Source organism: Cryptomeria japonica, chromosome 10 (assembly GCF_030272615.1).
Source record: "Cryptomeria japonica chromosome 10, Sugi_1.0, whole genome shotgun sequence".
Lineage (NCBI taxonomy): Eukaryota > Viridiplantae > Streptophyta > Pinopsida > Cupressales > Cupressaceae > Cryptomeria > Cryptomeria japonica.
Genome location: NC_081414.1, coordinates 794,196,259 through 794,268,347, shown reverse-complemented (window position 1 = coordinate 794,268,347; position 72,089 = coordinate 794,196,259). Strand labels below are relative to the sequence as shown.

At 36.8% G+C, this 72,089-nt stretch overlaps 2 protein-coding genes across 10 annotated transcripts; both read left to right on the top strand.

Moving 5' to 3' along the window:
* Positions 1-452: 452 nt before the first annotated feature.
* LOC131033917 (uncharacterized) lies at positions 453-1,145 on the top strand. Its single transcript, XM_057965221.2, has one exon. It carries the CDS (start codon positions 453-455, stop codon positions 1,143-1,145), a length of 693 nt encoding a protein of 230 aa, XP_057821204.2.
* Positions 1,146-33,697: 32,552 nt separating this feature from the next.
* Positions 33,698-61,861, top strand: LOC131033922 (formin-like protein 5). 9 transcript variants are annotated; one of them, XR_009103713.2, is made up of 11 exons: positions 33,698-34,201; positions 52,724-52,851; positions 53,191-53,438; positions 53,692-53,847; positions 53,971-54,127; positions 57,591-57,730; positions 57,844-57,879; positions 59,242-60,230; positions 60,602-60,695; positions 60,992-61,105; positions 61,192-61,861. XR_009103713.2 is itself a non-coding variant. In XM_057965230.2 (9 exons), exons 3-9 carry the CDS (start codon positions 52,776-52,778, stop codon positions 60,169-60,171), a joined length of 1,743 nt encoding a protein of 580 aa, XP_057821213.2. In that variant the 5' UTR covers positions 33,698-34,201; positions 47,699-47,785; positions 52,724-52,775; the 3' UTR covers positions 60,172-60,585. The 9 variants fall into 9 exon arrangements, 3 of the variants coding, with proteins under 3 accessions (XP_057821213.2, XP_057821214.2, XP_057821212.2); XR_009103709.2 differs by having other exon boundaries at positions 60,992-61,861; XR_009103712.2 differs by having other exon boundaries at positions 60,602-61,105.
* The last annotated feature ends 10,228 nt before the right edge of the window (positions 61,862-72,089 follow it).

Here is a 72,089-nt window from a genome sequence, read left to right as displayed (position 1 = left end):
CAGCTAATGGGCAATCCATGCTTAATTTAGGGAAGGGGAACCCCCTTCCCTAGGCTCCATGAAACTACTATCCTGGAATGTCAGGGGCCTTAATGCCCCTGACAAGTGGCGTTTAATTAAGTGCCAGATTGATGAGACTAAGGGGGATATTTGGGTATTACAGGAGACTAAATGGAGTCAGTCTGAGATTGGAAAAAAAATGAAAAGTATGGAAATAATGGAAAGGTCTTTTAAGGCAATCTGAGGGAGCCTCTGGTGGCATGGGAATAATCTAGAACCCTTTGAATGTTCAAATCACTCTCCTTGGCGAAGATAAATATTGGCAACATTGTCTGGTCAGTAGTTTATGCAAAAATAAGAGTTTTAATCTCTTTAATGTCTACGGACCCTCTGCTACTAATTACAAACGTGAGCTATGGGCACATCTGTCAAACAGATTCCAAAATATCACTATGGGCAGCTGTGTGTTTGCAAGTGACTTCAATGCTATCTTGGCAAGTAATGAAAAGAAGGGTGGTATTCAGAGGATTGGTATGGCTCAGAAAGATTTCCAGGATTTTGTTGATAAGAATCAGTTATTGGATGTTGCCCCGAAGAATGGTACCTTTACATGGATAAATAGGCGTATCGGTTTCACTAAAATTGTAGAACGTCTTGACCGATTTCTGGTGGCTGGTGATTGGCTAGCTCAAAATCTTATTCTTGAATCAACTATTCTATCCCTCATAGGTTCAGAACATTTCCCTATTTGCCTTAATGTGTCTCTAGGACATTCTGAGGGTGGTCATCCTTTTCGATTTGAGTCGATGTGGCTTAGAGTGCTAGATCTACATGATTTGATAGCAGCATGGTGGAATGAACTGGTTCTTGGAAACAACTCGAGGTTGTTCAAGCTAAATAAGAAACTCGAGTATATTAAGATCAAAATCAAAGAGTGGAATTTGAGTCAGTTCCAAAACATCCATATGGAGAAACTCAAGGTTACGACAAAACTGGAGGATATTTCCAATTTTGTCATTAAGCCAAGCGTGAATGAAGTACTCTTCCAAAGGGAAAGCTCTCTCAAGTCAGAGCTAAATGAAATTCTTCGGTGTGAAGATTCACTGGAGACAGAAATCCAAAGAACTTTGGCTCAAGGATGGTGATAGAAATACCAAGTTCTTCCATAGATCGGCTAATGCTAATCGTAGCAGGTCCAAAATATCAAAGGTGGTAAAACCGGATGGTAGTATTGCCAGAGATTATGAGGCTATTGCCCAGGAAGCAGTAATACATTTTGAATCTCTAATGAATGGCAATCGTCAGAATGATTAGGAAGCAAGAAACAAAATTCTAGACGCAATCCCTCCTTTAATTACTGAAAGACACAATATAGAGCTCTTCAAACCTATTGACTTAGAAGAAGTCAGGAAAGTTACCTTCCAGTTGACTCCTGCTAAGACTTCAGGCCCTGATGGTTTTCCTGCGGCCTTCTTTCAACATTTTTGGGACATTATTGCCTAGGCTTTGCACCTAGTGGTAGAAGAATCTAGGAAAAAAATGACTATGCTGGGAGCCATCAATCATACCTTTCTAACCTTAGTACCGAAAAAAAGAACCCTCAACAAATGGGCGATTTTAGACCAATTTCTTTATGCAACTCAGTTTACAAAATAGTAATAAAGATCATTGTTAACAGGCTAAAACCTCTTCTAAAAAATATTATTTCAGATGAACAGAGTGGCTTTGCCCCTAGTCGCTCTATTGTTGAAGGCATCATCTCTACTCATGAAACCCTCCACACCGCTAGGAAGACTAAAGCTTCATGTATGATATTAAAGTTGGATATCATGAAAGCCTATGATATGGTGGATAGGGAATTTCTTGTAGAAGTATTGAGGAAATTTGGCTTTTGTAATGAATGGATCACTTGGGTCAAGAATTGTCTATCAACCCCCAAATTCTTAGTTTGGGTTAACGGTTCATCTCATGGATTCTTCCCTTCAACAAAAGGCATTCGCCAAGGGGACCCTATGTCGCCATTTATGTTTATAATTATGGTTGAAGCTTTAGGTCAGATGATTAAATCTCTTCACTGTGATGGTCACTGGTTGGGTGTCAATGTGGCTACAGGAGTTGAACATTCAACCCACTTGCAATTTGCTAATGATACTATTCTTTTTGGAGCCTCTAGCAGAAGAGAGGCAAGGATAATAAATACATGCCTGAATGACTACTGCAAGGCTTCAGGGTAGGAAATTAATTGGAATAAGTCAGAAGTTTTCTTTATCAACACGATGCCAAATATGCAAGTTGTCCTATCAAGAATCCTTAATTTAAGAGTGGCAAACTTTCTAGGTAAATTCCTTGGGACTCCTCTTTTTAGTGGCCGCAATAAGACTTGCTATTGGACACATCTTATTGAGAAATGTAAAGCTAGGCTTGAAAATTGGAAAGGGAAGTGGTTATCATCTGTCGACAAGCTTACTATGATAAAATCAGTCCTCTCTACCTTACCGGTTTTCTCCATGGCTTGCATGAAGCTACCGGTTTCCATAGAAGATGAGTTAATCACCATAATGAGAAATTTCCTTTGGAATGGATCGAATGATAAAGGGAAGTTTCCACTTATTGCCTGGGGAAAAATAAGCCAACCAAAAAATGATGGAGGTGCTGGCATTTGTCAGATTTCTATTATGAATTTGGCTATGGGTGCAAAATTGGTGTGGGAAATTTGTAGAGGCAGTAATCAAAGATGGACAAGAATCCTTAAACACAAATATCTGGACTCACTTGAGCCTAAAAGGATTCTCATAGTTACCAACCCTCCTAGGGGCTCAGCCATTTGGAATTTTATTCTGGAGTGCAGAGAGATCATTAGAGATCAGGTCACTTGGGATGTCAGAAATGGGAGGAATGCATCCTTCTGGCTCTCTTCTTGGAGTGGCAATGAAGCCTTGTGTCATAAACTTGTTCTTCAACCTATAATGAGAGAAACTTGTCGGCTTTGGGGTCACAAGGTCCGTGATTATGATCATTCAATCAAGGAGAATGGTATGGACAAATGGGTGTGGAACTCTCTGGACCCATTAGTTTTAGCTCAAAATCAGAAAGACCTTCTTACTGATATTCTAAAGAATTGAATTATTCATCCATCCCTGGACAAGGACATCATTAGATGGTGTCTCTTCTGATACTAAGTATAAGGTATGTTTTGGCTATAAATTGAAAGAAGCTGCAGTAGATAAGAAGGATTGGTCGGTTAGGCTATTCTGGCACAAACATCTTCTTCCTAAAGCAGGTTCATTTGCTTGGATGGCTTTTCAGAGGAAAACATTAACCAATGAAATACTCCTTAAATTAGGTATTAATGGGCCTAGTAGATGTGTATTATGTGGGAATCAAGAGGAAACAATTGATCACCTTTTTCTACACTGTAATTTCTCCAACAACTGTTGGTGGCATTTTATGGGTAAGTCAAATCCGGTATGCCCTTTTCCAAAAGGTTTGGATGATTGGTTTCTACTATGGCCTAAATCAAAATGCAAGGCATTATTTGGGGACTTATTTGTTATCCTTCCCTCACTGATGATTTGGGAAATTTGGAAAGAAAGGAATCAAAGAATTTTCCAGGATAAAGAGATGGGCCAGTTAGCCCTCTGTGGGAAAATTGAGAACCACCTGGTTGAGCTCCTGAACGAAGCGGCCAAGTCCAAATCATTGAAAAAGAATCTATACACTGACTGGGATTAGAAGTTAAAGCTTGCATTCCCAAATTTGACCATCCCCTCGCTTTTCGGTAATGGTAATCCTGAGATATCGGTTAATCCAAGATTGAATGTTAAGTGGGAAGCCCCAGAACCAGGATGGCATAAGATTAACTTTGATGGTGCCTCTGCAGGGAATCTGGGGCGTAGTGGTATTGGATGTTGTATTAGAGATTCTGAAGGCATCTGCATTAAGGAAATTTTTGAAGACATCGGTCTGGCCACTAACAATGAGGCTGAATTCTGAGCGACATTAAGAGGTTTGCATTGGGGGCTGAGTTGGGGATAAAAAGAATCCATTTGGAGGGTGATTCATTAAATATTATCAATGCAGTTCATAATAACCATACCCTCAATTGGCGTCTCAATCTATGGCTTCGACCTATGGTTGGTTTGCTTGAGACCCTTGAATATTTTTGGATTAACCATATCTATAGAGAAGGCAATTTGGATGCAGACAGACTATCTAAGATGGAAATTGCAGACGGTGGTCTTGATCCGGGCATTTGGCTCAGGCATAGGTAAATCTTGATAATAGCAATTATTATGGTTTAATGCTGCATTTGTTTTGGTAGAGGAATGAATCACTTTGGTTCCCCAATGTTTGGTCTCTACCGATCAGGAGTACAAACTGGGGGGTGTACCCTTACCGGGTATGGGGCTCCCTTTGATGATGGTTTTTTTGGCTCCTACCGGTAAGGGTATTAGTTCCAGCTACTCGATCTTTACTGGTTGGTGTTTCCATTGTTTACATAGGCCTCTTGCACCTTTCCCCCCAATCGGTAATTTGTACGCTCCGGTATAGGATCTCTTTGGAGTTACTCCAGTGCCTTTATTGATGCTGCCAAAATGATTTTCTAGCAAATTTTTGATAAGCAGTTGCATTCAATTCTCTCTCCGGACACCCTGTTCGGATGGAGGCACATCTACATTTTTATTATGGTGATTATTATGGCTGAAGTGTTACATCTGATCTTGTTCTAAGAAGGGATGTCGATGCCCCCGGTGGCATTGGCCCCTACCAGTTGGTAGTTCTTACCGAGAGATGTATTCTTACCGGCCTCTTGACTATCCCCAACCAGTATTCTTTATGGTTTCGGTAGTATGATCCCACTAGGGTCATTAACTCGAGCTTCGGTTTAGATGTTGTCAGAAGATATCTAATTTGCATCATTACTTTTAGATACGGTAAAGCCAAACGATGACTGATATAAAATAGGCAATCAATTGCGATTAAGGTGGCATGCTTATGATGTACCTTGTTTGTGCGAAGTAATTTGGCTCGCTTAGCTAAGCCCTCGAGCTCCACAACCTTTATGAGCTAGCAAGATAAATAAAGGATGACCCGCTTATTTTTAACATATCAAACTCTTCCCATTTCTTGCTCTGCTGCTTACAATGGAAACAACAATTTTGTTTCAGGCAACTTGTCATCAGATGGCATTCCTAGGCAAAATCTTTGATAAGCGCCTGCAATCAATTCTCTCCTCGAGTCACCCTTTGATTCTGCACTGTGTTAAAAGAATTTTGGGGGAGGAATTCCTTAATGCATACCATAGATACAGAGCTAATGCAGACATCTCGACTTTCTTCCTAGCCATGCTGCTCTATATGGGGACTAACAAGCAAAGGGCGAAGCTTCTCAGTCGAATGGTGTTTGAGCATCGCTTTCTTGGGGAAATTGATGCAGTATTGGATAATGTTGATGGAAATCTTAGATTGCCCTTTCCCCAAAATTATTATATGAGTTTGGGAAATGGTGCGGAGGTGCAGAAAATCGTGATCGTAGGCTCTCTTGACTTCAATGCCCTGGAAGCCTCCAGGCCTATTATTACCAGAAATATTAAGTTCCTCTGCAAGATTGTTGGTATACTGCTCGACTTCACGGTTGCCTGGAGAAGCACCTATATACAGGAGGAAGGGCTTTCGGGTAAAGAAGACCTTGGTATTACGGCCAACGATGACATAGTTGAAGGCAACTCTTGGGGGCTTGGCAGTGGAGAAGAGTGGATTCCAGATGATGAGTATCACCTCTGGGAAAAAGCAGAATCATTGGCCCATGCAGCTTGCGGGAATGATTGCCTGATAATTTTGGATGCAGCTGCTGCTCCTGCTCCTAGTACCGAGGACCCAAACTCAAATACAGAAGAATCCTGATTTCCTTGTTCAATTTCATATGTTGTTTAGGCCTTTGGTTCAACCAGCATTTTTCTCCTCTGGTTGCTTTCTCCTAGCTTTTTAGCATCTCGACCAGCGTGGCTGGCTTTTTTGTATTTACTATTGGAGCAATGGTAGGGTGTTTTCTTACTGGTTCTTTCCCCCTACGGTTCTTTTTGAACCAGTTATGTATTTTTCAAGTTTTGATTAATACAAGGGTGCTACCCCTCTGTAGCTATTAATCTATTAAAAAAAAATTAATTACTTAAATAAATTACAATTATGTCAAAGTATCTTTTCATATTTATAAATATCAATATAGTAAAATAATTGTTATTGTTTTAAAATATCTATTTGTTGTCTTTACATTCAATTCTCGATTACACATTATTTCTATAATTTAACTGCTTAAAATAAATTAAGATTATAAACCAAATTAAACCTTAAACCTAAACCAAATCGACCTCTACAACACTAAGATTAAAATAAACCATAACCATAAACTAAATTGAACTTTATGAATTAATAACAATTTAATGAATAAGAACAAATATGTTTATATACTTTCAATTACATGATATTTATAAAATTTAAGTACTTAATAAATTAAGATTATGTCAAAAGTATTTTTTCACATTTATAAATATCAATATAGCAACAAAAAATCGTTATTTTTCATATATCTATTACTTGTTTTACATTTAATTCTTAAATTCATGATGTTTCTATAATTTAATTACTAAAAATAAATTAAGATTATATTATCTAATTATTTTTTCATATCTTTAAATATGAATATAGTAAGAAAATTATTATTTTGAAAAAATCTATAAGAGATTTCTTTATTCCTATCGGATATAATCTTTTATAAGTTTTATAGTATATCTTTCCATGGACAATAAAAATAATTCAATACTAAGGCTTGGCATGTGATGAAGGATGGTAAAATTTATTGATCTTCAAATATACACAATATAGTCTATCATTAAAAAAAATAGTTCTAGAGAAATATTAATTCATAAACTATCATGTAATTATTATAAAATCATTTCAAATTTAATTAGGTGATAATCTTTTGAACTAGTATTTTGAATCACACTGTGATCTATAAAAAAGAAAGTGATGTCATGGAAATGGGGACAAGACAACAACAAAGTTCAATGTTAATAAGTTAGTTTCAACCATAAAAACAAAACAAAGAACTAAAAACCATTCCAAACATATCAAGAGAGATTTCAAAAAGCATGAAAGAAGTTTAACAAAATAAAAGAAAGAAGAAGAGCCTCCCTAAGATGCTTCCATGATGCCTTTTGATGCTTCTCCCTTGTTTCTCTCCTCTCCAAGTCCCAAATGGTGTAGCTCTCAGCTTTTAGCACTAGCCATGGATGCCATATGGAGATTCAAGATGGTTGAATATGATAAGCAAATACTATGCAAGAGTAGATAGTGATGCTATGAAAAAGCTCTATGCTAATGCCAGTATAACAACAATACTCTAAATGCTTCCCCCTTTTGCTTGAGGAGAAGGGTTCTATTTATAGAAGAAATGGGGAAATGAAGGGTTAAGATTGAATGGTTTAATCAAGGGCCAAGTTTGAAAGTTGGGGATCCATGTGCACAATTGGCACCAATAAAATGGTGACAAGTGTCAACATAGGATTGGGTTGAGAGAAGAGGTTGGAGGCATTAAAGGCCTGAGAAGACCTCATGGTTATCTAGAAGGTAAGGGTCAAGTCTAAATTAAGATTACCCATTGGATTAAGAGTTAATCCAAGGATAAACCTTTGTGCAAATGTTTAAGAGATAATCATGGTCAAAGCATTAATGGCCTGATGAGACCTTTGGTTGGGTAGAGGTTGAGTCAAAACAAATGTTTTAACCATGTGGGAGGGTTGAATTAACCATTAATGGTTATTGGAGACTTTGGGGATTAAGTGGTTGAAGGTTGAAAGCTTTCAAAGGTTATCCAAGACTTTGAGCCATCAAGTTTGAATACTTTAAGGGAAACCATTAAAGGCTTGAAGTGGGTGAGGATAAATAGGATTTTAAATAAATAATTTATTTAAAATAGTTGTGCAACTTGCTTTTGTAGGAAAATACAAGTGGGTGGAGGATAAAGGTGTTTTAAATAAATTATTTATTTAAAATAATTGTGCAACTTGCATTTGTAGGAAAATGCAAGTGGGTAGAGGATAAAGGTGATTTAAATAAATGTTAATTTATTTAAATGTGAGAGGTGGGATTTTGGGGGATTTAAATAAATATTAATTTATTTAAATGTGAGAGAATATTTAATTAAATAAATATGATTTATTTATTTAATTAATGGTATGAATTTGGTTAAGTGAATTAAATCAAATAAATTGAATAATTTATTTAATTAATAGGAGAAGAGGGTTAAGATGAATTAATTAAATATATTAATTTAATTAATTATTAATTGATGGTTAAATAATCAATTAAATATTAAATATTCATTTAATTAAGTGGACAGATTTATGTGACTACATTTGCCCCTCTTTGAGACGGTGCAGTTTATCGCGTCGTTTCAAAGAAAGAAAAATAGGTGTGAAGAAATGCCCCATAAAATGTAAATTTAATGGGTGGTATGCCCCCTCGAGAGATGGGCCGAATTTTTTTGAAAAAAAATCGGGCGGTCTCTCGAAAAAGGATGAAAAGTGGAGGGGATGTAGAATAGAAGAAATTAGAACTAATTCAATGAAAGAATGGGAGAAAATGGAGTGAATATGAAGAAACAACAAGCCAGCGAGTACCCTGAGGTCATGCAAGAGATACATAGCAGATGTAGTGTGGGGTTTGGATTGATGCTATACAATTGATCAAAATTGGTTGGACAATCTGGTGCAATCGGTTTAATTGCCCCGGTCAAGTCAAAGCGTGACAGTTGATGTCAGTTGGTCGCTTGGACATGATAAAGTCTGAGTAAGTGAATCAAAGTGACCTGATGGTGACTTAGACAATTGATGTAATTGCCCGATGAAGTCAAGGTATATGAAGCAAAATACTCGTTGAGACGTAGACAATTGATGTAATTGTCCATTGGATTGTGTTTGATTGGTTGATCAATTGATAGTGTGTGCGTGGGATGGATGATTGTGGTGAATCATAGCAGACCCGTTGAGACTAGGTCATTGTGATAAATGCCTGATGTAGTCTAGGATTATCATAATCGATTACCTGTTGAGACCCGAAGATACTTGATCAGAGTATCTGTTGATAGTCTAGGTGTGTGGGAGTCGATGTATCTATGTAGATAGAGTAACTGGCTTAATTTTGTGGATGAGTGAGGATGGGAAGCGATGAAGGGATTAGGATGATGTTGATGATCAAGATAGGGAGGGTGAGGGGGGATTTGATGTTAGATAGAAGATATGGAGGACTAGGATCGAGTCCTATGGAAGAAGATGAGTAAAATAGAGTATGCATTATTATGACTACGTATGCATGATATGCAGCTATTATGAATGTATGGATGGATGGAATGCAACGAAATGCAATATATACAGATGAGATGGAATGACGATCCATGGTGCTTTATTTTTCATCATTGAGCTTTAAAATGTTGGAAGAAAATACAAGCAACTTGACATAAAGATTCAAGATGACCAGAGTATTTCTTACATGGATTTTGATATAGCAAGTTAATACAAGCAACTTGATATAATGGATCAAGTTGACCTGAGTATTGCTTGCCGAACAGATAAGGATTATCTCCTTTCATGCATGACTTGGAACGTCCTCCTTGATCTTAGGCTGATCATATCCTGAGACAAGTGCATACCGTAATAAGAGATAAAACCTTTATCCAATTTGGAGGAAGAGGAACCAAAGAATGAGCATTGTACCTGTAAACAAACAATATATACATAAAGAATAAAGAATATGGATCCTTGGTAATGGTTAGTGTCCATATGGTCCAGGTATACGTTGTAGTCAGCAAGCCGTAGTGATCTATGACTGTATTTTGCATAAGATCACGTAGCTTGGTGAACTTCCCACGTAGACACCATTAGTACATGCCCCAGAACTTCATCGGAAGTAATGCGCAAACGATACAAAACAATGCTGAAAGATCCCGATACAGATAAACAAATGATTGTACTCATAAATCAACCAAGTATTTGATAGCTTAACATAATTTTCTTGTCAAAGAAAATGTCATCTTGTCTTTGTTTTGATAAGGAAGGATGCATCCTTGTTTAAGACAGTTTGGATTGTTGATGTTGATTGTGTTGGTCGAGTGATAAGTGGTCATTTGTGTGAGTATTTTGTATATGATCGGATGAATATGTACAAGGTGTTGTCATGTTTTTTGGGTGATTTTCGATGGTTTTTCGATGTTTTTGGATTTTGTGTAATAGTTTTTGAATGTTTGTGGATTTTGTGAGTCATTTTTGAATGTTTTTGATATTTTGCGAGACATTTTTGAATGTTTTTGTATTTTGCGAGACATTTTTGAATGTTTTTGTATTTTGCGAGACATTTTTGAATGTTTTTGCCAATGAATCAACAGTAATGTAGAATCCACTTCCATCATCTAGATTGTAAGGGCATTGCCCCCAAGTTGGACATGATTTATGAAAAAGTGGGATGCTAGACGCATGAAGTACTTTCTTGGATGACAGATCAAATAACAAGCCATGGTTAGATGGATGGATGTGTGTATGTATGAATGTGATCGCAATGAGCCTGAAAGATACTGGAGCCATTGCCTTTACGAGTGGCGCCTGTTTGCCAGGTTTTCGCCATCGTACTTACCCAAGGTGCCACTGGAGTGGTTGTTCACCGTTTGGATGCATGATTTTTCTTTACTTTTTTGAATGTTTTTGTATTTTCTTTAGGACATTTTCTGAATGTTTTTGATATTTTCTGATATGTAGGATCATCGATGAGATTGTGCAATGAAACTCGTAAGGATGGTATCTCGACCTCAATAGGTAAGATAGCTTCAGCACCATAGACCAATGAATAAGGAGTTGCACCTGTAGGGGTCCGAATGCTAGTTCGATATGCCCATAGCGCTGGATTCAATTGAACATGCCAATCACGGCCGACATCATTGACTGTCTTCTTTAGGATCTTCAATATGTTTTTATTGGATGCTTCGGCCTGACCATTGCCTTGTGGGTAATAGGGAGTGGAAAAGCGGTGTTGGATATGAAATTTCTCACAAAGCTCACGAACATCCTGATTTTTGAAAGGAAGATCGTTATCTGTGATGATGGACATGGGTACACCATACCGGCAGATGATGTAGTTGAGGATGAATGAGGCGCTCTGCTTGCCGGTGACTTGGGTAAGTGGAACAGCTTCGATCCACTTGGTGAAATATTCGGTGGCGGTAATAATGAATTTATGGCCATTGGATGAAGATGGATGGATTTTACCCACAAGATCAAGACCCCATTGACAAAAAGGCCATGGTGTTGTGATTGGTTGCAGTTCTTGAGCTGGTGCATGTATTAGGTCGCCATGAACTTGACATTTTTTGCACTTCCTGACAAAGTAGTAGGAATCCTTTTCCATAGATGGCCAATAGTATCCAGCTCGCATGATCTTCTTGGCTAGTGATGGACCACTTGAGTGAGTCCCGCAAATTCCTTCATGTACCTCTTCCAAAGCCTTTGTTATCTCACCTTGTTCCAGACATCGAAGGAGAGTACCATCAAGACCGCGTCGGTATAGGGTTTCGGCAATAATGGTATATCGAGCAGTTTGGCGAATGAAGGTTTTACGTTGGTTATTTGATTGGTTGGGAGGAAGGGTGTGATCGCGAAGATAGGTGTAGAACTCACCGTACCATGGGGATTCAGAACCAACAAGGCAACATATCATTTCAGATTCGGGGATATCATAAGCGGGGATCCAAAGTTGTTCTACCAAGAACTCGTAGCGTGTTGAATTCTGTGGAAGATCTAGGAGAGATGCGATGGTAGCCATAGCGTCAGCAGCTCGATTCTGATCTCTTGGTATCTGCTCAAAAGTGATAGTAGTAAATGATGTCTTTAGATTGTCCACCATTTGCTTGTATGGCATGAGTTTATCATCTTTGGTCTGATACTCATCTGTTGCTTGTCGAATGACTAGTTGGGAGTCGCCATATACTTGCAATTCTTTTAATTTCCATTGTATGGCTAATCTGAGTCCTGTGATCAAGGCCTCATACTCTGCTATGTTGTTTGTGCATGGAAATGTGAGCCTGTAAGACTTCGGGATGCTATCACCTTGAGGTGTGATAAACAGAATGCCTGCCCCCGAGCCGTGCCTAGTGTATGAACCATCAAAGTATAATTTCCATGACTGTGCTTCTGTAATCATGAATATCTCTTCATCTGGAAAATTGGAAATGAGAGGATGATCACCTATGAGAGGTGCATCGGCCAACTGATCTGCAATAACCTGACCTTTGATAGCTTTACGGTCCACATACTCAATATCAAATTCACTTAGAATCATCACCCATTTGGCTAAGTGACCTGTCAATGCTGCTTTGCTAAGTAAATACTTGAGTGGATCAATCTTTGCAATGAGTTGCACCTTGTGTGTTAACAGATAGTGCCTTAGTTTAGTGGCTGCCAAGATTACTGCTAGGCAAGCTCACTCAATAGGTGTGTAATTGAGTTCATAGCCCACCAGTGTGCGAGAGATGTAGTAAATAGCACACTCTTTTCCTTCTGCATTATGTTGTGCCAGTAGTACACCCAATGTTGTACTTGTTGCTGAGATATAGAGCAATAATGGTCTACTTGGATCTGGTGGCATCAGCAATGGTGGATTCATGAGATAGTCTTTAAGCGCCTAAAATGCTTGTTGGCATCTGTCATCCCACTGAAAGCGGATGTTCTTGTGTAGCAGGTGTGTGAATGGGTGACACTTATCAGCCAATTGTGCAATGAATCTGCGGATAGATTGAAGCCATCCTTGTAGTGTTCTTAGCTGACTGATATTCTTTGGAGGTGGCATGTCCATGATTGCCTTAACCTTTGCTGGATCGACCTCAATACCTTTGCTTGAGACAATGTATCCTAGAAGCTTCCCGGAGGTCACTCCGAAGACACATTTCTTTGGGTTGAGTCGAACATGGTATTGTTCTAGTCTATCAAAGATTTTATCTAAGATGTGAAGATGTCCTTCTCTAGTAAGTGATTTTGCTAGTAAATCATCCACATAATCTTCCATTATAGTATGCATCATGTCATGGAAGATGGTGGTCATTGCTCTTTGATAGGTCGCTCTTGCATTCTTTAGACCAAAAGGCATTACATTCCAGCAGTATGTGCCCCATGGACATGTGAAGGCTGTCTTATGTTGGTCCTCTGGTGCGATCTTTATTTGATTGTATCCTGAAAAGCCATCCATGAGTGAAAGCATGGCATGTCCTGCTGTCAAATCTACTATGATATCGATATTTGGTAGAGGGAAGTCATCCTTAGGACATGCCTTATTCAGATCTCTGAAGTCTGTACAAATGCGGATGCCCCCTTTTGGTTTGCCAACTGGTACAATGTTGGAGATCCATTCTGCATAATCAATTGGTCTAATGAAACCAACATCCAGGAGTTTCTTGAGTTCTGTTTTGACTAGCACGGCAATCTGAGGATGCATCTTACGAAGCTTCTGCTTGACAGGTTTGGTTCCTTTTGCTACTGTGAGATGATGCATGACTAAATCAGGATCAAGCCCAGGCATGTCTGCATATGACCATGCAAAGTTGATCTGACGCTGTTGGAAGAACTCTATAAATTGAGGTTGTTCCTCTGGAGTGAGAAGAGATGCCAGATGTATGATATGAGGGTTTTCAGGAGTCCCCACATTGTATTCTTTGGTCTCCTCAATGAGAATCGTCGATCGTTCCTGTTGTGTACTAGCAGGGAGAATGTCAAACCCTTCATCCTCAAGTGCCTCAGAGAGGTTTTCACCGTTGGATATGCTCTTTCTTTTTACTTTTGTTGGATCAAACAGTGCCATAGTGTGGTTTTCACTGGAAGATCCATGTTTTAATGTTATATTTTTGCAGCTGAAGGGTTTGGCATCCGCCCCGAAGTATGTTGCGCTATTAAGTTCAATGGCGAATCCAGCTTTGTGATCCCCGCTTGGTAGATTATCCCTTAATTCCAAAAAGTCAATGATAGCCTCATCATTTTGGAAGAGGTCAAGACATGGGGGATTTGGTTGGTTCCATTCGATGAGTTCAGGGTGGATAATGGGCATTACTTCATCGATTAAGTTAAGTGCGGGAGATGTATCAGTGAGGGTTAAGACAGTGTGGTGAAGGTCGTTGATGGTACTCTCCCTATCAGAATCCGGCGTAGGATGAGACGTAGGGTCTGTGGAAGATGTTTCCAGCTCAGGTACCCAAGTGGTTTTTATCTGTGCTTCTCCATAAATAGGAATGTCTTTGCGTGGCGGAGGTGGTGATGTGTCTTCCTCATCTGAAGTGTTAAGCTGTACAGAATCAAATTCCCACTCATGTGAGTCGGTCTCTAAATCACTTTCCAGCATCCGATTGCTGTACCATACTGGGATGTCGCTGGAGTTGAATACTGCAGGTGTGATTGGTTTATGTACCTTTGAGGTGATCGGTGCTGCAGGAACTGTGATGGGGTTTAAAGGTTTTGTCACTGGAAGTATCGACAGGGTTGATTTAGTGGCTTCTATTGGAATGGCTGGTGCCATAGATGCTGCTACGGGTTCCAATATAGTTGCTGCTATGAATGGTTTTATTGATGTGATGACTGCTGTGGATGGGATTACTAGTTCGATTGGTGGGATTTTTGGCACTGATGACGGTTGCGGTGGGTTTGTGAGCCTCGATGGGGCAGTGACAATATTGCTTGATGGTGCTTTGATTATGAAAGGTGTCCTCTTTATAGTAGGTGGGCAAAATGGTTTGCTAGGTTTTCCTTTAAATCCGAGTTTAGGAAGGATCTCTTTTTCAAAGCCTAGGCCTGTATTACCTTTGGGGTTGAACTCTGGCAGCAGCGGTTCATGTCGTCCTTGTTTGCAGTATCCCAAAGCACTCTGACCATCATATCCCATTCTTTGCATAATGAGGAGGCCTTTGCCATACTGTTCTGTAGGAAGTGTAACTCGCGGTATGTCAGTGGTGATGGGATCTTTATAGATCCAGTCCGCTAGGTCCTCATCTTGTGTTTCTTCCTCTTGACTCTTTCCAAGGACGAAAGGCGTCAAAGCACATGCGGGCGTGACTATGGGTTTTTGGAGTAACTGCTGTGGTTTACCATGTGTTCTAGGAGAAGTGGGCATTTGTCCCACACAAAAGAGCTGACTCAAGTTATATTCCCCGGGACCTTCCTCTGCAACTTTCATCTTAAGCTTTTCTTGCTTGGGTATAGGGGTGTTCAAACTGGCAAGAGAGGTGGGACTTACATATGATGCAGAGGAAATGGCTTCCCTATTATTAGGAACAATAATTTCTGGTTGATGGCTGATATTATGGCAAAATGCAAAGGGATTTGCATCACCCAGGATTGTGATCTCTGCACCATTATGTGGGAACTTGATACATTGATGGTAGGTAGATGGAACGGCTTGCATGGCATGTATCCAAGGTCTTCCTAATAATAGATTATATGGCAGAGGAAGGTCCAGAACCTGACAAATTATGTGTTTTACCACAGGGCCCACTCGGATTGGTAGCACCGTCGCTCCTTTGGATGAACGCTCTGCATCATCATAGGCCTTGATGGTGATCTTCTTGCGAGGATCCACTGATTCTATTGCATATCCCAATGTTGTGACCAACTGTAGTGTACAAATGTTTAGGCTTGCTCCATTATCTATCAAGACTCGCTTGATCCTGTGTTGGTTGATAAAGCCTTCAATGTGTAGTGAAGCATTATGAGGTTGTTGGAAGGAAGAGTTGTCACTTTCAGAAAAAAGTGAGACATGGTGATGACTTTAGATTTCCAACCATGGCTTGAAATTGGTCTGTGTTCAGGTTTGCAGGGACTGACGCCTCTTGGAGTGCTTGATCCAAGATTGTTTTATGAGATGGCGATAGGCGCAATAGTTCTAAAATGGATATGAGCGCAGGCGTTTTATCTAATTGTTCCACAAGATTATATTGCTTTGGGACGGAGGTGGTGCCCTGTGGAGCTGCCTTGATGGTGACCTTGCCACGACGTGTAACAACATTGCAATTTGAGGTGGGATTTTTGAAGGTTATAGTTGCAATTTGTTCACTGGCATCATACAGGTGATTTACAGTGTAGTTATACGCAGCCTGCGTATAATCAGTGGTATCAGTGCCTCGCCTAGAAGTGGAAGGACCCCTTTGATCTTGTGATGGAAGTGGATTCTTGAACATCTGATGATCATTATTGGTTGTTTTTGGGTCATGTCCTTCAACTTCAATTTCTCCTCGATCAATAAGATCCTGAATGAGATCTTTCAATCGGTGACAATTACTTGTCTTGTGTCCTCGTCCTTGATGGAACTCACAGTGTTCAGTATCTCTCCACCATGCTGGTTTGACCTGAGGCTCATAGTTGGATAGTTTAGGTAGAGTGACCAAATTCTGAGAAAGGAGTTGTCACAACACTGTTTCAATGGGTTCCCCTAAGGGAGTGTATGTGAGTTTTTGTTTTTGTGGACGAGGTCTTGGTTCATCATGAGATGTGATGCGACCTTGATTAGGAGGAACATTTGTGTTATTCTGAAGTGGAGGATTTTGTCCTGCAAACTGAACCACAGGTTGTGCATTTTGGATAGTTCGAGCATCCACAACCCCATCGTTGACGATATTTTTATTCTTGTTCCAGAAGTTTGGTTTATCACTATTGAAGCGCGGGCGAGGACCATCTTTTGGTTCATTAAAGATTTTGATGAGTCCTTTCTTGATGAGTGTCCTTTCACATTTTATACCCTTGGTGATCATATCGTTAAAGGAGTCTGTGTCTTTGACATCCAGGTGAAATTCCATTTCTTCGTTTAAGTTGGAAATGAAAATTTCCACTAGTTCTTGTTCAGGTAACTGAAGAGAACGTCTGCTAGACATTTGGCGCCATCGTTGCAGGAATACTGAGAATAATTCACCTGGTTTTTGTTTGGTGTTGCATAGATCAGCCATGGTGATGTCGCGTTCAATGTTATGAGAGTAATGAGATAGGAACTTCTGGATGAGTTCCTCAAATGTTCTAATGCCACCTGGTAGTCGGGAAAACCATGATGTGGTGGTTCCTCCCAAGCTTTGGGGAAAAAGGCGCATTAGGTATGTGTCCTCATAAGCCACTTCAAGACAAGCGGAATGAAATTCTCGGACATGATCACGGGGATCCCCCTTTCCTCTATATTTTTCAAATTTGGGTGTTTCGAACCCGCGTGGAAAGGGTGGCATATAAAGATTCCTATCAAAAGGATAGGGACAGATGTCGTTAAGTGAGAATTGATTGGTCTTAACACCACTATGAAGTTGTTGGGCGAGATTCTTGACTTGTTGCCGCAACATCTCTATTTCATTTGGAGGAGGAGGTGGTGGGTTACCTCGAGGAATGTTATATCTGATGTGATTTCTACCCCTTTCCTCCTCATGGCGACTTTGTCTTTCTGATGCTTGTCTTAATTGGGCAAGATCAAAGTCCGAGGGGAGTTTGGCTCCTTCTTGAGCGAGTTTTAAGAAGTGAGCATCCGCATTGCTCCTTAATATTTCATCAAATAATATGTTGAAGTGAGGGTTATGCTGAGCCCTTTCGATTGTTGAAGGAGTGGGAGTACTTGGGTTTTCATCAGTTACAGTTCCTCCAAGTGCTTCTTGAAATTCATTGAGGTTGTCTTCTTCTTCCTCAATTTCTATTTCTCGTTGCCTTGATCGCGATCGGGTTTGAGCCATTTTGTTTGTAAGTTTGTGTTGAAGTTGATTGAAGATGATGATGAGTTATTGATGAAAGATTGATGATTGGTGATTTGTATTGTATGGGGATCTCTAGCACTTTAAGGTAGATGTAACCGAAATTCCTTCTTTGAATTGCTTGTTTGTTTTGAGGAGTTTGGATGTGATAAGGTGTAGAGAAATCTGAGATGTGTTACAGATTTTGACTACCTAGCAATGAGAGGATTCACTCGTGAACTAGTTTTAACCTGCGTAGATGTGTCTCTTAGGATGAGCTTATCCTAGATGTAGAAACAATCTAAAAGTGATGTGATGTGTTTGATTTCAAGCAATATCTAAAAGAGAACTTGGGACAAGAACCTCTTAATGTTTTGAGAGTTTTGGGATGAATTGATGATGGAAAAATGATGTATGAATGAGATGATGGATGTTTTGTTTTCAACTTTAATAAAAACTTTGTGTTACAAATGGAACAAACTCTACTTCTTCCCTTTCAGGCGTTGGTGGCACTTCTCGAGCTGTGTTGTAGGTGATACAGATGTTTGGGAAGAAGTTGGGATTAATCTTTCCTCCTTGATTTTTGTGATAACTCAGAGCTCTATATTGCATAAAAGCTCTACGGTTCAATGATTCGGGATCAAATTCATTTGTTTTACCTTGAAGATAGAGACGCATGCGATGTAGAAAGACTCTATGTGAGACAAAGATTTGTCTATTGAGATAGAAGAATTTCCTCCTTTTGATCAAAGCCTTTGAGCTTAATGGTCTCCTTCTTAAGTTGATATTCTGATGACACTTCTTCTTTCGCAAGATGTGAAGAATGGTCATAAAATTTGACTCTTTGTTGTTTGTACTTTGTTTTTGATGTGTTTGGTTGTTTTTGAGAAATGTTGGATGAGTACTTTGTTTTTGAAAGTGATTTGCTGATTTTTCTTTGACAAGAAAACAAAGCAAGCACACAAACACAAGAATGTTGCCCCCAAAGGCACAAATGAGTATGGGTCTAGATCAACCCAATCTTTGGACTTGTATATGACCCTTCCTTTAGATTTATTTTAAAGTGTATTTCCAAAGCCTGAAGTCGGCTCAATTTGCACTAGGTCTGTAAAACGAACACACTTCAAACACTTTTTATCCCTAAGGTCAAATGGCCAGTTGTGATAAATTTAGCCCACATCTTGATATTTCTTCGACTTTGGTACTACATACCTTATGAACCCCGCCGTGGCAGGTAAGGATGTGATATACTAAGTCTTGCACGAGCATAACAAATAGATGATCCCTATGATGGGGGAGTCACCACTTTTATCAAGCCACAAGTGACCTTTCAAAAAGCTATGTTTCTACTCAAGGAAATATGTATGGTGAGTATCTTGGGAGCAAAACCATCTATGCTCTTGCACTAAATTATACCTCAAATATCCTCAATCAATAGAACAGTTGGGCTACTACTTAAAGGTGTTTAGTCATGTTCGATGTTTTTGGACATAAGTTCATTCTGCAGTGACTCACTTAAGAGCCTTGTAACTAGTGGTGGGGCCCATTTGTCCTTTCGGCCAGTTACACTGTAGGAACAGCTATACCCAAGGCTACAGCTTTCGCTCTCACCTGATTTCTATAGCGGCTCGAAGGATTTACCGCTCGAGGTCGTTCCCAAGAGTATCGATCCCTTGGCAGGCCTCTCTTAAAAAGATAAAATGTGAGCATTACTAACACTTTTCTCTTGCACCTAGGACCACGAGAGCCAAGGGAGAGGATAGTGTGTGTTAGAGGTAGGACCACTCGACCAACTCTTTTGCACAAGTGTGCCAAACACAAAATTCACTTGTTCCTTTTAATTTGTCATCGCAATGATTTTCTATCTATTTGGAGATGTTGCTCCAACAATCATGGTGTTCTTTTTAATTTTCAAAGGCAATTGTTGGAGTAAACTAGAATTTGAAAATCCTGGTCAACTTAATGAAAAACACGTTTGCATGAAGTAAAATTGCTTTAAAAATGAGACAAGTTGATTGTGAATTTTATTTGCACCAAAAATGTAAGTGTGGATTGTAAGTTTTATCTTGATGCAAGAAATAAAATTTGCCTTGTTGATTTTAAGCACCAAAAGAATTTGTTCCTAACTTTGCAAAAAAAAAATTTGCGTGTTTGTTTTTGTGATTCTTTTTAACTTTGAACAAGTGTGATTCTTTTTTAGAGCTCCAAACGAAAGATATGGTTCTTTTTAAAACTCCAAATGAAAGTGTAGTTGATTTTAACCCAAAAGGAAAATGAATTTATTTTATCCTAACTTGAAAGACAAAGTTAGCAATATGAACAAATTTATTTCCTAAGCTAAAATTGCTAAAAATAATGCTATTGTAGGGGTTAGTTAAAACCTGCACAAAAGATAATTAGTTAGAAAAATCTGCATGTTTTGGTGGGCTTCTACAAGCCTAAAATTTTTGGTTTTCGGTTACAAGGAATTTTCTTACAACTCTTTGTTACAATAGCTCTACTCTGTGTGAAAACAAAAGTGCTATTTAACATGAAAGAGCAACATTATAGACAATAGCGTTAAAGTATCAATTTGCGAAGGTGCTAAATTGAGAAGAAAAATGCAAGAGAATGACCTGTGTGTCAATTAAAACATTCAAAAGTTAGTAGTCTTCAAAATGATTGCTCTTTGATTCACGTCGGGTTCACCAAATGATGTCATGGAAATGGGGACAAGGCAACAACAAAGTTCAATGTTAATAAGTTAGTTTCAACCATAAAAACAAAACAAAGAACTAAAAACCATTCCAAACATATCAAGAGAGATTTCAAAAAGCATGAAAGAAGTTTAACAAAATAAAAGAAAGGAGAAGAGCCTCCCTAAGATGCTTCCATGATGCCTTTTGATGCTTCTCCCTTGTTTCTCTCCTCTCCAAGTCCCAAATGGTGTAGCTCTCAGCTTTTAGCACTAGCCATGGATGCCATATGGAGATTCAAGATGGTTGAATATGATAAGCAAATACTATGCAAGAGTAGATAGTGATGCTATGAAAAAGCTCTATGCTAATGCCAGTATAACAACAATACTCTAAATGCTTCCCCCTTTTGCTTGAGGAGAAGGGTTCTATTTATAGAAGAAATGGGGAAATGAAGGGTTAAGATTGAATGGTTTAATCAAGGGCCAAGTTTGAAAGTTGGGGATCCATGTGCACAATTGGCACCAATAAAATGGTGACAAGTGTCAACATAGGATTGGGTTGAGAGAAGAGGTTGGAGGCATTAAAGGCCTGAGAAGACCTCATGGTTATCTAGAAGGTAAGGGTCAAGTCTAAATTAAGATTACCCATTGGATTAAGAGTTAATCCAAGGATAAACCTTTGTGCAAATGTTTAAGAGATAATCATGGTCAAAGCATTAATGGCCTGATGAGACCTTTGGGTTGGGTAGAGGTTGAGTCAAAACAAATGTTTTAACCATGTGGGAGGGTTGAATTAACCATTAATGGTTATTGGAGACTTTGGGGATTAAGTGGTTGAAGGTTGAAAGCTTTCAAAGGTTATCCAAGACTTTGAGCCATCAAGTTTGAATACTTTAAGGGAAACCATTAAAGGCTTGAAGTGGGTGAGGATAAATAGGATTTTAAATAAATAATTTATTTAAAATAGTTGTGCAACTTGCTTTTGTAGGAAAATACAAGTGGGTGGAGGATAAAGGTGTTTTAAATAAATTATTTATTTAAAATAATTGTGCAACTTGCATTTGTAGGAAAATGCAAGTGGGTAGAGGATAAAGGTGATTTAAATAAATGTTAATTTATTTAAATGTGAGAGGTGGGATTTTGGGGGATTTAAATAAATATTAATTTATTTAAATGTGAGAGAATATTTAATTAAATAAATATGATTTATTTATTTAATTAATGGTATGAATTTGGTTAAGTGAATTAAATCAAATAAATTGAATAATTTATTTAATTAATAGGAGAAGAGGGTTAAGATGAATTAATTAAATATATTAATTTAATTAATTATTAATTGATGGTTAAATAATCAATTAAATATTAAATATTCATTTAATTAAGTGGACAGATTTATGTGACTACAGAAAGCAAAATAAAATAAGAAATCCCTTGAAATATTACCCTAAACCAAATTGAACCCAAATAGTCTCCATTCAGAAGAGTTAGAGTCCAAATATAAGTCTACAATTATCCATCTACCTAATAAATGTTGTTACCTAAGTCGAACTTAAATAAATGTAAATAGTCAAAACTATTTACTCCAACACCTCCCCTTAAGTGCAACTTAGGGAGTAAAGCATGCAATATGAGATGCCTTATGGGTCTGACAACAAATCCATGTTAGGTACCCATGTACAACTACAATGCAAATCATTCTCTCACAAATGGAGGAAAGGAGAAAAACCTTGTGGGACAAAAATACTCTCCAAAAAAACATTAAAGGATTAAGAATCCTCCAAATGATGTCCTAAAAGCATGAAGAACATCACTAAAGCATCAAGTTGTAGACAACTGACAAAGACTAATATGGTGTTTTAATTGAAGATACTTCTCTGAAAATGTTGGCATTATGTGAACCGGTATGAGGACATAATGACATTGTGTGTTGTCATTGATGTCAATGTGATGAAGAGAAGAGAACCGGTATAACACTGTGAACCGACATTTGTGCCAAAGTGAAGCAGTGTGTTTGTTCAAGGTGAACCGGCATATGGTTATGGGAACCGGCACATGGAAGCTTTGTATGACTACCGGTTGGTAGTCTCAACTTCAGGGTTTCTGGTTGAAGTGCTTCAAGCTTGTGTGGCTCAACCGGTGACTTTGTGTGATGAGTTAGCATGGTAACGAAGAACATATCGTGTTGCCACATAAGCCTTGTGTGTGTGAAGGATCTTGCATGAAGGAGATTGTTCCTATCTACCTCAGGAATGTGCGAAGTCTGTAAACGGTGATAACGTGTGATGGGTTATCAACCGCTATGAAATCGGTGGAAAATAAATGATGGAGAATGTCTTGAGATTGGGTCAAGACTGTTGCATTTAATGCAGTGTGCTCAATGGTCAGGATTGAACCATTTGAATTCCTTAACCTAACAGGTTTAGGGTTTAGGGTTTATGCTACCGACCTATCTGTTTTCCTATAAGGTCGATGTTGTGATTCTTTCTGAGGTTGTTGGCAAAAGTTGTGTGTGTGTATCCAAGAGAAGAGATACGTGATTCTTGCCAGACCAGAGGATAGCAGTGGTACCTGCAGAGTGTAAGTGCAGAAGGTAAAGAGGAGCTAAAGCAGATCTGCATTGGCATTGAGTGTTGTTACCAGATCATTGAAATAGTTGATCTCTAACCACCTCAACGGTTGGAAAATCCCTTAACAAGGTAGCTTTAACTGGCTTGCTATAAATCCTTTAATAGGGTGACTCAAACCATTGAGTTCTTGAAATCCTCTAACAAGGTAACCTTTAACAAGGTTTAACCCTTAACTGGGTATTCTAGCCATCCCTTAACTGGGTGATCCCTAACAGGATCGGTTCCTAATAGATCCTATCGTATCGGTCTTTAACCAAACAAGGCTCCTAATAGAGCGGACTTCTAAAGAGTTCAAAAACAAGCTTGTGGGTATTCATCCCCACCGTGGTTTTTCCCAGTTGGGTTTCCACGTGAAAAATATGTGTGTCATATGTGATGTCTTCTTCATGTGATGCTATGTTGTTTTCTGTCAAGCAGTGAATCATGTTGATCTAGTTGTTTATATGTATATCTTTGTTGGTAAATTACCTGTTCATGCGTTAGGGTGAAATGGAAATAAAGTGTTAGATTGTATGAGAACATAAGTGTCAACTGGTTTATGCTTGTCTCAGTTATTCTGGGTTTTGTCGGTTGTACTCTGATTAAGGACCGATGTTACTGTTTGTCTGTCAATGCATAGTGTCTGCTAACAAACCGGTTTAAGATTGTGTTTTTGTCTGTACTGATTCACCCCCCCCTCTCAGTACCAGTTTGGTACTATCATTTCATCATTGAGTTATCAATTGGTATCAGAGCGTCCTCTAGGTCCTTTGTGTTATAAGCTTAATCGCTTGAGGTAAAGATCCTAGTCTAATGATGAAGAGGGAAAGTCCAAAGTTTAAGAGAGAAAACTTCAGTATATGGAAAGACAGAATAAAGATATACATCAGAAGCATGGGTGCTCAACACTAGAGCTATGTTGAGAATACCTATATTGCTCCTACCGGTACTCTCACCGATGACCAAAAGAGAGAGATGCAGGAGAATGAGCAAGTCATGGAAGCCCTAATTAGTAATTTATCTGACATTGAGTTTATTGATGTCCAAGATAAGGTAAATCCCAAAGAGGTATGGGATACTCTTGAAAATATCTATGGTGATGATGAGCATGTAAAATAAGCTAAGGAAGAAAGCCTTAGAGGGAAGTTTCAAGACATGCAGATGGTTGAAGGTGAGACCATTCAACAGTATGGAATAAGAATCAAAACCGTTGTTGGAGATATCAAGAATGCAGGTGGTAAAATGGAAGATTCCACTGTGGTAAGCACAAAGTCCTGAGATCCTTATTACCGGTCTATGCAATAAGGGTTGCTGCTATTCAGGAGCTGAGATCAATAGACAAGACTAAGGTATCCCTAGACTCCATCATTGCAAAGTTGACAGTCTATGAGCTAAATAGTTTTGATGGCAGTGTTCAAAAGACTAAATCAGCTTTTAAAGCTTCTGCTGTACCATCCAGAAAAGGAAAAGAAGCTAGCACTAGTGGTGAACCAAGACAGAGCAGAGAAATGGATGATGAGGAGATTCTGATGGCATTTGAAGCTCTTCTTGCCAGAAAACTTCCTAAGGGAACTAGCAAATACAGAGGTAAGCTTCCTTTGAAATACTTTTCTTGTAACCGGATATGACATATTGTTGTAAACTGTCCTAATGGAGACAACAAGGACAAACTGGAAAGGTTCAAGAAATTCAAAGGAGGAAACCAGAGAAACTGTTTTATGGCAGTTGATGAAGGTGTTACAGATGAAGAATTAGAAGATGAAGAAAATGAAGATATTGTGTTTGTTGTTGTCAAGGAAGATGTGTCAAACAAGAAGGATCTTGTCTCCCAGTTTGATAATTTCAATGAGTGGATCATTGATAGTGGATGTTCTCACCATATGACTAGTGACCGGAGCAAGTTTCTATCCTTGGAAGAGTATGATGGTGGTGTGGTTCGCTTTGGCAATGATGCACCATGCATGGTCAAAGGCAGAGGGTCCATCTCTCTGAATGGAAAGAGTAGTGCTGACAATGTGTATTGGGTTGGTGGTCTTGTACACAACCTTCTAATTGTTGCCCAGTTGAATGACAGTGGTCTCACTCTGGAATTCAAGAATGGAGTGTGCAGAATCAAAGGAAAGAATGGTGAATTGGTGGCCATCGGCATGAAAACCAAAGGTAACCTATTTCAGTTGAATGCAAATATAAGTACATGTCTTATGGCTAAATTTGATGATAGCTGGATATGGCATAGGAGACTCTGCCATGTAAACTTTGATAACATTGTGAAGGCTAGTAAGATCAAGGCAGTTAGAGGGTTGTCGGTGCTAAGAAAACCGGATAATACCTTGTGCACAGAGTGTCAATTGGGGAAAATGTCTTCCTCAACCTTTAAAGGTAAATCTTTCACTGCTGACAATTTGCCTGATCTTGTGCATACTGATTTGTGTGGTCCTATGAAAACTAGGAGTGTGCAGGGTGATAGGTACTTCATGATTCTCATTGATGACTGCTCAAGAATGATGTGGGTCACATTCTTGAAAGATAAGTCTGAAGCTTTTGTAAAGTTCAAAGCTTTCAGAGCATTAATAGAGAAGGAAAGTGGTAAAAGAATCAAGTGCCTGAGAACTGATCAAGGAGGGGAATTCACTTCCGGTGAATTCAACAAGTACTGTGAAGAACATGGCATCAAGACACAACTATCTACCCCCTGGACTCCACAACAGAATGGCCTAGCAGAGAGGAATAACCAGACTGTGGTTGAAGCAACTAGAACTATGTTGATTCAAGGAAAGGTAGCCCACACCTTTTGGAGAGAAGCGGTGAGCACTGCAGTGTACATAATGAACGTGGTACTCATTAAGAAAGGTAAGGATAAAACTCCTTATGAGTATTGGACCGGTAAGACACCAGTGGTTAGCTACTTTAGAGTGTTTGGTAGCAAATGTTACATCAAGAGGAGCGAACACCAGAGCAAATTTGATGCGAAATGTGATAAGGGAATATTCCTAGGGTATTCCACCAAGAGCAAAGCTCTCAAGTGTTTCAATAATAGGACTCAGAGAATTATGGAAAGTATCAATGTAAGAGTTGATGAAACCTCTGAGAAAACTGAGGAAATTGACAGTGAGCAAGTGGTAAATGAACCGGTTGTAACCTTCTGGGAACCGGTTGTCAGTCAACCGAGTACTAGTAACAGTGTTCCTACACCGGTAGATGTAGATGCTGATACTGGTGGAGATGAGGATGAAGAAGAAAAGCAAGAGGAATCTATTAAGACCATTTCTCGTTATGTCAAGCTGAATCATGATCCTAAGCAGATCATAGGAGATAAGGATGCAGGAATCCTTACAAGAAGAAAGGTCAGAGAAAACTCATGTATGATCTCTGAATTTGAGCCTAAATCATTCAAAGAGGCACATAAAGATGAAGACTGGATCAAGGCAATGGAAGAGGAACTTGACCAGATAGAGAAAAATGGTACATGGTCTTTGGTACCCAGACCGAAGCATAAAAATGTCATTGGTACCAAATGGGTTTTCAGGAATAAGCTGAATGAGGATGGCACAGTGATCAGGAACAAAGCCAGACTGGTGTGCAAAGGATATGCCCAAGAAGAAGGAGAAGACTATGGAGAAACCTTTGCTCCTGTAGCCAGATTGGAAGGAGTTCGTATGCTTCTTGCATATGCAGCTTTTAAAGGTTTCAAAGTATATCAAATGGATGTAAAATTTGCATTCCTAAATGGTGTACTTGAAGAGGAGGTGTATATAGAGCAACGAGATGGGTTTGCCCTATCTGAAGACAATGACATGGTATGTAGGCTACATAAAGCCTTATATGGTCTAAAGCAAGCACCTAGAGCATGGTATGAACGTCTGCATTCCCATCTTGTAAAGATTGGATTTGAGAGAACAAGCGAAGATAGCAATATCTACTTGAAGTCAGAAGGAGATCACATCCTGATCTGTGAGGTATTTGTTGATGACATTATCTTTGGTGGAGATGACAAAATGAGTCATGAGTTTGTAGATGAGATGAAGAAAGAGTTTGAGATGTCACTCATAGGGGAGATTAAGTTCTTCATTGGACTGCAGATCCAGCAGATGAAAGATGGAATCTTTATCACTCAGTCCAAGTATGTCAAAGAGGTGTTGAAGACCTTTGGCATGGAAGATAGCAAACCAGTTGGTACACCAATGGTGACCGGTTGTAAACTATCCAAAGAGGATGACTCATCATTGGTTGATGAGAAGGAATACTGATCAATGATTGGTAAGTTGCATTATGTAGTGCATAGCAGACCAGATATTGCACATGCAGTTGGCATTACTGCAAGGTTCCAGAAAAGCCCAAGAGAATCCCACTTGGTTGCAGTCAAGCGGATTCTTAGGTATCTGAAGGGAACAGTTGATTATGGATTGTGGTATCCATATAGCAAGGATTTCAACTTGAAAGTATACACAAATGTTGATTGGGCAGGTAATGTAGATGACCAGAAAAGCACAACCGATGGTGCATTCTTTCTTGGTGGTAGACTGGTCTCATGAATGAGTAAGAAGCAGAGTTGTATCTCTCAGTCTACAGCAGAAGCTGAGTATGTTGCAGCTTTCATGAACTGCACACAAATAATTTGGATGAAGCATGTATTAAATGGCTTCAAAGTTGCTGTATTTGAACCGGTAAGTATATTTTGTGACAATACTAGTGCAATTAACATCTCCAAGAATCCAGATTTACATTCTAGAACCAAGCACTTTGAGCTTAATAATCATTTCTTGAGGGAAAAGGTTCAGAACAAAGAGATTGCACCGGAACATGTTTCCAGTAAGGAGCAGTTAGCAGACATATTCACCAAGCCTCTCCCAAAGGCTACATTTATGTACTTAAGAGGTGAATTAGGGGTGTTGCCCCTTCAGGAGGTAAACTAAAGGCATATGCTCCACATCAGTTAGGTATTGCATAGTCAATTTTTTTTTGGATTGATGTGTTGAAGGATGCTACTCCTCAGGGGGATTAGCATAATGGAACAGGGAAGCTTGTGGCTCCACTTTGGCATTGTTGTCAAAGGGGGAGAAGATGTGAAGCGGAGAAGATATCTACAAAAATTGGGGGAGAAGATGTGAAGCGGAGAGATATCTTTGTATATTACCATCAATGCCAAAGGGGGAGATTGTTGGCATTATTTGAACCGGTATGAGGACATAATGACATTGTGTGTTGTCATTGATGTCAATATGATGAAGAGAAGAGAACCGGTATAACACTGTGAACCATCATTTGTGCCAAAGTGAAGCGGTGTGTTTGTTCAAGGTGAATCGGCATATGGTTATGGGAACCGACACATGGAAGCTTTGTATGACTACCGGTTGGTAGTCTCAACTTCAGGGTTTCTGGTTGAAGTGCTTCAAGCCTGTGTGGCTCAACCGATGACTTTGTGTGATGAGTTAGCATGGTAACGAAGAATAGATCGTGTTGCCACGTAAGCCTTGTGTGCGTGAAGGATCTTGCATGAAGGAGATTGTTCCTATCTACCTCGGGAATGTGCAAAGTTTGTAAACTGTGATAACGTGTGATGGGTTATCAACCGCCATGAAATCGGTGGAAAACGAATGATGGAGAATGTCTTGAGATTGGATCAAGATTGTTGCATTTAATGCAGTGTGCTCAACGGTCAGGATTGAACCATTTGAATTCCTTAACCTAACAGGTTTAGGGTTTATGCTACCGACCTATCTGTTTTCCTATAAGGTCGATGTTGTGATTCTTTTTGAGGTTGTTGGCAAAAGTTATGTGTGTATCCAAGAGGAGATACATGATTCTTGCCAGACCAGAGGAGAGAAGTGGTACCTGCAGAGTGTAAGTGCAGAAGGTAAAGAGGAGCTAAAGCGGATCTGCATTGGCATTGAGTGTTGTTACCGGATCATTGAAATACTTGTTGATCTCTAACCACCTCAACAGTTGGAAAATCCCTTAATAGGGTAGCTTTAACCGGCTTGCTGTAAATCCTTTAATAGGGTGACTCAAACCATTGAGTTCTTGAAATCTTCTAACAAGGTAACCTTTAACAGGGTTTAACCCTTAACCGCGTATTCTAGCCATCCCTTAACCGGGTGATCCCTAACAGGATCGGTTCCTAACAGAATCTATTGTATCAGTCTTTAACCGGACAAGGCTCCTAACAGAGCGGACTTCTAAAGAGTTCAAAAACAAGCTTGTGGGTATTCATCCCCACCGTGGTTTTTCCCAGTTGGGTTTCCATGTGAAAAATATGTGTGTCATATGTGATGTCTTCTTCGTGTGATGCTATGTTGTTTTCTGTCAAGCGGTGAATCATGTTGATCTAGTTGTTTATATGTATATCTTTGTTGGTAAATTGCCTGTTCATGCATTAGGGTGAAATGGAAATGAAGTGTTAGATTGTATGAGAAGATAAGTGTCAACCGGTTTATGCTTGTCTCAGTTATTCTGGGTTTTGCCGGTTGTACTTTGATTAAGCACCAATGTTACTGTTTATCTGTCAATGCACAGTGTCTGCTGACAAACCGGTTTAAGATTGTGTTTTTGTCTGTACTGATTCACCCCCCCTCTCAGTACCGGTTTGGTACTATCCGTTCATCATTGAGTTATCAAAAAAAGATGATGATTAAGATCACATAGACAACAATCTACATGAGTGACCCAAACAACAATACTAAAACAATAATTAGATGACAACAATGGCAATGACATCTATGAAAAATACAAATGACACATAAATCTGCATGAGCTACCTTATAATCACTATGTAACCAAGATGACACATAAATCTGCATGAGTGATCTTAAAATCACTATGCAACCAATGAAGTTGTCTAAGTGATCCCATCATCACTACTCAATAAATGAAAGATGAAAATATAGGTGCAATATTCTAAAGATCCAAGATCACTCAAGGATGATTGCCTCCACAAAATATGAATGCAAGAGTATGACAACTCACTTGAAGTGAAACCAAGGAAGCATTGGCACATATAGTACATACCCCCCATAATGCTGACTAATAGTTCTTTGATATCATGTCACCAACCAGTTCAAGGTTTGAAATGACCAATATAATCCCTGCAACTAAACAAAGGGTGTGCATTGAACTACACACATATGCATGAGGCGTGAATCCCACTGATTCATCTGTTGTCATGAAGTTACACTCACTTTAACAAAGCTATGATTGGTAAACAACAAAGGCTCTACACAAACCCCCGTGACACTTTATTGTACAACGTGAGTACAAGAATATGGCACAATTTATGTAAAATCCCCAAATACATGATGTGAAATTGCATCTCAATGTGCCTACAAAAATGTGCTTACAAAAAAATTGCACCAATGAATAGTGCATGGAAACACCTTTCTAATGATACTTCATTTGCTAAAAATAGACTCTAGACATCCAAGTTATGGCCATTTGAAGAAAACACATGATTAGGGTCTAACGATGAAAAAAGGGGTCCACCCCTCTTAAGCATCCAAGGGCAAGGGTTGGTCCTTTATGGGGTTGGTATCAACTCAACAAGTAAAAAAAATGTCCCCCATGACAAAAAAGGTACTAATGAGCAGAGTAGTGGTAGGGTCTGCTAGTGTTTCCACCCCTATAATCATAACCACTTTCAGAGACAACATTTTTCATGAAATCGCCACACTCAAGATTTGGTGTCATTGAATATGAAGGCACATAAATTTGACCCATGATTAAAGAGAAAACAAATCTTAATGCTCTACTACAACACATGCTATAGGCGACAACAATAAATATACTAATCAAACAATTTTTTTTTTATTCAAATCTTATAGAAAATTGAAGTTGATTCCTATTGGCAAGGAAAACGATTGGCAAATATGGATGCCTACCAAGACAAATGTGAAGACCTACTACTAGCCAAAAATGCTTGAGCCTAGAAAATACCTCATGTTGCAAGCATTAATTGTGGGCCCAACAACCAAGCATGATCAAATCACATCACATGGAATAACAAATCACATCATAAATGCACCAACAAAGGAGTGAAGAAGGCCAATATATCAACGCTACTCAAACAATGTGTTGCAAGTAAAAATGAATGCAAGAATTTCTAATAATAAATCCACCATTACAATGAAGATGTGAGTCCAATCAAATGAGAGTATGACTAAAATCTTAAACAATAGATAAGCAACTAAAAAATATCTCAGCTATAATCATTGCAAGAATCTCCACCACGTAGGACGATAAGATCCTCATCAACAAGACAACCACAAAGACATGTCTTGCACAACAAATTCTCTAACCTCTAAGGAAAAGATAATACACTTGGCCAAAGAAAAACGCATCCTGAGAAGGAGTTTCTCCACCCAGTCGTGTTTTGCAGATCGTTGATAAAAAAAAGATGCCCAAAAGATTTTGATGCGCCAACAAATTGACTGACATGAGCATGATGTAGCCAATCTTGCAAACATAAAATCACATGGAAAATATGGAGGTCAACCAGTGAATTTGAGGATGAAACTAAATGAAGGTTGATGTAGTTACACGACCATACACAAGCAAAAATACCTTTAGAGAGCAGTCACAAAAGATCTCACAAGTTGAGCAAGTTTCCTCACAGGGAGTAAAATATACTGAAGGAGGAGGACATGGTAAAGCCTAAGAAGTCAAAACCAGTCTCCACTCCTCCCAAGCAATCCAAGCCAAGGCAAATCCTAGTTTGTATCTACCTCTAGTTCCCAGAAGCCTATCCCTCTACCTAAGCCACAAGCCAAGTCAATCGGTGGAGTTGAGAAGAGGAACAAGGAGAAGCCACAAAGAGAAGATAAAATGCCTCTCTTAATTCTACAAATCCACGATCAAGTGGAAAACTTTAGTGGTGGGAAATATGACCTCTCACAAAGAAATGATGCAAATAAAGGCCTCAAACCAAACAAACTATTGGTATAATATAAAGTATATAGTTCAAGCTCAAGAAAGCAATGACTAGAGATTGACACAGATCCCACATGCTTAAACAAGAGATTGATGCACACCAATAATCACCATGATAAAACTAGTCATCATTCTTCCACTTATAAATTATCATCAGTTGCTCTTGAAAGAAAGAACCAATGCCTATTAAAAACATGCAATTTATTGCAATAGAGGTGCATGGTTGACAACCGAGGTAGGGAAATTTGATCACCAAACAAAGACAAGCCACCAGTGAATGAAATCATTTGACCACAATCAGACAAGCCAAGGTTGATCCAAGGATGAGGCACTTTAAAAATTGAATGCCTCCAATAACTAGACAGATCAAGACAATCCAGGATCTCAAAACTTTTAATAATGACGAAGACTGTCTAAATAAGAAGGAGTTGTAGAATGGGAGGCTTTAATACCATGCAGGTGTCTCCACCTAATGCATGAGACAATTTGTAGAACATCCTCCACAACTAAGAGAGATTCAATACATGAGATTGTCTTGAAATGAGGTGATTATGAATGTACAAGGAGCCTTGCTTAGATAGGCAAGAGCAGGTGATGAGAGTACACAAGATTTGGACAAGTGTCTCCATCTAGAAGAGTTAGAGTCCAAATATAACTCTAAAATTATTCATCTACCTAATAAATGATGTTACCTAAGTTAAAACTTAAGTAAATGTTAATAGTCAAAACTATTTACTCCAACAAATCCATCATAAATCTTAAACCAAATCAAACCTTAACCTAACACCTAAGAAAATTGAACCCTAATACTAAACCAAATTAAAGCCTGACTCTAAACCCAAACGTAAATTGTAGACTTACACTTATAAAAGGCTAACACAAATTAAACACTAACCTTAAACATAATTGAACATTAAATTGAACTATAATGCTAAATCTCAAAGCCATCATCATCAAGTTTATTTATTCTAAGGTTTAGAGTATTTGACTTTCCAAAATCTACTACCATGTTCAATGAATTTTTAGGGTCATTGTTAGATTCAATTAAGTAATATTAAATAAAAAATACAACCATATTATAAATGAAATTGATAGAATATTTAGTTTTGTCTATAATATGACTGAATCATGAATTAAGATTGATTGATTATTATAATCAAATATATAATACAATTAAAATAGTGATAAGCAAGGAGCATAGAGCATAGTGATAAATAGATTAAGATTGATTAATTATTCATTTGAAAACAATGCTTTATTAGATTCTATTGCTAAGTTGTAGGTTTTATTACATTCAATTTCTTGCATGTATATCTAGCTTGTAAATAACGCTGCAATGTCAATGCAATATGGATTTTAATTGTTTCAAATTGTAAATCTTGTCATTTTTTTATATTTATGAATACATTTTCTTTTTTTAAAATTGATCTCTGTCGATATCCTTTACATAAATTTTATTTATAAAATATAAGTATGCTAATTTTATTACAATACAACATAAAAACAACACACAAACTTACCACTAATTGACACTTGTTTTACCATTAGATGACACTCATTTAACCAATAGATTTTTGTTCCGCATTAATTATTTCTTTTCAATCCGCTTTAAGCCCCACCATAGTCGACCAAAAGTGAAATCAACGCAGACGTGGAAGTGACCCTACCCTGAATGAAACCGAACCAAATATATAGTTAATATGCATTCCTCCATAAACGGTAGTTGATGGCGGGGTGAATGCTTCACATTCTAACACATCTTTACATAGAGAATTCATTCCCACGTATATATATTTAGAAAGAGATTACGTTAAGACCATACTAGAAACACTCTTTCCTCACGAGAAACCCCTCGCAAACCGGACAGGGTTCGAATCTAACTGCAGATCCTTCGCCCTCTTCATAACCCATTACAGATTCCTCCGAATTCTGAAACCTTGCCAATTCAATAATACTCGGCTTGTAAGATTCAAACCCAAAATTGCCTTCTGCCCCATCTTCGGGCCTTAAAACCCACCGTTTTTTTTTTCTGGTGCAGTAGCCCTTAAATTCTCCGCAGTTCGGGGACCCAAATGCTTTTTAAATATTATTAGCTTGTTGGACACAGTTCTGTACATGATTTAGCCGACCCCACCCCCAACAAAAGTAAATTGCAGAGGCAGAGTTTTAGCTTGTGATGCCACTCTCAGCTGAGGGTTAGCGAAGCAATGCTTGATCGCCATAAAAGGTTAGCATTTAATAACATTTTTTGACCTAATTTGGAAAGAATTTTTCATTTGGTTGCTTGCTCAGTTTGCAAAATAAGCCACAAAACTCTTTCGTTGGTTCCTTTCTTTTTGTTGTGTTTGGGGAGGGGTGGGTGGTGTGTGGGCGCATAGGAAATGACAGTCTAGTTGCGATTTTGTTTGAGAGGGTTGTAGGTAATTATGTTAGCTTTTTATGTTATGTTGATATCTGGAATTTTTGGTTCAAGTAGCTACATTTCCATTAGTTGTTTTCTTCCTCTCTTCGATTTTTTTAAATCTGTTATTTACTCCTTGAAAGGATTAGTGTTTGTTTTTCTCTTTCTGCAAATTAAGTGGATTGTATTCAGTAATTACTTATGAATTATCTCCGATTTGGGTGGAGGTCATTAAAATATAATTATCCCGTGAAAACTGGTAGGCTGTTATTTGAGTAGTATCTATGAGTTATCTTCTTGTTTTATGGACCTGTCTGAAAATTTCCTGTTCCGGGCTTAATTGGGTTGCATTAAATTGTAGCCATTTTTTGAGTCAAGGGTTTTGCTTATTTTTGTCTTTCCTGATTTTTGTTTCCGAGCAGTAGAGACTAATGGGTTTCCGAGTAGTAGAGACTAATGGGCCCCATTTCCTTTTTTGGGGACTATTTCCTCTTTGGTGGACTTAGGAAGGGGGGCCCATTCCCAGGTTGTGTTGTGGACAGGCTTTTCAGCTCAATTTTTCACGATCGCAATGTTGCAGTTAGCTTAGCCAAGCAGTTCCCGGGTGGGATATGAATCTTTGTCTTCATCGTGGTGATTGTTCCACCTCTCCACTAAGGATGGTTATGTTTTTCATCAATTAATTGGCTTAATTTTGATTAGTAAATATCGAGTAATCTGTCCATTAGTCCTTGTTTCTTAACATTGTGATCTATACTCTTCTTCAACTTCATTACCTTAATTCTGTAGATGTTAAGGTCTCGAGAATTTTTACGTTTTATGTCTCTAAGTTTCATCCTCAATGTTTGTTGAGATGGCCTGTTACAACGAAACTTTTCCTTAAGGTGACATTTCCCCCTTTGCCATCTGTGAGACACTAATCAATTGTTTGATGATCATAAATGACTGTTTAACATCAAAATTTTTACTCTTTTTACATGTGTAGTCAGTGAGTTTTGGGGACTAGTTATTTTACAAGTATTTAGATTCTGTGATTCTCTGAGTTTCAGAGAGAACATGTTTCTGGGATAGCAAACAAATTCGGAGATTCCGGGAAGGGACAGTGGGTGATGGCTCTCAAAAAATATATAAGAAACAATATCTGAAAATTAGAATTTAGATATCTTTGGTTACCTGGACACTATCACAAATGGAAAAGATTGAAAGTAAAGGTGGTAGACAAGTGTTTGTCGAAATAAGTAGATATGATTTTGAAAATTGAGTTTTGGTCTATATGACACGATTCATTGAGAAAATGAAAATTCAAGCTAGATGATCTAGGTGATGGTCAAATAAGATTCCAATAACTTCTAGTCTTTTAACCTTTAAGAGTCCCTTTTGTGAAAGTTTAAGCTAGATTTTTTTTCCACTTCTTTCAAATTTATATCTTTAAATTTCTGCTTCTAATTGATCTCAACTGTAAAGTAACATTGACAACCCATCTATAAGGGAATTGCTGGGGAAAAATATCTTTTCATTGACCCACTTCAACCTTGTATTTACACTTCTCTACCTTTACATTATGGTTCTCCAAGTTTCAGGGATGGGGGATGGGTTTGCAGGGATGTCAAATAGTTTCGGGATTTTGGGGATGTGGGGGGAATGGCTATCAGAATTAGATATATAAATTAGTATTTGTGTTTTACGATACAAGTAATTGAAAAACACCTAATAATGACATAAATAGAATAATAAGACTGAAATTTTAAAATGTGAACATTTAAACATATTTACTAAAAACATAAGCATAACATAAACATGAACATAAATTTAATCCCTTGTAAAGTATTTTTTTACTTGAAAACTTCTCTACATTAAAAAGGGATTGACCATGTGTGTGTCTGAGCCAATATCAGTCTGATGTTGTTTTTTAAACAAAACTAAATTAAGTTTGAACTTTGAACGGTTCAATGCATTTCCTCCAGATATTGTGCTTCAGCGATTTAAAAATGACTTAATCTCGTTTAGAACAAGTGAACAAGGCTCTTAGCTGGCTTTTGAATAAGCCTTTGACCATCACCAATATGATGATCCTATATAAAGTATATAATTCTGTAGACTTCTCTACAACTAAAAGGAAATAACCACGTAAGTATCTGAGTCAATGTCAGTCTGATGTAATTTTAAACAAAACTAAATTAAGTTTGAACTTTTGAACAGTTAAATGGCTTTCCTCTGGATCTCATGCTTTGGCGATTTAAAATTGACTTAATCTCGTTCAGAACAAGGTAGCAAGGCTCTTAGCTGGCTTTTAAATAAACCTTTGACCACCACCAATAAGATGAGACCATGGTTTTGCTTACCATTCTTTAATAGGTTGCCGAATTTCATTAATGGCTGTATGTTTTGCTCCTTGATTCTAACCAGCAAAACTTGCTTGTCCAAATTTTTGCTTTTGTATGGGAAAATGGAAACCAAGGAGTTGATGTTTATCATTTTGTTTTTGAATGCATCTAGGCACAACTAGAATTTGTCTGAGGAACAAAATTAATCCTATGCCTTGTATGAATGAACTGGAATTGCATGTAACAAATTTGAGCAGGTAAGTTTTATCAATTTCGCTTTGTTAATTCTGTAGGTCTTAACTTAGGTTCCTCATTCTCGTCTCTTTTCTGCCTAAAAAGGCAATATGTCAGTCACAACAAGCTCACAGGCAGCTTTTCATTTTGTTTTAGCTGTTTAAAGGGTGCAAGATTGGGGGTACACCTCGACATCCCCAGGACGTGATGGCATCCCCATTTTGTAGCAAAAAATAAGGGGATGTCTGTTAATGTTTGTACCTTCAGTCGAATGATCATTTAGAATACATATAATATATGTTGATTAATAATAATATATTATTATGTTATATTATTATATTATTATTAATCATATAAAATTTAATATTCAATATTAATCTATTATATTATTCTAAATTAATAATTGACCGATGAAACATTATAATATTGATTAAATTATTATAATTAAAGGAGAGACATGTCCGTTCAAGAACATGCCTCTCCAAAGGAATATATGTAGTATAATGTTATTCAATTTGAGAACACATAGAATTCCAAGAATGCAAGTATCAGATTGAATCAGATATATACATTAAAATACATCCAATAAAACCTGGGAAAATCAACATGGTATCAGAGCTCAGGCCTGTGAAGTTTAATTTGGAGGTTGGAGAGGGTTGGAGAATTCAGTTTTTTTTAGAATTTTCAGTCTGATATATGCCATTGTACGGCCCTTGGTTGGCATCAAAATGAGGACTATAATATATGGATGGAAAGATCTGTGTTTCGAGTTTTCAAATATGTTTATCTCATCAAATTTGATTCAGTTTTGTGCAAGATATGACGACTTTGGTGCAGGTCACTTGAAACCCTACCTAGGGTTAGCAGTTTTGGGAAAAATGTCATAACTTTTGTTTTAACCGTTGGATCTGGCTATAACTTGGAGGAAATGTTTGCAATTAGATTTTCTAACATCTCACCGAAGAGATTGGATAAATTTGGTAAATTGCAAAAGTTATTAGCGACTGTGTGTGGCAGATCATAATGAAAGTGTTGATCAAAATTATGAAAATGTTCTACATCATTCAAAGGGAATTATGATGAGAGATGATTCATGCGTGATTTCTTATATGGGCTCACCTTATGAAAGGAAATGTTTTAAACTTAAGGACGAAAGCACAATAAAATTGAATTAAAGGGAGAAATAAATTGATGATTGAGACCAGATGCAGAGGGAGTCTGACATTTCAAAAGAGGACAAGAGGTTGATACAAGAACTTGAGCTTCAGAGGGAGCAGATGGTTCAGTTAACTTGTGACAATTTCGATCATAGTGATTGAGAGGGATTTTCACTATTGAAGGTAAAACACTTATGAGGTAAAACTTGATTCAATTGATTATTATACTAATGAAATCATTTAATGCCTTATGGGCCTTGTGTAAATCATAAGGAAGTGACGACTTCCAAATGATTTCCACTTGTATTTTTGAGGTTATTGGAAGGTGACGATCTTACAATAACTTGAGCTTGTGGATAGAATCGCCGACAGAGGCAATCCACATGAGAGCTCGTGGATAGAATCGCCGACTGAGGCAATCCACGTAAGAGCTTGTGGATAGAATCGTCGACTAAGGCAATCCACTTAAGAGCTTGTGGATAGAATCGCCGACTGAGGCAATCCACGTTAGAGCTCATGGATAGAATCGTCGACTAAGGCAATCCACATAAGAGCTTGTGGATAGAATCGCCGACTGAGGCAATCCACGTGAGAGCTCATGGATAGAATCGCCGACTGAGGCAATCCACGTGAGAGCTCATGGATAGAATTGTCGACTGAGGCAATCCACGTAAGAGCTTGTGGATAGAATCGCTGACTAAGGCAATCCACGTGAGAGCTCATGGATAGAATCACCGACTGAGGCAATCCACACAAGGGCTTATGGATAGAATCGCCGACAGAGGCAATCCGCGCAAGAGCTTGTGAATAGAATCGCCGACGGAGGCAAATTCACACCTTGAGACTATGGTCCCCTGTGATGAGCATCATATGGTTGGTGCAAATACTCCCAATATCATGAGATGATATTTTTGAGTTATGATGAATATCATGTGCCTTGATATTCTTGTTTATACCATACTTCCTGATATCATAGTGAGATAATATTTTCTCTTTTCCATAATTAATCTAGACTTAATGCATTTGCATTGATTTTATCTTCCCTAGCTAAGAGGGAGTGTTAATTATGTTTTGTGTAGCTATGGTGAGGGCCATAAGTGTTGACATGGGAGATCACTACACATTCTGTCTGATCATCCTCCCTAGCTAAGAGGGAGTGTTAATGTTTGTACCTTCAGTCGAATGATCATTTAGAATACATATAATATATGTTGATTAATAATAATATATTATTATGTTATATTATTATATTATTATTAATCATATAAAATTTAATATTCAATATTAATCTATTATATTATTCTAAATTAATAATTGACCGATGAAACATTATAATATTGATTAAATTATTATAATTAAAGGAGAGACATGTCCGTTCAAGAACATGCCTCTCCAAAGGAATATATGTAGTATAATGTTATTCAATTTGAGAACACATAGAATTCCAAGAATGCAAGTATCAGATTGAATCAGATATATACATTAAAATACATCCAATAAAACCTGGGAAATTCAACAATGTCCCTTTTTGGTTGAAGAAAATGGGGATGGTGAGGGGATGTCTTGTTTCTGCTCCTGTGTTCCTAGAACATATTGGACGGCTATGTAGAATTCCCTGGTGAATGCTATACACAAAAAATATGATTTACCTTTTTTGTGATGAGCAAATATCAACTACATTAGCTTACTACCTATTAGTTTTCTTGTAGAGGCTCAATAGAGAAAAGTAAAGGACAGAGAAGAGAATCATGGGAAAGGTAACTTCTACCTTGGCTGCTGCTAAAATTCATTTTTACACTTATATAATAATGCTGCATGTGTGGATGACCAGTTTCTTGTATAACAGTAATGCAAACCCTAATCTAGACTTGATATGCATGCACAAATTACTTTCAACTCCCTAACAGCAGGGGACAACCATGACACCTTATCCTTGACTTCGGCATACTTTTAAAAAAAAATCCATGTAAATTTTTTATGAGTTTTATAATGAGGTTTTATCTGGTAACAGATCTGGGGACTACACTGCAATGCATGTTGAAATCAGTGACATTGAACAAGAACAGCAATAGTTAGATTCAAAGAATAAAAGTAGCAAAACCACCATTTTAATTCTCAGAGTAACAGCTTTGCAGGCACTGAATACAATCATCCATGCTCACTTGGAAAACATACTTGAGAAAAAGAAAAAAGTATGCAGGCAGAAGAAAGAGATGGGGAAGTTGTTTCAGGTATTTGTTGTACTTCAAGTAAGTTTGTCAGGGAGATTGGTGCAGTTAACCAGTCTACAGTGATGCATGCCAAAGTGCCTTGTTGAGGAATGTCATGATGTTCCTAGGGTGTTCTTGAAAAAAAAGGACACCCTCTGTTTTACCTGCAGAGAATGGATGAGAAAATGATGATTGGTCCCCTTTCCCCTGCCTCTGGGATTTCCTGGATGTCTATGATGGTTCCTGGGCTTTGGAACATGACTTCATGCACTACTGTGTAGATACGAGTGTTGATTTTAGTGATCAGATTAATAGTATAGAACAGAAAATCAAACTAAAATAAAGCACACACATAACACGCTTATACCCTGGGAAAACCTCCCTCTTGGAGGTGAAAAAACCCAGCTACAATATCTCAGATCTTTATTAAACAATAACCAATTGTTTCTTTACAGTTGAGCTTCAACACTTGAAGCTATCAGCAAACTAAACATAGTGAACTTATCTGCAGATGTTGCTGTCACAAAGATGAAGTTCGCTGATGATGTCCACAACCTTCAATGACAGTTCGCTGACCTTCAAGTGTGTTTGCTGTTGCTCCCAACAGTGTTTGCTGTGCATCTACAGATGTTCGCTGCCATATATTGCAGAGATAGTTTCACTAAAAGATGATGTGAACAATGATAAGTACTTTGTACTTATAGGCGACTTGACCTTTAAATCTTCAAGTCGGCTAGCATAAATCAAATGTATTAAAGTTGGCGCCCAAAATAGGGTCTGACCTATAATAATTACAAATTACATATTATAGGGTCAGCCCTATCACATCAACAAGTTACATTGTATCACCCATTTAGGGCCCAGCATGAATCACAAGTTACAATGCCCATTTAGGGCCAGACCCAACTACAAGTTACACAAGTTGAGCGCCCAAATAAGGCCTGCCCTTTAACATTCACAAGCTTCATAATATAATCACATAAGAAGGCCCATCAAACATTTACCAAGCTAGGTCGGCCCAATCAAGGGATACGACCTAGCTATATTTCAACACTCCCTCTTAGCTAGGGAGGATCCCTTGAATGATCAAGTCACATAGAGGCTACCACCATGGCTACTCCCATGGATGAAACACATGATACGTTCACCATAGCTACTCCCATGGATGAAACACATGATACGTTCACCATAGCTACTCCCAGAGGGTGAACGAACCCATCATGGAATTTCTTCCATGATACCCACCATAGCTACTCCCAGAGGGTGAACGAACACATCATGGAATTTCTTCTATGATACCCACCATACCTACTCGCAGAGGGTGGGACCACCATGCCTACTTGTAGAGGGTGGGATCACCATGCCTACTCGCAGAGGGTGGAATTTCTTCAATGATACCCACCGTACCTACTCATAGAGGGTGGGTCCACCATGCCTATTCGCAGAGGGTGGAACGAGGGCTCTAATCTCAAACTTCTCCCAAAGAAGAATGCAACACCACCATGCCTACTCGCAAAGGGTGGCTCCACCATAGCTACTCGCAGAGGGTGGAACGAGGGCTTTCACCTCAAACTTCTCCCATAGAAGAATGCATTAACCCAAGAATGCGGCTTCCTCTGAAGTTGAAAGAAACAGGCTCCCTCTGAGCCTAACAAGCTCCCTCTGAAGCTGAAACATCACGCTCCTTCTGAATGTTATAGCCTTCTTTTTTTGAGAAAACATCTTCAGCCACCAACTTAGTCTTATGGCAGCAAGCTGCATCTCCATTCTTCAGCTTGCGTGACTTTCACACAGGATGTATCAAGCTCATCCACCCTAGAATGCAATCTCAGTCCTAAAAACATTCAAGAGAGGGTACTAATAGTTTAAGACTATCATACATGATTCGCTATCCAATGAATTGATAACAGCATGAAAAATTCAAAAAATACTTCTCTTTATAAGTTAGTTTTCAACATAACCATCCACTTAGATCACACTGAATCATTTGATGATGGCTGCGTGGCCTTTGGCCCTCGCCGTCACTCAGAATCCATTCTCATCTATAAGCACTTCATAAATACCCTCGCCACAGGAGTGTGAATTTAGTTTGAAGTTTGGACACTGCTATGATCTTTCAGTCTGCAAAAAAAGGATACGGGATCTACCTTCAAGCTGTTAGGCTTTATAGAAGGAACCCGCTCTGATACCATGTTGATTTTAGTGATCAGATTAACAGCATAGAGCAGAAAACCAAACTAAAATAAAGCACACACATAACACGCTTATACCCTGGGAAAACCTCCCTCTTGGAGGTGAAAAAGCCCAACTACAATATCTCAGATCTTTATTAAACAATAACCAATTGTTTCTTTACAGTTGAGCTTCAACACTTGAAGCTATCCGCAAACTAAACATAGTGAACTTATCTGCAGATGTTGCTGTCACAAAGATGAAGTTCGCTGATGATGTCCACAACCTTCAATGACAGTTCGCTGACCTTCAAGTGTGTTCGCTGTTGCTTCCAACGGTGTTCTCTGTGCATCTACAGATGTTCACTGCCATATATTGCAGAGATAATTTCACTAAAAGATGATGTGAACAATGATAAGTACTTTGTACTTATAGGCAACTTGACCTTTAATTCTTCAAGTCGGCTAGCATAAATCAAATGTAGTAAAGTTGGCACCCAAAATAGGGTCTGACCTATAATAATTACAAATTATATATTTTTGGGTCAGCCCTATCACATCAACAAGTTACATTGTATCACCCATTTAGGGCCCAGCATGAATCACAAGTTACAATGCCCATTTAGGGCCAGATCCAATTACAAGTTACACAAGTTGAGCGCCCAAATAAGGCCTGCCCTTTAACATTCACAAGCTTCTAATATAATCACATAAGAAGGCCCATCAAACATTTACCAAGCTAGGTCAGCCCAATCAAGGGATACGACCTAGCTATATTTCAACAATGAGCAATGATAATTCTTTGGAGTATCGATCTTATTCCCATCTCTATCCAAACATCGAACTAGTATAGAGCATATCTGGCTTAGAAATGTTTTCTCAATCAGATGTGAGTTTCTAGCAAGTTGCTATTGAAATATACCTAAGCATTCTTAGAATCATGCTTTATTAGATTCAAGATAATCAATATCTTCAAGGAAACAAACTCAAAGATTTTGAGGTTTACAATTCAATCTTCTGAGTTGTGGTATTGCTGTTTGATTTTTTGCCTTACTCACCACAGATTTTATTTAATACGTTTTTATTCTAGATTCTTCCTTCATTTGTAGCTTTCAAATAATGTGCATATGCATGCACACTTATTTCAATCAACTGGAAGATCATATTTATTTATCCAAAAAACAAGAGTTCATATTCTAAAAGATTTACTGTACTTACAGTCGTTGTTTGATATTGGCAGTAGGGTGTAAAGAAGGGGACTTGGACCTTGGGAGAAGTTAATCTCTGCTGAAATTATTTGTGCTGCACACAATAATAGATATCATTGTAACTAAGGCCATCATAGAGGAGGTTGTAGCATTACAGTTATACTGTATTGGCACAGCGTGGCAAAAGTGTTGATGGAATTTGACTACCTGGGGTTTTCATGGGAAATATTCAGCAAACTAGAAAAACATGCAATATTCGTAAACCTCTATGTTGTCAGTTCAGTTTGGGTTTGCCAGTACAGCGATTTTTCCCCCTGGGTTTGGTACAGCCGGTTTTAACCATACTATATATACACATATACACACATACACACAAACACATACTCATAATTGCAAAACAAACATACTTAATTGAAAACAATGCTGATAGTGATAAAGATAATTGATATTTCATCAAATTTCAAATCAATGCAAAAACACATTCAATGATTGTCATATTGCTTCTTATTGAGAACATCAATGCAATTACTTGGTTCATTTGAACCGCAAGCAGCCCAAATACTACTCCTACTAGTTGTATTATTTGAGATTTATGCAGGAGCTACTCCTAAAGAGACTTTGAAAAGCTATGCAATAGAAGCATCTAGGTCAGCACACTTGGGTTAAGTGATAGGGTTCACCGAATTTCAGCTATGAAGTTCGAAATTCAGTGGACTTAAAAGAACACCTAAAAATTTTGCTGTTATTCGCCCAAAATATTTATGGTTGCTGAGCATGAATTGGATTTCAAATTAAGTGTTTGTTTTTGCAATCATTCTATCCATAGAAATGATAAACATTCTTGTTTTAGCCTTTGATTCCGTGATTGGCTACAATGTGATGTCTCTAAAAAATCTTTTTCCTTTGCTAGTAAGGTGTTGTGCAGCTTTTTATACCTAGAACTTGTATAACTTGGGTGTGTGGTTAATTGTTGTCACCCTTTGTTTTCAATGTGGTTATCTCATGAGGTTGAAAGAAAACCCATTTGTGTAAATGCAACATTGAATGTGCTCATCTACAATGTCACTGGCCTCGATCCAAAATGTCCTTTCTAATGGCTTTGCATCTTGAGCTATTTTTTTCTATGTTTCCCCAAGTTTCTAGTATAGGGATAATAGGGGATGTGTTTCTAGGATGGATTTTTTTAAATTCCTTTTTTTAGGAGACGACAGGGGATGACTATTAAACAATAGGGAAAAATTTAAAATATAAGGAAATTACAAATATTTATGATAACAGTGATTGGGCATTCATCATAGACATTATAAAATCTTTGTGTGCATGGGTAGTTGAATACACACACACGCGCGTTAAATAAAGACATGCTTGACTAGTGTGTATGTTTAGGTGGGGTTTATTATTGAAGTTTCCTTAAAGCTTTCAAAATTGTATGTTTACTTGTAGAACTCATTAACAAAGAGGAACATTTAAGTAAAAAGATAATTGGTAATGTTCTGTTTTGATCTCATTTGCGATTTTAATAGATGGGATAAAGGGCATGATTGATACATTTTTGCATTATGAAAGTGGTGTTTTTTGCCACATGTACCCCAAGAGCGTAGGTTTTATTTGTTGAAAGAAAGGGATATTTTCTTTGCTACTGATTCACGAAAGAAAACCATTGGATCGTAGTCTAGTTTGAACTGGGTTTAGGTCTTGGGATGGAGTCCATATGAGGTTGTCTAGGGTTTCACTGAACGAACTTGGATTCGAGGTGAAATTTGGTGAATTTGAATCTGCTTAGCAAGATCTAGGTAAAACCACCCCCAAAAAATGCATTTTTAAATTAAAAAAAGTTTTCCCCTTATTTTGACTTTTAAGTTTAACTAAAAAAGATTAGAATGGAGCCCCTAACCATTTAAGTGCCATCTAAGCCATTTGAAACATTGAAACAAACTCATTTTACCTCATTTTGAAAATAAAAGGCAAAAACCAAATACACTTGCCAAACTTTCATTTAAGTGCCATCTAAGCCATTTGAAACATTGAAACAAACTCATTTTACCTCATTTTGAAATTAAAAGACAAAAACCAAATACACTTGCCAAACTTTCATTTTAGCTTGTCATCACACAAATAGAACTGAAGATTGATCATTGTATATTCAAGGCTATTCATTCCCAAGGAAATTGTGAAGGAAGATTTTTGAAAAGAGGTAATTCTTCTGTTATTTTCTTTCAGTTATTTCTACAATGAACTCTCTTGTTTTATGTTTTGTGCAAGTGCGTTTTCATTGCCAAGGGAATTGTGAATAAAGATTTTGGAAAAGAGGTAATTTTTTTGTTATTTTCTTTCATTTTTTTTTCCCCTACAATGGACTCTCTTATTTTATGTCACTTCCCCAATGTTTAAAATATTAAATGAACTAGGATATATTTTTTTGTTTTCATTTGTTTGGAATGTTGTGTTGTATTCCAAACTTGTTGCCATATGGATTACAATGGCAGTTAATTTTAGCTTCGTGGGTCAACTTCGCTTTACAAGGCATCCAAATTTATAAGCTCATATAGTTTGCCGAAATTTCATTTGTGTGGAATTCTTGGAATGTGCATTAAAGCTCATCCAAGCAAGAAGGGTGCATCCATGCCAACATCTGAAGTGGTAGAATATCTTTTAGAGAATTGAAGCATTTACGCATAGAACAGGTAATACTTTGGTTTCACATAAGAAAATAAAAACGAATCTTGAGAGATAGTTGATCAACATATTTTAAGATGTATCTATGCAAATGTTAATCTTGTTCACTCATCATATTGGCAAGAAATGAGCAAAATTAATTAGGCTTCAAAAGAGCACAAGAACCATATTGGCAAATGAGTTGAAATTATATTGAAGCCCATCAAGGATTTGTGAGAAGAGATAGGGTGCTTATTTTTTCTATGGATGGAAAGATGCCAAAAATCAGCCCTTGATTAATTTGATTGCAATGCCTACTACAGGGGCAATGTTTTTGAAAGGCATAGGTTGTGAGGGGTAAATAGAGGATGCACAATTCATTGTTGACATCCTCATAGGGTCCATAGGGGCCATTGAGGAAGTGGGGCCTAGTAATGTTGTTCAAGTCATAGTAGGCAATGCAAAAAATTGTAGAGCTACTAGAACTTTGGTTGACATGTCTTTTGGACACTTTGTGTAGTCTACTGACTTAGCCTTATGCTACAAATGATTTGCAACAAAATTGAGTGAGTCAAATAGGTGTATGCTAAGGTCAAAGAGATAAAAATGTTCATCACCAATCATCTCATGTCATACATTTGCAATTAGAGCTGTCAAATGTAGGTGAAACAAAATAAACTTTTATGTTTTGCTTTAGTTACTTATTTTATGAAAACTCAAGTGTGTCTCTTCTTTGTTTTAATTTATTTTTATTATCATTTTCAAATAGCTTGTTCAGATCTGATATACCTCCAACACGATCATTGTGAAAAGGGTTGGAGGCAATTTCCTATGTGGTCCATCAACTAACTTTGGTTTGTATGGAGGCAATCTGATAGTGAGAGGGCAACAAATGTTAAGTGGATGATCCTAGATGGCACATAGTGGGATCATGAGGATTATCTTTTAGTTTCTGCAAGCCTATTTTGAGTATGGTGCATTATACTAACATAGATAAGCCATGTTTGGATTAATTATATGTTGTTGTTGACTCAATGATTGAGAAGATACTATTATAAATGAGAAAGAGCAAGATCCTAAAAAAGCTTCTTCAAAAAGTGCAAACAATTATTGTTGAGTGATGGAATAAAATTACCACACCATTAAATCTTCTTGCCTTTGCATTGAATTTAAAATATTACGGTGCTGAGATTTTTTCATTGATATCAAGGGTTGCATCATATAGAGATTTCGAAGTTAGCAAAGGATACAAGCAAGTGTTTGCTAGACTTTTCGTTGATCCTAATTTGGAGGATGTAGTCATGAATGAGTTTGTTGATTTTGTACAATCCAATGATCAAAGTGTTTTTGCTATTCATGACAAGTATATGAAGGATGCTTACAATTGGTGATGCCTCTATAGCCAAGTATTTGAACACCTACAACCTCTTGCAATCTAATTTTTATTGCATGTAAGTATTTTTTTTTGTTGTTATCTAACTAGACATTTTCGAGTTGGATTTTTCAATTATAATTTTATAACTCAAACTTTGCTTTAATAGGTTGCAAGTTTGTCTTTATCTAAACAAAATTGGAATAAATTTTCCTTCATTGACTTAGTAAAGCACAATTGATTGAAATAAACAGAAGGTAGAGGAGTTACTGTAATTGCATTGTATTTTGCTTTTTCGTTTGCTCAAACAAAATTACTACAAGGAATTGGTAACTAGGTTGTGAGATGTAGACTTCGAGCATGCTAACATGGATGCTTCCGCTTCCCAACATTCTTCATTTTTGGAGTAGTCAGATAGCCAACACCATTCTTTTTTGTGGGAGTGCTAATGGTACTCTGCGTGTTCCTTCTAGTCTACCTACATCTAATTGATGATTATGATTATTCTCCATTAAGACTCATTTGATGGTGATTGCTGATTTTATTATTTTACTAATGAACAATGAATATTTATCATCACATTTGAGTCTGACAAATTTATCTTGAAGTAGTATTTTTAATGTTCTGGTGGTTTTGTTAGTTATATGAAGCTATATGGTATTATGAACTTAATTCTTGTTACAAATATATATATATATATATACCGACAAACTTGAAATGAACCAAGCCCCCTAATTTTTTGGCTATATCCACGTACCTGAATCTTCATACTTGAACATGAACCTATAACTTAGGTTGTTGTCTTCTTGGGAAGATAGTGTCTCAATGTAAGGATGCACAACAGCCACTATTGGAGAAGTGGAAAATAGCTTTGCAAGTGGCTTGTGTGATTCTTTCTTGATCAAAGGGTGGAATCTTGATCTTGCTCTGAATTGCACCATCTAATATAAGCAAGAATTTGCTCCTTTGGCAACATGTTTGTTTGGCCCAGTACAAACTCTTAACTTCTTGGCCAACAATCAGCCTACAACAAACCATATGAACATAAATACTTGTTCTAGCATTGGCTAAAATGCTGTAGATATCTCTTGCCTCCTACAAGCTATTCAAACATGATGACGTGGTTGAAGGGGTGATGCTCGGTCAAAGTTGATTGGCCTATATATTCCTTGGCCTATTGAACTAGAAGTAACGACAATTATAAACTATACTCATACCTACATGTATTAAAATAAACACATATTTGGAAATTAGAAAATGTAATGTCCTCACTTTGAAATAGAATTCACTAATAATTAATAATAAAAAATTTAAAATACTAAAAATTAAATTAAAATATAAAAGAATATAATTAAATATAATTAAAATTTAGTCAGGTTAATGAATGGTCAAAAGATATAAAATGAAAAGTTGTGACTCTCAAACTTGAGATATAAAAGGGAGAAGAGAAGCTCATTTGAGGGGCAATAATTTGGGAATCAGAAGTGTAGATCCGATCTAAATAAGAAGTGCAGAACTGATTGTGAAAGGTTGTGTCCCTTTTCAAGGGCAGAAATAATGAAGTGCTGCACTCTTCCAAAGGGTGCTAATGGTCAAAGGGCATGTCTCTTGCCAAAGGGCATACATGATGAAAAGGTGTGACCTCTCCCTCACATTGAGAGATATAAAGGAAAGGAATCAAAGCATCCAGTGATATCACCATGGATCAGATCAGATCAGAACTGTTATTAAGTTATGCACAGTAACATCCGTGTTTTGGGTGGTATGCATGGGGATGTGCTTAATATATGATGCCTGATAATGCTCTTATGCAGAATTTAATAGTGATATTAATATAGACTGCAATATGTATGACAGTCATACTTAATTTTATATAGATTCATAATACATGAAAAGTTAGTATACTCATAGCCTAATCCTTGCTTTTCTGTTAATGCCTATGCTAGGATTGGATGTGGAATTGTTAGGGAAAGACAGTATTAATACCTCACAAGGTAGATAAGACCTGCGGTGGAATGGACATGTGCTACATCATACGAAGGCAATGGATAAGGCCTGCAGTGGAATGGGCATGTGCTACATCATACAAAGGCAATGGATAAGGCCTGCAGTGGAATGGGCATATGCTACATCATACAAAGGCACTACTTGTGGAGGATGGTTTTCTTGCGCCCTAACAAAGACATTTACCAATCTCTGCTAAGATTGATCATTAGGATTGATTAGGGATTAGATCTCGCTATGTTGATTATCCCTTGTATGATGTATGCTAATTGTTCCCTAAAGCTAACAAATGCATAATAAAATATAATAAGCATAATGAGATGTGTTTAATTATTGGAAAATAGGCTATCTCCTAATAGAGGACTTTACAGAAAACAACATTGTAACTGTAGGTTATGTAAAAAAATGAACAATTTGGAAAACAAGAAGAAAACGTTTTTAAATAAAACATACGAAGCTTGGATTTTTTTAAAAAAATTTACAAAGAACTTCTAAAAGCTTACCTCAAATGGTGTGTCTCCTTGAGACAAGCTATTTGATACCCATAACAACTATTGCGCACAACAAAAAAATAGCAATTTAAGAAGTGACAAATGGGCTTTTAAAATTTGGAATGATAGATAGGAGTGTTTGTTGGAGAAAAAGACTCCACTGCCAGGACCACAGCCAGCAATATAACCTTCATTGTGAGAAAACAATATTGCACCAGAAAATGAATTGATTTGAGATGCTAAACAATGTACACAAGCCTTGCTTATAAAACAAAAGGCTAGGGGTGAGAGATCACAAGATAATGACACGTGTCTCAATCACAAATAAGTGTAGGTTGAGAGCATGTAAAGTCCAACTACCCCACTACAAATATCAATGCACTTAGGAAATATTAAATAATGTTTTCCTAACAACGAAATGATTTTTGCCCAAGTAAACTTAAGCATAGAGTAAAATAGGATAAACCATATTCACTTGAACACCCCCCCTTAAGTGCAACTTAGGGAGAAGATTATTATGCGATATAGGTCTGGCTACAAAACCATTTTAGGTACCCATGTACAATGCAATGAAAATAAAATCTCTCATAAATGGAGAAAAGGACAAAACTCCTCCCCAAAAGAGAGAAAAGAAACAAGATGCATGGATGGAAGACTCAATCAAACCCCCAAAAGGACTACATACATCAGTATATACAATCAAGAATCCCTCCATAGGAAAGAAAAAGAGAGACACAATATCCCCCCCCATAACGAAGAAGCTCCAATGCCGATGAAGTATGCCTAGAAACAAAAGATGACCCAATGCCTACAAGCAACACTTCTCCCCTGGGGCAGAAACAAGTCCATCAAACGACGTAGAAGCCATGCCATGTCAACTGAAAGGAGGAAGGAAGTCTCCAAATAGAAGTCTCTGAAATGTGAGGAGTCTCCAAACTCAAATAAGCCACCACATATCCATTATCAAACTCAACCAAGGAATGTGGCAAAGCAAGTGAAGGAGGAAACTCATCAATGTCAATTTCCAAAGACAATGTCGATGAATCAACAATAGGGCTCAAACTGTCATCAAAGAGGAAAGAAATCCCTTCAGAATAGGTTAAGTCCATCTACCCCACTACAAATATCAATGCACTTAGGAAATATTAAATAATGTTTTCCTAACAACTAAATAATTAATGCCTAAGTAAACTTAAGCATAGAGTAAAATAGGATAAACCATATTTACTCCAACATGATTTATGTTTGTTACTTTTTAGGTTAAGGTTAGGTGTTTTTTTTCTTTTTAAAATGTTTTATTTTATTGAAATTCACTTCTTTTTAAATGTGAAGAAAGCCTTTTCTGGGTGGGTGCATCTGAGTGTCACTAGGGTGTGCTTTAGGTATGTCTAAGGCATACTATCGTCTGGATCATATCTGTTTGTGCTGGGTATGGCGGCTCATTCCTGCCTACTTGGTATCATAGATAAAAATTTGAACAGATTGAGTGACGTTTATAAAAAGCATTATTTGTTTCAAGACATCCTAAAAAGTTTGCTTATTTTGCGTGTTTGACTGCAGAATGGCATGGGAAAATTGATGTGTCTTAATTACTCCCGAGTTTTTCCCAGTTTTTGCTACTATGTTATGACAACTTTGACATTGTTGTGTGTAGGCACTGTGTTGCTATATGGACCTTCAAAAGACATTTGGCATTTTACAAGATCACAATTTCAAAGTTTATGCACTGACTTTTGTCAGGGGTGTAAAGGCTTGTGTTTGTATTTCGTGTAAAATTTGTGTTGTATATTGTTTAGACAAATAAATAATGGATGCCCTTTCCATGCTGTCTCAACTCCCACTGATTTTCTTATAGATGGGCTTCATTGTCACTTTTATAATTGAAGGCCTAAATTGCTATTCTATTTTTGTCTTTGAGCCCTTTTATAAAATTCGTTGTAACTTATATTTTTTTAATAACATCTACATGTCATACAAATTTTGTAGTAAAGCCATTATTTGGAAGTTATTGCACCACTGGGAACATCTCTATTTGTCACCAGTAGAATTTGATCTGCGTGGGTACTTTTGAACTTAGTACATGCTATATATTTTTATTATTTTTTGTTTTTGTTTTTTGAAGATATTACTCTATCTTGATCATATGTGATGCTAGTATGTAAAAGCTAAGCCGATGGCAAGTTAAAGATCACTTAATGCTGTGATGCCAAAGTTCAATTGATCTTCCTAAAATATATGGTTATACAATTTTCTTTAATTTATCAAGACCAAGGAAAATCTTTAAAGCTCCATGTCAGCCCTGTATTTCTGTACACTAGTAGATGGTAAATGTAGGCAATGCCTCAATCACTTTGCTGCACAGTAGCGAATTATTTTAATAAATTAATCAATGTTCAAAATGGGCATGCTATTTAGTTAGGAACCATTGAGAGCATTATAGGTGATCTTTGAGATAAAAGATCTAATGATATAAATTTAACCAATATTTGGCTGCTGTTGGCTGACATATAGTAACTTTGCAGGATTTCACAGAGCTTTATCAATCAAATTGAGTGGATAAACTGATCGGAAGGGATGAACAGTGCATTCAACGGACAGATATTAGCTGACAAGCTTTCTAAGCTTAACAACTCACAACAAAGCATCGAAAGTATCCTTGCTTTTATAGATTGACAATTGAGCTTTATTATGTTTGTGTGGTTTAAAGACACAATCTAGATTACATATTTTAGCTGTTTATATTTGAAGCTTTATAGATTATTTAATAACATCAAAAAATATAAAATATAGAATTGGATATAGTAGTAGATCTTCTTTTGAAATACTGAAGTACCACAGCATATAATTTTTTCCCTCTTGTAACCTCCTATTATCCCATATATTAGCATTTATCTATTGAAATTTAGTAGAAACAGATTGTGATTTTTAAATTGGTTATATTTCTTCTTTTTCTATGAGTAAATAAGTGATTCTTGACTCTTTGGCTTAGCATTGTCACACTGGTGTATTTTCCACCGTAAGAAAGCAAAGCAGGTTGTGGAAACATGGGATAGACAATTCCATAATTCACTCAGGGAACAACGGGTGCCATTTCTTTACCTTGCAAATGACATATTGCAGAACAGCAGGCGAAAAGGTACTGAATTTGTTGGAGAGTTTTGGAAGGTTCTTCCTGGTGTTCTCAAGGATGTCTATGAGAATGGAGATGATTATGGAAGGAATGTGGTTTTTCGATTGGTAAGCTCCTCTATTACCTGAATAGCAGGTGATATTAGAAAGAATTTACTTTTGGGTGAGCTTGCAATATGTGAATCCATTATCTTAGGCATTTGGACCATGACAAGTACTTTAAAATGATTCAAGCTCAAGAATGTATTTTTGTTTATGTAGTTTATATTTTAGAATTAAAATGCCAAGTTCAGATTGTAATGGAGTGCTTGTTTACTTAACTTCTGATTTGATTGCTTTGTCACTGTCCTCAAATCTTTAGATTGATATATGGGAGGAACGAAAAGTATTTGGATCTCGTGGGCGCAGTCTTAGAGAAGAGATGCTTGGGAAGGATCCTCCTCCATCACTGGAGAACAATGGCAGAGGTTCACACTCCATCAAAATAGTAAGAAAGACTCCACATTCTGTGAAAATTGTAAGAAATGTTTTCCTTTCTTGTCTCTACATTTGTTTTTTAGATTATGTTGTCACTTCTAATATGGTTTGTCAAATATCTAGATGCAATTGAATAGTATTTTATTTGTTTGTCAAAATTCAGAAACTGGCTGTTGGAGGTACACCAGAAAAAATTGTATCAGCTTTTCAGGCTGTGCACGATGGCCATATTGATGAGGATGCGATTTTGAACAAATGTAAGGCTGCTTTCAGGCGAGTGGAGAAGATGGACAAGGATGTAGAAGATGCTTGTGGAACTGGTATAGAGATAAAGTTTCTTTCTTGTAGTTAAATGATTTCTTTTTGTATTTTGCAAGCACTGTATGGAATTCAATTTAAGGTTTGACTATCTTTGGGTTTTTAGCCTCCACAATTCCATGGAAGGCAGTTTAATATCATAAAACAATTATATTAGGAAATGTTAGATGATTATCTGTTACAGGAAATTTGAGTGTGCACTATTAAGTTGCAATATGTTCTGCAGGAACCAATGACCTTGGAGAACATAATACACTGGGCTAAGCAAGGGACACATATATAACTGGTCAAAAGTGTTATTGTGAAATCAAATATGTCAAAGTTCCAGTACATTCATTGTGAAGTTTTGGGACCCACACAGTATCATTGGGATTTGGCCTCCCTGATTCCATAGAAGGCTGTTTAATCTGGTAAAACAATTCCATTAGAAGATGTTATATCCATTACAGAAAATTTGATAACGTGCCAATAAGCTCCTATACATTCTGCAGCAACCAATTACCTTGCAGATAAGAGAACATAATGCCTGGGGCCAAACAGTGGACAAAGTATAGCTGTTCAAAACTGCTATTTTAAAATCAAATTTATCAAATGCCAATGCACTAAAATATTCTAAAATTTGGCACCAAATTCTTCTCAACTTTTGATAATACAGTAAAAAAAACTTACGAATTTATAGAATATGTGAATGGTTTATATTTTGTAACAATGTAGCTGGTTTGTCTACTGCAGGCCCTGGATCTGGGCCCAGTTTGAACCTGGTCCGGATTCCAGATTGATCCAAATGTGGGTTCTTGCAGGGGTTGATTTTTGGACTATAGGTTCATCCTGGACAAACCTAGGTGGATCTGTCAAGAATCCAAATAAAGCCGTTCAGAACCTATGTGGATTTTTTTCTTTTTAATATTTGTTTTCATCTTTTATTGTTATTTTTGACTGCATCTGGGAAATGCAAAAATGGGTCCATGCAGGTGGTCTAGTACCACATTTGGGAAGGCTTGCTGTTCACAACAATTTAATTTCTAACTTTATATGACTTTAAAAAGCAACACAATAAAATTATAAAAACATAAACCATAGTCCCTTGTTAATTTGAGTTAAATCATGTTTACTGAAGTTATTAATAGTTAGATCATTTTTTAAAAGTAATATTATATTTATATTAATATTGAATTTATTTATAATTTTATTATTATATTCTATATTAACTTTATTAATATTGTATAAGGTCATAAATAATTCTTTATATTAAAAATATTAGTAAATATGTATATTGAATCTACTATTCCACGTTTTCAGATTATATATATATATATATTCTTTGTACAGATGAACCCAAACTCCAATTTTCTGTTTGCCAGATCCATGAAGCAAATCTGTGAACCTGAACCAGCAACTAAGGTTTATAATATTACAGAAGTAATTGCTAGCTACTTCTCAAACAACTCAAACATGAAAAGGGGAAGAATAAACATGTTCTCTCTTGAAATCTTATTTCAATACTTATTGTCAGAGTTCCCCAAGGCCTCTAACTTTTTTCCATTTTCAGACATCTGGTTCTTGGTGCTGGACCCTGCATAGGAAATGCCACGTGAAATATTAACATAAAAGGGAACAAAGACCTCTTCAAAACATTGCTGTGTATTGTAAAGGGTTGCATTTGTAAAGAGAGTGATCCGAGTTCAATTCCCTACACTGCATTAGGGTGGACCAAAACCCAGAGAACAAGTCATTGTGGTTGTGGATTACTGAAACGTGTTTTATTCCGACTTAAGTTCAGTATTATGTGTTTAAAGTGGGCCACTGTTTTACCCACTCACTGCAATAAGGTGACCTATAATCTCAGTATCAAATCCTACGTTGAGAAAACAAACTGGAAAGACAGAGAAAGCATTTAAGTCCCAGATCCTCTAAGGAGAGACATAGAGACTAGCAACTCACACTATCATGCTTACAGAATGTAGGACTTTTGAACACGTTAGCAATTCAGGCCTTAGAATTCCCATTAAGGATCTTATTAAGTCTGGAAAACTCCTATTTTCTAAACAGTGGATGGCCCAAAAAAACAAATTAGAAAAGTTTTTAGAAGAGTTGTTTTGAGGAAAAGGACCCTTACCTCGTCTACAACTAGATTTCCCCCTCAAGTTTCCCTTGCAATGCTAACTGCTGAAAAATTGAGTATTGTCCCCAGGCAAAAGATCATAAAACTATTTTTAACTATAGGATGATATTAAATTCATGATATTCCTCTGTAGCCCTTTCTTAAGCCAAGGTATCCGTGGTAATTCCTTTATTATTGTGGGTTATCATATATTGCACAGACCAGGCTCTCTATATGACTTAGATAAATGAAAATATAGCACAGACAAGGAACTAAGCATTAGCTGAACACTCTCTCAAAATTAAACACTAACTGTAGAACTGCATAGAAGTGCTGGACAATGCTGCATATGGAGAAGTGGTCTCACAGCTCTATTAACAACCACCACTATTAAGTATTAAGTGATGCAGGAGGTGGTCACTTGAAGTACTGGAGGACCCAATATATTGCCAAGATCCAGATGAAAATGTGATGCTCAACTTCCTTGCTGCTAAAATACCATCAGCAAGGAACCATCGGACAAGGAGAGCTTGGGTTTAAATCTTTTAACTGTTGATACTTCTAGAGTTATGTTTGGCTTAATACACACACACACACACACACACACACACACACACATTCTCATTATCATAATAAGTTTCGTTAGAGAACCCCCAAAGATTGAAAAGAATCTCATGCTAAAGATGGTTTAAAACTTAGTAATACTTGAAAACCATCTATTGACTCATTCAAACCTAAAACCTAGCCCCATAAGTTTTATCTGCATTTAAAATAATATTATTTCCTTGAATATTATAAAATTTGTTTAGACAAGGCAGATCCATAATTTGATTTCAAAAGCTTAAATTCTTTGACAAAAACAAAATTAAGATTTATCTATAACATTCCTCTTTAGAAATCTATTTGCATTCTTGGTTTAAGTGGATCATGGTAAGGTTCAGTTTTCTCCTGAGCCTTGTTACAAGGTCTAGACTCTAAAACTAGGGGTACAAAGGTCTGACCAAAATATAGGGTAATTCGAAAATCCCCTTGTTTTCGTGAGTGTCAAATGTCAAATTGGTGTCTAGGCTGGCCATGGGCTAAAATTCTACCTTTTACTTTTTAAAATTTATAGTCCCAGAATTATATAGAGGGAGGGTGGAGGCAGGGTGAAGGAGCAGGAGGGCTAAAGCTTAGCTTCCATATTTAATTAGAATGTGAAGCCAAGCTTATTTCTAGCTTATATATCACTTTTTGTTTGAGGAGCAGGACATTATACAGTTTCTCACTTTTTTTCTGTTTCTGTGTAAGCTAATTGTCTCTTTTTTCTTGGTTATAATTATATGTGATTCCAATTTGATATGACAAATTTTTTTAATGAGCAGGACATTTAAAAAACTCAACTCTACCAGATAATCTTGAAGAGCAGGAACTTGTTCTGAGGCAAAGCATTGAGCAACTTGAAAACAGTGAAATGACACGGGCAGCTCTAGTTGCTCAATTGAAAGAGGCGCTCCAGGAGCAGGTTAGAGTTGTGGTAACCCAAAGCTTTTATTACTAGGCATCAAGTTCAGTAACAGGCCCACTGTAGACAAGTGGAATATCAATTTTTATTTTTGACACTTGTCTCTTCTGCAGGAGTCTAAGCTAGAACAGGTTCGGACACAACTGCAGGTGAGTTTTGTTCAGGCATTATTTGAGTGTTGCACTCGAGATTTCTGAGGGATAAAACTTCTATATTTTGGCAACAGACATAAAGCTAGTTGTATTTGATGTTTTTGTCATCCAGTTTTTTGGGTTTCTATCATCCAATTCTTTTCCTCTCTACCTTTTCCTTAGACAGCTCATCTAGACGTGTATGTAATATCTTGTTCTTCTTAGGCTCTGGTAATCTAAACTTAAGTGGGTCATCTGTTTTTATAGTTTTATGTTTCACATTTTGTACATTCATGCAATATGAGATAATATCCTATCTCATATAGTCTGATGCACTAGTATATTGAAGTTTCTGGCATGGACACTTTTATAAGACTAGAACATTGCCTTAAATTAAGGTTCTTGATTTTACTATCTCTAGTGCTTTATATGCTTTTGGCAGTCGTCACTAGTTGTATTTTTCCAGTTTTTAGCAGTCACTGCAGTAGGTTTGTGTTCTGACTTGCAATATGCTTTTTCATATCTATTCTTGTAACACAATTTTGATCTTGTTTGGTATATTTTCCATGCACCTGGTGATCTTAGTTGAGAATTTTTGCTGTGGGTGTGTTAATCTTATAACATGGAGATGTATATGGAAGCCTCAAATTTGCGACTTAATAACAAAAACTTCAGATAATGTGATTACTTGGTCTTATCCTACTAAAGTTTTATTTTTAGGGCAGTCCATAATTAGTAGTGGGCTATTCAGTTGTGGCATATTAGAATGTCTATTTTATTTGGAGATATTTTGGCTAACTGGATATCATTATTTTTGGGTGATTTGAAGTATATATTCTCATTCTTATGAAAATGGATTGGTTTATGGTATAAGTTTATTTGAAAATGTTTTGGCTAATAGGATAAAATCTCTTTGTTGAGTTATTTAGTTTGTATCTTCTCTGATGTTTTAAAACTGTTTTGGTTTATTTGACTAAAGTTTTTTTAACTTCCATTTTTAAACTTCAGATGATGTGATTACGTGGTCTTATTCTACTAAAGTTCTATTTATAGGGCAGTCCATAATTAGTAGTGGGCTATTCAGTTGTGGCATATTAGAATGTCTATTTTATTTGGAGATATTTTGGCTAACTGGATATCATTATTTTTGGGTGATTTGAACTATATATTCTCATTCTTATGAATATGGATTGGTTTATGGTCTAAGTTTATTTGAAAATGTTTTGGCAAATAGGATAAAATCTCTTTGTTGAGTTATTTAGTTTGTATCTTCTCTGATGTTTTATAAAACTGTGTTGGTTTATTTGATTAAATTCTTTTTATCTTCCATTTTTTTCAGTGAGATAAGGTGCATATTATGATTTTCTATATTCATGTCAGGTTGCCCAGGGTCAATTGGAGCAAACAGAGAGTATGCGTCAGCGCCTAAATGATGCAACAAGCAACGGAAAAATGTCGTCAAAGCCGACTGCCACAAATTCTCACGCACATCAAGATACAACTCCCACTGTTAGCCGAGAAAATCAATCTGCATCAGAGAAAGATAATGCAACTTCAGCTGTGCCAATGGCACCTACAACTTCTTTGGCAGAGTCTACTGGAATTGTGGATGTTAAACATAAAAAGACTGCATCATCTGTTGCAGCTGAAGTAGCAGCCAAACTTGCAGCTTCAACTTCATCAGCTCAAATGCTTACCTCAGTCTTGTCATCCCTTGCAGCTGAGGAGGCTGCCTCAATAAGTAGTGGTTTGAGGACTACTAGTCTTCCAGTTGAAATGTCATCTGGATATCCCCCAGAGAAAAGAGCAAAATTGGGAAACCACTTTTCAAATTCAGATGGCAGTTCACCATATGTGGTTCATCAGTCCCCTGCACCACTTAATTCGACTCCAATGCAGCATCAAGCTCCTGTGCCATCACAATTGTCCCCCATGCAGCATCAGTCTATTTCCATGCAACAACAACCTCATCCAAACACCGTACAACATCAGACATCTCCTACCATGCAACATCTAACATCTTCCCCCATGCAGCATCAACCTCCTTACCCACCCCCTCCACCCCCACCACCCCCGCCACCACCTTTACAGTATATAACTGGCAGCAGTAATATCATGGGAATGCCGTATGGTTATGGTAGCAATTTACCACCACCACCTCCTTTAGTTGGGCATCCAATGATAGGAATGCAAAGGCCTGCAATTCTACAACAGTCGGTGCCTCCTGGTCCTTACCAACCTCTCCAGCCTCCAGGAATGGGATTCTACAGTCAACCTCCCTTACCAGCCCCACCGATTCCTCGACAATAAAGTAATAGAACTTTTTAACCAGTTCGTTGTTTTTCAGGAAGCTACATAGGAAGAAGTCGGTATGTTACTTACTGCTTTTGTGAGCACTTGTACTAGAGACATGTAATTTTTCTGCACAGAGCATTTTCTTTTTATCACTGGCAGCAAGTCCAGAGTTGTACAAATTTGAGGTTCCTACTTGTTTAACTTGCTATTCAAGCTATTTTGTGCATTGCCTAAACTATCGGTTTTTGCATTTGCATGAGGAGATTACAATATGATTTTAGGTATATCTTATTCTCCATTTTGTGCAATTAATCACAGTGGAGGAAAATGGGAGAGGAATTGCATGTAATAGGTTATCCGAATCTCATGTACGGCAGTTGGCAGGTGTTGAGAGTTTTCTGTTTTTTAATTTTACGAATCTTGTTCTAATTTTCTTCTTCAGCAGGAATGATCTTTATGGAGCCAATTGTGGTAATAGGGCATTTTACAATTAACTACAGCAGAGGAAAAGAGTGGGCACTTACATGAAATAGGTCAATGTGAGTATGGCGGTCAGCAGATTTTAGGAATTCATAATTTAAAGTTTTATCAATCATGTTATGGATTATTATCTTCAGCAAGAAATTATCTTCTGTATGAGACAATTGTGGTTTAGAAAGTATTTTGATCCTAGAAGTTATTTTATAATTTGCTGCAATTATTTCTTTTAGTTTATATAATTTTTTTACATGAATAATGTTTCTGAACTGGGAGCTTATGGTGGAACTTAAATGAATGATTATGAGTTTGAGAACTCATGATATTCTATTCTCAGTTCTTCTCTTGGCTTCAGCAGTTATCAAAATGTAATACATGAAACAGACAACAAAATTCCCAGGACCATATACAATCGTTCAAAGCGGTCCTCCCAGGCTTCTTCCTAGGTTCAAGTTGCTTACTGTATTATTAGGTAATTTACTATCTTTTTATTTATGAAAATGGGGTGTTATTATCTCCCATTTGTAATCTCGGGCAAATATATGGTTATCCTACCAGGGGTAAAGCTTTTTAAGCAGTGAAGATAACAGGTACAATCTTGATGAAAGGAGCTTTCAAGATTCTTTTGGTTTAATGGCAAAGTCCATGTTGTAGGCACCTAGATGGTGCTGAGCTCAAATCTTTTACAATACAAAAAGAAAAAAGAAGAAGATTCTATTGGTATTGGCACTAGAAATTCAGATTATCTGTATTTAGGGATGCATGTGAGATCTGCCTAGAATTGGAGAATTGGTAATGTAGACATTAATGTTATTCATGACTCCACACTTTTGAGGCTGTTCTAAATGCAACAAAATAAATGGATTTTTTAAAAAAAAATTCCCATCTGGCACAGCAATTATAGCACATTTGATCGTCACAAGTTCCACACATTGTAGTGTAATTGCTGTTTGTGCCTTGTAACGATGTAAGGTTACTTTGTGAGGGAGAGGTGGTTTGTAAGGCATTACCAGTAACAACAGTATTTCCAATGGCGAAAGAGCCTGGATGGGGAAAATCCCAAAATAGCTTATGCAATTCCCGTTTCTTTCACCAAATGATATTGCCAGCTGTTGTACATGCCATGTGAACATTCTCTAGTCGGTGGTTGTTACCACGTGAGCTAGTACAATTTTGTAACTACAAGCAGTTGAAGCCAAGTTATCATGATTAAAGGAGCTTGTAAGAATGTTTTCGTATTGGCACTAAAAGTTCTGCTTGTTGCTATTTAGTGATGCATATGATATTTATCTTAGGATTGGTAATGTAGACATGCATAATTCACGACTCTGCACTTAGAGGCTGTTTTTTAAAACAAGAAAATGAATGGCAGAATTTTTTCTCTACGGCACATTAATCATAGCACATTTAAATGACATCAATAAAGTTACACATTTATGTAGTGTAATTTATTGGCTCACAGATGGACTGAAATCATCCTCACTCTATGATTGTTGGTGGAGTCATATCATCGACACCCCTACAGACAACTGAACTCATCTTATAAAAAAGTAGACACTTAGTTTGAACTATCTGTATTACTGAACTAGTTTGGCTGTTTCTGCTTTGCAATGATCTATGTTTGTTTTGTGAGAAAGAGTTGGTTAATTAAGCTTGGCCAGCAACAAAAGCTTTCCTAATGGGCAAAGAGGTTAGATGGTGAAAATCCCACATTAGTTTATGCTCTTTGAATTCTTGCCCCCTATGAATATCAGTAGCGGTTGATTGTTCCTAGTGGACTTTGGCAAGTGTGTTGATATCATGTGAGCTAAGACAAGTTTTTAGTTACAAGCATTTTAAACCAAGTGGCATATACTATGAGTTGAGGATTTTACCCCACTAAAATATGCTTCTATGTGTGTTGTGGCATGTTAACAATTGCATCTAATTTAAAATGAAAGCAAATTGTTGTTTTATAAGGATTATTTCGTTGCTAATTGGAATTCTAATAATGAAAATGAAGGTGCCAGTAATTGGAGTGTGAAGTTCTGTTGTGGAAAGAATCTATTATAATTGTGTAGAATGCTCGATATTGTGTTGGATGATGCTTGGTTATGTTGGGGACAGATTTAGTCAACAAAAGAGTGCAATTGTTCTTTCTCTGCACTAATAAACCCTAAAGCGCTTTTAGTTTTTCAACTCAGTTCTATTGTCAATATTAGAACCACTTTAGGTTAGACTCCGATGATGATGAGCTACATTTCTATAATGTTTGCATCAGTGAATAAATAACAGTACAAATTAGTGCTCGCTTTGACATGTGTTTTATCTTTTTATCCTTTATTATTTTTAGTGCTTTATCTTTTTTAATTGGTCTTTATAAAATCAATCCAGTATTTTTGTTTTATGTCTGATATTACCTGTCTACCGGTAAATTTTTGAGATGGTTTACGTTATAATCCATAGGTTTTGAAAATGGAAAAATTTTATTCTCCATTTTAATTGACAAAAATATATGGTATTAGTTGAAGCCTTTTGACAGTGAAGGTGAGAAGAGTTTTCTCGACTATGGTCGCTTTGCATTAGGAAGGGATGTGATTTGGATACAAGACTCTGCATCTTTTTTCATGATAAAAATGAGCAGCTCCGCGTGATTTTGTAGATACAAGAGTTCTAGTTTTGTAGCATGGAGTTTTTTAAGATGTGTAATTAATAAAATGATTATGGTACTTGGGAGTTCTTATTCAGCTATGCTTCTGAAGTTTATTGTTCTATTAGATAATTATGTGTTGTGGAATATGTTGTTATAGAGATTAGCCCTTGGACTGTAGCTAAGAGTTCATGTGATACATTTTTAAAAAGTGCACATAAGGGGGCAACACTACAACTATCTATTGTGCAGTTTTAAGCAAGTTAATTTTATATATTGATTAAAGCTTTAATGGCACTATTACCAGTGGAGCTGTTGAGAATTGTATAGGAGTATTTGATCTGTTTGTGTAAGATCATGAATCCTTATTGTATATTGTTAAAGTGGAGAAAACTGGTGTTAGGCATGTGTAAATCAGCGAGCAATATAGTGGAAGGCCAGCCTTAGAGTACTCCCCATTAGTTGGCTTCAGTTTTTTTCATTCAGTGAATCCAGAAGCAATCTTAATAGCGTGCCCATTGTTTGGCACAATTGTGTGTGGGGCCTAGAGGCAAGTTGTACTTATTGGAGCTCTGTGTTTCAAGACAACCAATGGTCTTTGGAAATCATTTCAATTGTTAAAAATGGACGAGTCTTTCTTAACTATACTGTAGTTTTTATGACGAGCTTGATCCGTGTGATAGATATCAGTGAAGTAGGTCATTTTTTCTGATTGATGTATTTGTTTGATTTTAGGGCTGAAAGGTGCTTATTGTTATTATTATAGAATTTGTTCAGTGCTGCATTATAGAATAACGTGGTGATCGCATTTTTTTACCAATGCTTGTTGATAAGCACATTTTACATCGACATCAACTTGATGCCAGTGAAGGTAAATACATTGAAAACATTGATTTAAGAAAGAGAAAATCTGACACACATTTCCTAGTAATTATTTTGCGGAGACTCTAATTTGCCTCAACTTCAAGAACTTTTGTGTGCTGGGTGAATTCGTGGGCAACATAGAATAACATCTTTATAAATGTGTTTCGATTTCATTGTAGTTCAAGTTTCTGAAAGTTAGGTGTGCACATGGAGAGGCAGGTGAGAAAATGATAGATGTGAGATCGCAGTTAGTAGTCCAATAGAATAAAGTATTGTGTACGAATAGCTAGTCACTACTTTTGATAGTAACGTACATAACTACTTTTCAATGGAAATGTAACGTACACAAATTTAGTCATTCGATTGTGATCTAAATGTCGACGTACTCATTTTCTTTAAGCCATGCGTTATTCTTTCCATTTTCATCTAATGGTAAACTCTAAAAGGATTTTAAATTTATATTTTCGTGATAAAACCGCTTTTTTATTTTCTAATTTGTAGTCCATATCATTTAGGTGTTAGTTTTCGATTCTTTGTAATTAGACAGCTTATTTATACCTCTCATTTTTTAACATGTATTTGAAGTGTTTATGTATTTTTTAGTGATTATGTTTTTGTAAATTGTTTAGGTCAACAATCATAACAAAACTATATATTTTCACTGATCTATGATCATTTTATTTTTCTTTACTATCAGTAGGTTGATAGTTGTCTTAGGATTGGATTGGGGATCTTGACAACAAGAGATCCAACAGTGGACATGTTTTCACAATGTTTGGTGGTGCTATTAATTGGATGAACAAACAATAGGCCATTGTTGTTTTATACATTACAGAAATGAAGTATATGGCAGCCACATGGTTGTAAGAAGGTATCTAATTTAAGCAATTGCATTTAGATGTGGGGTTGAGTAGGAGCTATTATAGTTTTATGTGATAAAGTGCTATATGTTTGGCAAATAACTTGATCTTCTTGTGAGAGCAAAGCATATTGATGTCTAGTACCATTTTATTCATGACATGGTAGAGGATGAGAGCATGATGATGGAGAAAGTTCACTTTGTATAATGTTGTAGATGCACTAACAAAGTCAACCAACATATAATGATGTTTATGTTGGTTGACCTTAATCTTTAAATTTATTTTGGCAATGGGAATGGTGAACATGATTGTGTAGGGGTTTACATCAAACAAATATTTTTTTTAAATCTAATTAATTACGACGGAAATCATTTCAATGATGTATGTTCCATTGTTGAATGACATAAGAAGGATTTCACATGTGATGTGCACACTTTAGGGAGAAACCAAAATCCATAGACTCTTTTAGGAAATTACAAGTTCAAATATAAAATAAAAACTAAAATTGTATTCAAGAATGTGTTTTAAAAATTTATACTTGATAAATTTAATTGATTTATTGTTATGTAGGGGTGGATTGAAGATTGCATGTGGACAACCTTTAAGACCTGCTTAAGATGCCTTCTAAAGTGTGGCATGTTCCCTTGCATTAATGCGTATGGGCGATTTAGGGCTTGACCTACTACATGTTAAGTGAAGACGAAGTTGTGTGTCTGACTTGTAAATGACCAATTGTGTTTTTAGGCCAAACTTGTAAATGTAATTGTAATCGTGACACATGTATGAGTGTCCTAGATTCATTTTAGTGTGTGCTCTTAGTGATGATGTGTATGTACTTCTCAGGATACAAGATCATATCAAGCAAGTTGGAGAATGAGACAAAGTGAGGTTTTCTGATTAATGTGTGTTATTATTAGAAAATCATGAGTTGCAAAGGCGAGTGATTGAAGGCTCGATTAATCATAGGCAAGTTGTATGTTGAATGTCCTAAAATTTAGTTCTTTCTTAGACCTATGCATATCAGATTGGTGTCTAGTGGGTTGGTGCTCATAGTCCATAAGGGGATTGTTGTCTCTGTAAGGTTGGTGCTCAGTGTACATAAGGGGATTGTTGTCTCCGTAAGGTTGGTGCTTGGTGTACATAAGGGGATTTTTATCTTTGGTAGGTTAGTGCCTACTTAATCTTTGTAAGATCAATTATTTTGTGATGATGGATTTGGGCAGTAGACCCAATCAACTTTTCTCACCTTGGTTTTTTCCATCACAGGCCTCCATGTATATTTAGTGTTCATTGTGTGGATGTATGTTGATTTACATGTTTTAAATTGATGCATCATTTAGGAATTTAGGTTAAGCAAATTTAGTAATTTATGTTTATTGATTGAATATTTGTGGTAATTAATTTTTAACAAAGTAAAAATTGGATATATCGACTCACCCCCCTATCAATATATTGTGTGCCCTATAATTAGTATCAAAGTGAGGTTCCTTGGATAAAGCTTAATAACTTGAAGTAGATATGGGATGGTGCATTCAGTTGCTTAGGAGGGCTTATCTTCAAATTGTGCACCTTTGTTTGATGGGTCCCATTATGCTCTTTGAAGTGGAAGATTGGAGTCCTATTTGATGGCTCTAGGTTTTGAGGTTTAGCAATCTATTATAGATGGTTATGGGTTTCTTGAGAATCCCTCAAGGGATCAGAATGACAAGAAAGCTTGTGAGAATAATGGCAAGGTGAGGAATGCTATTATTCATGGTTTGACTAATTCAGAGTATTTGAAAGTGATGCATTGCAAATAACTAAGGATGTATGGACCATATTGTATACAATCTATGATGGAGATGAGAAGATCAAGGTAGCAAAACTTCATATTTGCAGAGATTTGTTTGAAGGTCTAAGAATGAAGGGGAATGAAAATATTGTTCCATTCTACTCTAAGTTGATAAGATAGTTTGTTGTATAAGAGGAAGATACTCAAATCTCTACCGCCAAGAGTTTTCCCCAAGGTAGTTGCTATTGAAGAAGCCAAAGATCCGAATAAACTAATTTTAGATGAGTTACATGGATCATTAATTGCTTTTGAAAGGAGACTAGATAATGAAAAGTCTATAGGAATGAAAACTACTTTCAAGGTGTTTGAGGAAGATGAGTCAAACTCCGATGATGAATTTGATCCGGAAGAAGAAAACTTTATTAGGAGGATGTACAAAGGTTTCAATAAATACAAAGATAAATTACCTTTCAAATGTTTCAATTGTGGAGAGATGGGACATTTTATCGTTAAATGTCCCTATAAGGATTCTAACAATGAAGGTCAAAATAATGGAAAAAGTTATTTCAATAAGAAGTTCAACAAAAATAAGAAAATTTTCTCTATGAATGAAGATAGTAGATCATCTAATGAAGAAGATCAAAACACTACTAGGAATAGTGAGAAATATATATTCATGGCCTTGGAGACTCTGGATAGTAGTACTAGAATGAGATCAGATGATACGGATGATGAAGGCAATCTAATAAAGGAGTTGCTTTGTATTGAGATAAAAGGACCGAAGAAGAGGATAGCTATAGAGATAAAGCACTTTGAGAAGTTAACTCATAAATTAGAAAGAGCCGAAAGGACAATCTGAGAAGAAAGTTGAAATAGACGAAGTAAAGAGGATTGAAGAACTGTTGATAGAGAGATTGCAAAACAAAGAGAAGAATTGTGAAAAACTAGAGGTTGAGATTGTTGCATTAAGAAAAGATCTTGACAAAGCAAATAATCAATAAAAGATTAAGTTTGAAAAAACTAAAGAGATGTTGAATTAGATTATTAGGAATTAGGGATCACCACATATTGAAATTGATATTGATTCCATTGAAGAATAGAAGGGAAAGAATGTAGAACAAACCTTGAACACAAAATCAGTGAATCCAAGAGACAAAGGGTTCTAGAGCTCAAAGTCTGAGCAATTTGTGACAACTAAAGAGAGCAAAAAGATGAACGAAGGATTCATTCAAGACTAAAGACAAAATAGACGATTTGGAAGACAAGCAACAAGAGGACAAGGATTTAATACCAAGTTCAATTATTTCTCTTTTGGTTATTATTCTAACTGCAATAATTTTGGTCATAAGGCAGTGGATTGTAGAAGAGGTCCAGTTAGAAGAAATAACTTTGTTAGCATGAATATGTTTGCTCCATTATTTGACTTTAATAGCATTTGTCATAAGTGCAACAACTATGGTCACATTGCTACAAATTATAGAAGCAATTTTATGGGTTGGTTTGTGCCAGAGAAAAAAGGAAATAGCCTTGTAAATCAAAATAGTAATTCCAAAAAGGTTTGGAAGAAGAAATCAAAAGACAAAAAGACTGAGAAGACTCCTGCACTTCATGTTCAGAAGGAGAAAAATTTATGGATCATTGATTATGGATGCTCAAGTCATATGACTGGAGATAAAAGAATGTACATGAATCTCAAAACGTATGATGGTGGAGATGTTACTCTTTGTAACAATTCTATTCCCTGGATTGTAGGAAATGGTACATTGAGTCTTGATGGTGGTAAGACAAGAACCTACAATGTTTTGTATGTGGAGGGTTTGTGTGAATGAATATAGTTTGTCATTCGACGAGAAAGGTTGTGAAATTAGAAAGAAGGATACTAGAGAGCTTGTTGCAGATTTGAGCAAAGTAAATGGACAAAATTGTTTCATTATACAAGTAGTAGTTTAAGCAAAACTTTTAGTTAATGAATATCAACTCTATAGTAGGCTATTCCGCAAGGGGGTTCTAGAAGAAAACCTTGGAAATCTTTATAGATATGGCATAAACTAGCAAGATCATTGTAGAAAAATCCTTAATCACGTACATGGTGACCTCTAATACCACTCTTATGGATCTCATGGATTGCCTTCTATACCAATTGACTACAATACTAAATCTCATAAGGGAGGAAGCTACAAAAGATGAAGAAAGATGAAAGAGATAGCCATTGCTACAAAAGATGAAGAAAGATGAAAGAGATAGCCATTGAAGAGATAGCTCATACTACTACTACTACTACTACTAAAAAAAAAAGTTCATTGAAATTCAAATAAAGTAGTTGTAATTAAATCATAGGCTAGATAATTTAATGCTTGGAAAGCTTGAGGTAACTAAGCACATTCAAAAAAGATCAAGGAAGTTGTCACAAACGACTACTAGGAACTACAAAAGGAAGAAGCAAAATATGCAAAGGATAGTTTTCCAATTCAAATCCTATGTATTATGGGGTCCCTTCTCCATAGGCGCCCATCATCAAGTCAAATGTCAAAGAAATATTCAACATCTTAGCTCTTCACAGGGCCACAAATAATGAAATTCCCTATACCTATGTATCGTAAGGGTAGGTTGAATCAATTATAATAAATAACTAGTAATGGCTAGGGTTTTGAAGAGGGGAAAACAGATTTGAAAGGTAAACTGATCAAAACATAACAAAATAAACATGCAGAATGCTAAAATATCATTAAAAGACCATTTCACCTTGCTATTTTACCTTCTCCTTCGGATTGAGCTTGATGAAGTGAAGGTGCCCCTTGATAATGCTCCACTTGATGTGCTCCTTTGATTGCTGGATGTGGATGGCTCTCCAATATTGTGCACAAATGATAAGGATGAGATGATCAAGTTGCCAAGATGATTTCTTGGGCTCAAAAGGGTAGCATAAGCTTACTGTATTTCAAGATGTTAAGAATGAAGGGATAGAGCCCTAATTTTATAAGAAGAGGAGAGGAAAACAGATGGCTAGTATGAATTCGAGATGAAGGGCTAAGATTTACTTGTGAGCTCACACAAGGTCCAAGAGAGGGTGTGGAGACCAAGAAATATGTCTTAAAGACATTTCGTATCTCCACACTCGACAAGATGCATTGGAGGAATTAAAAATTCTCCAAAAACGGATATTATGTGGATTAGAAGAATAAAAAGAAATTAAAAATTTCTCCGGAGAGGAAAATGCCTAGAGGAATGTGAGATTTCAAAAATCTTACATTCATCTAGAAAAAGAGCATTTAAAGCTAGTGGCTGGATGAAAGGACAAAGAGTTGACTTTGTGGCTAATCATGATGATTAGCCATTAACGACTCATTAGGAGAGGGATTAGAGGAAATGTTAGGTGGGATTTATATTTGTAGGAGAATTTGACTAGGAGAGAGAATGAGTGGAGGGAATAAAAAATTAGAAGAATAATGTTAAGTGAGTTTAGGGAGTTTTTAGAAGAATTTATTAGGTTAATGATGAATTAAGAAGATGATTTGTAGGAATCATGTAGGTTAACTAATTAATTGAAATTAATTAGCTAAAAGGAAGATTTGTGAGGATTTGATTTTTTAGAAGAATAAAGAAAGGGATTGATTTATTAAATCAATCATATGCTATAGTGACAATATTAATATTGAGAAGAATTTTAATTAACATAATTAATTAATTATGTGAGGAATTAAAAATAATTAAAATAATTATTTTTAAGTGTCTACATTTTGCCCCTCTTTGAAGCGAGGTGTGATGACGCATTGATTCAAAGAATAATCTTGTTTTGATGTTGATATTGGTTTGATAGGATGCCTTGGCTCTTGATTGATAGATTATTGTATGATGATGCCCCCTCGGAAGATCAATTGAGGTATTTGATCTTTGGAGTTTTGCGAAATTGATGTCCCGATAGATTTGATGTGATGAAAAAGCAAGTTCTTTGATAAGCTTGATTTCTTAGGTTGGTAAGATTGAATTTTTTTGATCGATTTGATTGATAAGATCTAGATTCAGTCTGGTTTTCAGGAAGAATTCATCCTGTATAAGACAAAGATGATCAAAGTGTCTGGTTTCAGGAAGGATTCATCCTGTATAAGACATGATTGATCACAACGTCTAGTTTTAGGAAGGATTCATCCTGTATAAGACATGATAAGAGCGTCTGGTTTCAGGAAGGATTCATCCTGTATAAGACATGATCGATCACAACGTCTGGTTTCAGGAAAGATTCATCCTGTATAAGACATGATCGATCACAACGAACGTCTAGTTTTAGGAAGGATTCATCCTGTATAAGACATGATCAGAGCGTCTGGTTTCAGGAAGGATTCATCCTATATAAGACATGATCAGATCACAACGTCTGGTTTCAGGAAGGATTCATCCTGTATAAGACATGATCAGATCACAACGTCTGGTTTCAGGAAGGATACATCCTGTATAAGACATGATCGATCACAACGTCTGGTTTCAGAAGGATTCATCCTGTATAAGACATGATCAGATCACAACATCTGGTTTCAGGAAGGATTCATCCTATATAAGACATGATCAGATCACAACGTCTAGTTTCAGGAAGGATTCATCCTGTATAAGACATGATCGATCACAACGAACATCTAGTTTCAAGAAGGATTCATCCTGTATAAGACATGATAAGAGCGTCTGGTTTTAGGAAGGATTCATCCTGTATAAGACACAATCAGATCACAACGTCTGGTTTCAGGAAGGATTCATCCTGTATAAGACATGATCAGATCACAATGTCTGGTTTCAGGAAGGATACATCCTATATAAGACATGATTGATCACAACGTCTGGTTTCAGAAGGATTCATCCTGTATAAGACATGATCAGATCACAACGTCTGGTTTCAGGAAGGATTCATCCTGTATAAGACATGATCAGATCACAACGTCTGGTTTCAGGAAGGATTCATCCTGTATAAGACATGATCGATCACAACGTCTGGTTTCAGGAAGGATTCATCCTGTAGAAGACATGATCAGAGCATCTGGTTTCAGGAAGGATTCATCCTGTATAAGACATGATCAAAGCGTCTGGTTTCAGGAAGGATTCATCCTGTATAAGACATGATCAGATCACAACGTCTGGTTTCAGGAAGGATTCATCCTGTATAAGACATGATTAGATCACAACGTCTGGTTTCGGGAAGGATACATCCTGTATAAGACATGATCGATTACAACGTCTGGTTTCAAAAGGATTCATCCTGTATAAGACATGATCAGATCACAACGTCTGGTTTCAGGAAGGATTCATCCTGTATAAGACATGATTGATCACAACGTCTAGTTTCAGG

Bases quoted from the DNA above. Each gene is read 5' to 3' on its own strand.
- LOC131033922 (XM_057965229.2), top strand. From the start codon at position 52,776: ATGAACAGTGCATTCAACGGACAGATATTAGCTGACAAGCTTTCTAAG. The intron at 52,852-53,190 runs GTATCCTTGCTT...TCTTTGGCTTAG, and splicing joins CTCACAACAAAGCATCGAAA to CATTGTCACACTGGTGTATT. The intron at 53,439-53,691 runs GTAAGCTCCTCT...TCAAATCTTTAG, and splicing joins GGAATGTGGTTTTTCGATTG to ATTGATATATGGGAGGAACG.
- LOC131033917 (XM_057965221.2), top strand. From the start codon at position 453: ATGGGCAGCTGTGTGTTTGCAAGTGACTTCAATGCTATCTTGGCAAGT.